The 72,089-nt window shown below is 43.1% G+C and overlaps 1 protein-coding gene across 1 annotated transcript; it reads left to right on the top strand.

Moving 5' to 3' along the window:
- The first annotated feature begins 33,691 nt into the window (after positions 1-33,691).
- Positions 33,692-53,784, top strand: ptbp2b (polypyrimidine tract binding protein 2b). Its single transcript, XM_029704504.1, has 14 exons — positions 33,692-33,812; positions 34,521-34,551; positions 34,648-34,699; positions 36,072-36,247; positions 38,397-38,540; positions 38,723-38,998; positions 39,194-39,389; positions 41,407-41,484; positions 44,447-44,562; positions 47,911-47,944; positions 48,488-48,580; positions 50,005-50,221; positions 52,127-52,204; positions 52,366-53,784. Exons 1-14 carry the CDS (start codon positions 33,805-33,807, stop codon positions 52,493-52,495), a joined length of 1,629 nt encoding a protein of 542 aa, XP_029560364.1. The 5' UTR covers positions 33,692-33,804; the 3' UTR covers positions 52,496-53,784.
- The last annotated feature ends 18,305 nt before the right edge of the window (positions 53,785-72,089 follow it).

The raw sequence follows: 72,089 nt of genomic DNA, 5'->3' as shown, positions 1-72,089 counted from the left end.
TGCCAGGCTACAGTGACCATCCAGCCAGGACAGGGTGTGCCAGCCCTGAGCTCCAGACCTCCGGTGCGCCTCCACGGCCCAGTGTGCCTTGTGCCTGCTCTGCGCACCCAGTCTCCGGTGCGTCTCCCCAGTCTGATGAGACCAGTTCCAGCTCCCCGTAGGAAGCCTCCAGTAATGATCAATGGTCCGAAGCCTCCAGCGATAATCCATGGCACGAAGCTTCCAGTGATGATCCATGGCCCGGAGCCTGTAGGGATGATCTATGGCACGAAGCCTCCAGTGATAAAAATGTTACATTTTAGTCATTTAGCAGACGCTCTTATCCAGAGCGAATACATACATTTCATTTTCATTTCATGCATTTTTTCTTTTTTTTGTACTGGCCCCCCGTGGGAATCGAACCTACAACCCTGGCGTTGCACACACCATGCTGGCATGGCAAACACCATGCTCTACCAACTGAGCCACAGGGAAGGCGTGTCTAACCTGTTTCTAACCCATGGCCCGGAGCCTCCAGTGATGATCCATGGCACAAAGCCTCCAGTGATGATCCATGGCGCGGAACCAGTAGTGATGATCCATGGCACGGAGCCTGCAGCGAAGGTCCCCAGTCCGGAACCTACAGAGACGCCCCTCAGCCCGGGGCCTCCAGCGACGCCTCTCAGCCCGGGGCCTCCAGCGACACCCCTCAGCCCGGAGCCTCCAGCGACGCCCCTCAGCTCGGAGCCTCCAGTGACGCCCCTCAGCCCGGAGCCTCCAGCAACGCCCCTCAGCCCGAGGCCTCCAGCGACGCCCCTCAGCCCGGGGCCTCCAGCGACGCCTCTCAGCCCGGGGTCTTCAGCGACGGTCTGCAGCCCGGAGTCTTCAGCGATGGTCTGCAGCCCGGAGCCTTCGGTAACGGTCTGCAGCCCAGAGCCTCCGGCGGTGGTCGGCAGCGCAGAACGGGGGCTACGCCCGGAGCCAGAGCCACCTCCGTGGCTGGAGGTTTGGCGGAAGGGTTGGGTGTAGCACAGGAACCGTCGTGGCCACCCTCCCTTCCCTCCCTTTAGGTTTGGGGTTGTTTTTGTGTTTTTTTTGTTTGAGGTGCAGTCGGGGTTTGCACCTTCAGGGGGGTGGGGGTGGGGTACTGTCACGTCCTGACCAGTGAGAAGGGTCATTTTGCCATAGTAGAATGGTCAGGGCGTGGCCGTGGGGTTGTTTTTTGTTTGTTTTGGGGTTGGTTTGTTTCTAGGGGAATTTGTTGTAGTTTTCTGTTTCTATGTTTCATTTTCCTTGCGTGGCCGAGTATGGTTTCCAATCAGATGCAGGTGTCTTTCGTTGTCTCTGATTGGAAGCCATACTTAGGCAGCCTGTTTTTCTTTGGGTTTTGTGGGTGTTTATTTTCCGTTTAGTGATTATACCTGACGGAACTGTTGAGCGTTTATTATTTTGTTGTGAAGTGCTTTTCATAATCCTTTCGACGCCTATGACACTACCTCCCATTTCCTCCCCTTCTCGCCTTACTGTCTCTCTCACAGTTTCAATTAGAACAAATTGAACAAGAGGGAGAAAAAACGCAAAGACGAACATAAAAAAACATAATTGCTATCACTCCCTTATAATTGCCTGTGATAGAGATTGCACTGTAAACCTGCATGGTTCTCCAGAGAAAACATACTCGTATAACAGCCACTGAAATCTTACCATTGTGATTGACATGCCACAAATTCGTGCAATTGTTCTCTGTGCCTTCGATGGCGTTAAGTTCTGTTTAGCACATTAGGAATTCATGAAACATCAGGTTGTAGTTGCATCTGACTAATTACCTGAACACCGTAGTTGGAAAATATAATGTTTTTCCTCGTTGACAGCATATTTTAATCAAGCACGTAATTTGTTAGCAGGAGTTAACATCAACCTGCTTCACCTTTATCCACCAAGATAAATGATTTGCTGTATTATTGTATTAATACTGTATTATTGACTGTATATTTTGTTTATTCCATGTGTAACTCTGTGTTGTTGTGTGTCAAATTGCTATGCTTTATCTTGGCCAGGTCGCAGTTGCAAATGAGAACTTGTTCTCAACTAGCCTACCTGGTTAAATAAAGGTGAAATAAAAATAATTAAAAAACGATTATTTTTTTTTAAATCAGACTCTTTACTCAGTACTTTGTTGAAGCACCTTTGCAGGGATTACAACCTTGAGTCTTCTTAGGTATGACTCTACAAGCTTGGCACACCTGTATTTAAGGAGTTTCTCCCATTCTTCTCTGCAGATCCTCTCAAGCTCTGTCAGGTTGGATGGGGAGCGTCGCTGCACAGCTATTTTCCGGTCTCTCCAGAGATGTTCAATCAAGGGCATTCAGAGACTTTTCCTGAAGCCATTCTTGCATTGTCTTGGCTGTGTGCTTAGGGTTGTTGTCCTATTGGAAGGTGAACCAGTGCTCTGGAACAGTTGTTCATGAAGGATCTCCCTGTACTTTGCTCCATTCATCTTTGCCTTGATCCTGACTATTCTCCCAGTCCCTGCTGCTGAAAAACATCCCCACAGCATGATGCTGCCACCACCATGCTTCACCGTAGGGATGGTGCCAGGTTTCCTCCAGACGTGACGCTTGGCATTCAGGCCAAAGAGTTCAATCTTGGTTTCATCAGACCAGAGAATCTTGTTTCTCATGGTCTGAGAGTCCTTTAGGTGCCTTTTGGCAAACTCCAAGCGGGCTGTCATGTGTCTTTTACTGAGTAGTGGCTTCCGTCTGGCCACTCTACCATAAAGGCCTGATTGGTGGAATGCTGCAGACATGGTTGTCCTCCTGGAAGGTTCTCCCATCTCCACAGATTAACTCTGGAGCTCTGTCAGAGTGACCATCGGGTTCTTTGTCACCTCCCTGACCAAGGCCCTTCCCCCTCAATTGCTGAGTTTGGCCAGCCCGCCAGCTCTAGGAAGAGTCTTGGTAATTCCAAACTTCTTCCATCTAAGAATGATGAAGTTCTACTGTGTTCCTGAGGTACATTAATGCTGCAGAATTTTTGGGGACCCTTCACCCAGATCTTTGCCTCAACACAATCCTGTCTCGGTGCTCTATGGACAATTCCTTCGTCCTCACGGCTTGGTTTTTCTCTGTTACATCTGCGCATGCCACGCCCTCTACTGCCCATCCTGTGTCTCCCTAACCTGCCACTGCTCCCCCAGTGCTCTCTCCCTCTTTCTGTCTGTGTGTGTGTGTGTGTGTGTGTGTGTGTGTGTGTGTGTGTGTGATTTTGTGGGCGGAGACAGGTGTGCTGGAGTCAGAGCAGATCCCCACCAGCTGCAACCTGTTCCATGATCAAGACCTAGACAAATATTCAGCCCTGCCATTTCCATGCTGCCAGATTATAACCTCTGCTCAATCAGTGTGCATTTTTAGCCGTTTGTTCCTGCATATATCCTGTTTTCATGTTGCGCCTGTTTTCCCTTGCCTGAAGCTGCTTTCCTCTCCACTGCAGTTCTGTCCGCTCTGACTCTGGTTCCTGTCTCCAGTTCCATGTCTCGTCAGTCCTGCTACCCTGTCCTGGATCCCCCCACTCTACTGCTTCCTTGGATTCCTCCCCGGGACCTGCTTACCCAGCCCCAACTCCCCTCGCTCCAGCCTCAGCCTCAGCATCTAGCTCCCTGCAACCCGCCTGAGCTTTCCCTGGCCTGCACCCCATCTTCCCCAGTTTTTCAGTAAATACCTTGGTTACCTTATCCCAGTCTCCTCGTCTGTCTGCTCTTGGGTTCACCTGCGCCGCTCAGCGTAACACTGTCAACTGTGGGACCTTATATAGACAGGTGTGTGCCTTTCCAAATCATGTCCAATTAATTGAATTTACCACAGGTGGACTCCAATCAAGTTGTAGAAACATCTCAAGGATGATCAATGGAAACAGAATGCACCTGAGCTCAATTTCAAGTCTCATAGCAAAGTGTCTGAATATGTATGTAAATAAGGTATTTCTGTTTTTTAAATTCAATACATTTTCAAAAATGTCTGTCCAAACTTTTTGTCACTGTGGGGTATTATGTGTAGATTGATGAGGATGTTTTTTTTAAAATCCATTTTAGAATAAGGCTGTAACATAACAACATTTGGAAAAAGTCAAGTAGTCTGAATACTTTCCGAATGCACTGTCTCTGTACATCAGCACTGATGAAAACTATGTGTGGTCCATAGACAAGTTCTTAGAATGAATGTAATAGCAAATCAACCCACTCATATGTGGTAGTGACAGTGACGTACAGAAGCAAATCCCACACACACACAACCAAAACTCCTACCTCCATGCTCTCGAGCTGATTGTTTTTGAATGTGATGGATAAATACCCAACGTGTTGAACAACTTTTGTCAGACAAAACTACCAATTTCAAATGAGTCCAAGTGGCACCCATTTCCACTCAAACTCTAAACACTCTTTGGGCCACAAATCTCTGTTTTTCATCTAAGAAATAATCACTGTTGCTCCCTCAATCTCTGAATAGTATTTCCTTGCATGAATCACTTGTAGGCTAGGCACACATATTTGAACTGTATTGTTTAATAGGATTTTGAAGAATGTCTTTTAAATCACATATGCCCATGATTTAAATATATATCGTCAGTGCGCGCCGACCTTTAATAAACTCTGTGTGAATGGGATACATGAACAGTATGTGGAGTAATGGGAGATATTGTGTGTGTTGTGGGTATTGCTCCTCTCTCCATCAGCAAGGTGGAGTCCCCTCATCATCGTGACCTTTCTATTTCACTGGAAGTGATTGCTTCCTCTGCCGCGATGACTCACACAGCTAATGCACCCGCTAAGTGTGTGTGTGTGTGTGTGTGTGTGTGTGTGTGTGTGTGTGTGTGTGTGTGTGTGTGCATGCATGCGTACATGTGTGTACGAGAATAGTACATATATAGTACATTCTGTGAAAGTCAGCTTTTGTGCACGTGTGAATATATGTGTGTGTTTTCAGGCATCCTCTCCTGTGTGTGTGTATCCAGCATCGTCTGTGTGAGTGACACAGGAACTGATGTGACATGGACTGGCTTGAGGGGCTGTTGGAGGTGTGAGGTGTGAGGTCTGGGTGAGAGGACCGCAGCAGTCAGCCTGCCTGGCAGGACTCAGCCACTGAACACACTCGTTAGAGTCCAGGCCTGGTGAGATGATGTGTGTGAGGCAGAGGATTGCATGTGTGCATGTGTGTGTGTGTGCATGTGTGCACATACTGTATGTGTGTGTTCGACTTTGCGTGTATGCGTGCATGAATAATTGCACGGCGTGTGTGTGTGAGTGACAGCAGTGAGGCCCAGTATGACTTTCCTCCACAGTGTCCACTAAGTCAAGGAGGACAGTGACCCCATTTCTCAGGCTGATCTCTATGTCCTCTCTCTCTGTCTCTGCACAGGCTGGAAAACCATAATGAGAAGGAGCAGAGCAGAGGGGGTTGGCTTCGGCTTTATGGGCTGGGTTATGGTGTTATTCACATGGATTGTTATTTGGTGTGTGTGTGTGTGTGTGTGTGTGTGTGTGTGTGTGTGTGTGTGTGTGTGTGTGTGTGTGCGTGCGTGCGTGCGTGCACCAAGGGCCACATAAGCATTTAATTTGATGACATTGTGGTATTCGACATCGATGTTGAAATTATGGCCCTTGGTGCTCAAATACAAATCATGTTTATTACTATGCAGCTTGTGCTGTTCTGTAAAACACACTTCAAAGGACCAGTGCAGTCCAAACATACATACACTACCGTTCAAAAGTTTGGGGTCACTTAGAAATGTCCTTGTTGTTGAAAGAAAAGCAACATTTTTGGCAATTAAAATAACATCAAATTGATCAGAAATACAGTGTAGACATCGCTTATGTTGTAAATGACTATTGTAGCTGGAAACGGCAGATTTTTTTATGGAATATCTACATAGGCGTACAGAGGCCCATTATCAGCAACCATCACTAGTGTGTTTTAATGGCACGTTGTGTTAGCTAATCTAAGTTTATCATTTTAAAAGGCTAATTGATCATTAGAAAACCCTTTTGCAATTATGATAGCACAGCTGAAAACTGTTGTGCTTATTAAAGAAGCAATAAAACTGGCCTTCTTTAGACAAGTTGAGTATCTGGAGCATCAGCATTTGTGGATTCGATTACAGGCTCAAAATGGCCAGAAACAAATAACTTTCTTCTGAAACTCGTCAGTCTATTATTGTTCTGAGAAATGAAGGCTATTCCATGTGAGAAATTGCCAAGAAACTGAAGATCTCGTACAATGCAGTGTACTACTCCCTTCACAGAACAGCGCAAACTGGCACTAACCAGAATAGAAAGAGGAGTGGGAGGCCCCGGTGCACAACTGAGCAAGAGGACAAGTACATTAGAGTGTCTAGTTTGAGAAACAGACACCTCACAAGTCCTCAACTGGCAGCTTTATTAAATAGTACACGCAAAACACCAGTCTCAACGTTAACAGTGAAGAGGCGACTCCGGGATGCTGGCCTTCCAGGCAGAGTTCCTCTGTCCGGTGTCTGTGTTCTTTTGCCCATCTTAATATTTTATTTTTATTGGCCAGTCTGAGATATGGCTTTTTCTTTGCAACTCTGCCTAGAAGGCCAGCATCCCGGAGTCGCCCTGTCACTGTTGACGTTGAGACTGGTGTTTTGTGGGTACTATTTAATGAAGCTGCCAGTTGAAGCTATTTTTCTTTCTTTTTGACAATTTTAATAGAAAACAATCATAGTTAGGTACTTAATTGTTACCCAGAAATGATTTGATATTGAGATAAAAACATCTGCATTGGACCTTTAAATAGAGAGGTGTTTTCTTCATTCTCGGCAATAAAAGGATGATATTATCAAGAGCAACAACCTTACAGTATATGTGACTTACTTACTTCCACAGAAGCGCTGGTATAAACTGTAGTCATATGAAGTTAGTGTTAGATTCTCCTATGACCATAATAATAAAAGGCATGAGGAAGTACAGTATATCTAACATGTTCATGGTATCCTGCCACCAAAAGCAAATATTATTTTCCCCTGTGATTGGGTCTTTCTTGTGATAGCCTACCAGGATCTAGTGGACAAAATGACCTTATTACCAGTCAGAAGACAGTTGGTTTCATGGCAAATAATTCATTTGATACCCCTTGGGGTCCTTAGATCGATACTATATCTAATCAAGTGTTCAGCAGAGATAGGTTTGTTCAAGGTTGTTATGCTATGCTCTTATGTATCACTTCAGTTTCAGTCAAATAGAAGCAAACCTCTGCACTGGACGCAGGAAGCTGTCTACCCTGCTGTCTGGGGATGAAACCTAGACAAAGCTGAACTATGCAACAGAGCTGCTTAGTTTTTTATACATATTTTTTATATATTGGTTCTTACTTTTCCAACGGGGTGATTTAGTACAATTGTACATTGTAGTAGTACAATGCTGTAGTACATTCAAAATACATAAAATAAATAAACAAACATGCAAAAGGAAGAAGTCACACACACTTGCCTCACACTGTTGATAGTTTCCAGATAATCTCAGCCTGAAGCACAATTCCATCCCTCCAGCCATCCATCTCTCCATCCATCTCTCCATCCATCTCTCTATCCATCCATCTCTCCATCCATCCCTCCACCCATCTCTCCATCCATCCATCTATCTATGTATGGATCTGGCTTTGCTGCAGCAGATGGGCCTCTTAAGCAGAATGGGGAGGCATTGCGGTAACACTGAGCTCCTAAGTCACTCCAGTCAATCACCCTGCCACTCAGCCAGCCAGCCGGCCAGCCACCAGAGCCCATGTCTGCTTCTGCCCTACTCCAATCTTCCACCGCCACCGGAAGGGCCTGGTGGAGAGATAAGGGCCCCAGCGAGCAGACAGACTCATCAACACTGCCTCCCAATTAACTGTAACATAACACTGTGTGTGTGTGTGTGTGTGTGTGTGTGTGTGTGTGTGTGTGTGTGTGTGTGTGTGTGTGTGTGTGTGTGTGTGTGTGGAAGGTATGTGTGTGCGGAAGGTATGTGTGTGGGCGTGCACCCCCCCCCCATCCCTAAACCCATCACCGTTCACCAAGACCCCAGTCAAAACAAATCCAACTTTTGGCCTGCTAAAAAAACAAAAAACACAGCACTGATTTAAGCCCTGACAAACAACAGCAGGATATATCAGGACCACTTCAGATGGATAGATACAAGGCAGAAAGGAAATGAAAGAAGAGAGGGGATGGTGTTTTTGTTTTGTTTACAACGGTGGCTGACGTTTATTAAGAAGTGAAGGCAGGGCTATTGATTCATGAAGACAGAGATAATGTTTGGCACAAAATAACCCTGATATAGCATTACAACTTTATTGGCATTAGAATCGATCAATATAAATCAATGTTTTCTTTTCAAACTGCTAATTAAATAGTATATATGCATAACACAGCCTAGCTCAAGGCATTCAGTGAATGTATAAGCTGAAAAACAGCTGACTGTGAAACATGTATGTTTTGCAGATTTTGCCTGAGGTAGCTGAAACTGTGAAACATGGGGGGAGAATGGAAAAGCATTAACTGCTAGGCAACAGTGGAACAGACTGATTTAAATCTCAGGCCCACTAATCAACTATATGTCATGGATTTTACTCCATAAGCTTTAATTAACATTTCCCTCATCTGTGGGTTACCTCCCAGATGCCGGTACATTTCCCTAGAGGCCCAGAGAGGTGCTACTGTTATTTGTTCAGTCTGTTTGGTCCTGGACTTCTCTCTCTGGTGGTTGATTATTATCTACACCACAGCTGTCCACCCCTTGGGTGTCCCCTCCATAAACCCAACAAATGGAGCACTCCCACACTCATTCAACAATGATTACGTGTGTGCGTGTGTGTACTTCGGCTAAAACACATACCAAAAAAATATACAGTGTACAGCCATCTCCATCGTAAGGAAGATCACTTCTGCCATTGCCTTCTACATGGAACAAAAAAATAAGCGCAACATGTAAAGTCTTGGTCCCATGTTTCATGAGCTGAAATAAAAGATCCCAGAAATGTTCATTTTTCTATCAAGTTGTGTGCACAAATTTGTTTACATCCCTGCTAGTGAGCATTTCTCCTTTGCCAAGATAATCCATCAACCTGACAGGTGTGGCATTTGAAGAAGCTGATTAAACAGCATGATCAATACACAGGTGCACCTTGTCCTGGGGACATTTAAAAGGCCACTTTTAAATGTGCAGTTTTGTCACACAACGCAATGCTACAGATTTCTCAAGTTTTGAGGGAGTGTGCAATTGGCATGTTGACTGCAGCAATGTCCACCAGAGCTGTTGCCAGAGAATTTAATGTTTATTTCTCGTTTTAGATCATTTGACAGTACGTCCAACCAGCCTCACAACCGCAGACCACGTGTAACCACGCCAGCCCAGGACCCAGTGGGTGGGCCTGGCTGCCAAGTGTGTGAGCCTATACCCTCCAAGGCCCACCCATGGCTGCACCCCTGCCCAGTCATGGGAAATCCATAGATTAGGGCCTAATTAATTCATTTCAATTGACTGATTTCCTTATATGAACTGTAACTCAGTAAAATCTTTGAAATTGTTGCATGTTGCGTTAATGTTTTTGATCAGTATAGAAATACTGTAGGGGTTTGGGGATCTACAGAGGTATCCTATTAAGGTCGCCATTAACTCTTCCTGCAAGATCTTTGTAGTTGCATGAGTCCTAAAAAAAAAATCACAATTTATTTGTCACATACACCTGGTTAGCAGATGTTAATGCGAGTGTAGCGAAATTCTTGTGCTTCTAGTTCCGACCATGCAGTAATATCTAACAAGTAATATAGCCTAACAATTTCACAACAACTACCTTATACACACAAGTGTAAAGGAATGAATACTAATTTAAAAATATATAAATGAGTGATGGCCGAACGGCATAGGCAAGTTGCAGTAGATGTTATAGAGTACAGTATCTACATATGAGATGAGTAATGTAGGGTATGAAAACATATAAAGCGGCATTGTTTAAAGTGGCTAGTGATACATTACATCAAGAGGCAAGATGCAGTAGATGGTATAGCGTACAGTATATACATATGAGATGAGTAATGTAGGGTATGTAAACATTATATAAAGTAGCTAGTGATAAATTGATTACATCAATTTTTCCATTATTAAAGTGGCTGGAGTTGAGTCAGTGTGTTGGCAGCAGCCACTCAGTGTTAGTGATGGCTGTTTAACAGTCTGACGGCCTTGAGATAGAAGCTGTTTTTCAGTCTCTCGGTCCCCGCTTTGATGCACCTGTACTGACCTCGCCTTCTGGATGATAGCGGGGTGAACAGGCAGTGGCTCGGGTGGTTGTTGTCCTTGATGATCTTTTTGGCCTTCCTGTGACATCGGGTGGTGTAGGTGTCCTGGAGGGCAGGTAGTTTGCACCCGGTGATGGGTTGTGCAGACCTCACTGCCCTCTGGAGAGCCTTCCGGTTATGGGCGGAGCAGCTGCCGTACCAGGCAGTGATACAGCCCGACAGGACGCTCTCGATTGTGCATCTGTAAAAGTTTGTGAGTGCTTTTGGTGACAAGACTAATTTCTTCAGCCTCCTGAAGTTGAAGAGGCACTGCTGCGCCTTCTTCACCACGCTGTCTGTGTGGGTGGACCATTTCAGTTTGTCCATGACGTGTACGCCGAGGAACGTAAAACTCTCCACCCTCTCCACTACTGTCCCCTCAATGTAAATAGGGGGCTGCACCCTCTGCTGTTTCCTGAAGTCCACGATCATCTCCTTTGTTTTGTTGACATTGAGTGTAAGGTTATTTTCCTGACACCACACTCCGAGGGCCCTTACCTCCCCCCTGTAGGCCATCTCGTCGTTGTTGGTAATCAAGCCTACCACTGTAGTGTCGTCTGCAAAGTTGATGATTGAGTTGGAGGCGTGCATGTGTAAACGATGTGAAATGGCTAGTTAGTTAGCGGTGGTGCGCGCTAATAGCGTTTCAATCAGTGACGTCACTCGCTCTGAGACTTGAAGTAGGGTTTCCCCTTGCGCTGCAAGGGCCGCGGCTTTTGTGGCGCGATGGCACAGAGGGTCCCTGGTTCGAGCCCGGGTTGGTGCGAGGAGAGGGACGGAAGCTATACTGTTACATTGATGCTGTTGATCCGGATCATTGGTTGCTGCGGAAAAAGGAGGAGGTCAAAAGGGGGGTGAGTGTAACCGATTTCAAATGGCTAGTTAGTTAGCGCTGCAAGGGCCGTGGCGCGATGGGTAACGATGCTTCGTGGGGTGTCATTTGTTGATGTGCGCAGAGAGTCCCTGGTTCGAGCCCAGGTTGGGGCGAGGAGAGGGATGGAAGCTATACTGTTACACATGGCCACGCAGTCGTGGGTGAACAGGGAGTACAGGAGAGGGCTGAGAATGCACCCTTGTGGGGACCCAGTGTTGAGGATCAGCGGGGTGGAGATGTTGTTACCTACCCTCACCACCTGGGGGCGGCCCGTCAGGAAGTCCAGGACCCAGTTGCACAGGGTGGGGTTGAGACCCAGGGTCTCGAGCTTAATAACGAGTTTGGAGGGTACTATGGTGTTAAATGCTGAGCTGTAATCGATGAACAGCATTCTTACATAGGTATTCCTCTTGTCCAGATGGGTTAGGGCAGTGTGATGGCGATTGCGTTGTCTGTGGACCTATTGGGGCGGTAAGCAAATTGGAGTGGGTCTAGGGTGTCAGGTAAGGTGGAGGTGATATGGTCCTTGACTAGTCTCTCAAAGCACTTCATGATGACGGAAGTGAGTGCTACAGGGCGGTAGTCATTTAGCTCAGTTACCTTAGCTTTCTAAGTGTCCTGTAAGTCTACAGGCTAAGTGCAATGCAATGAGCTGTGGCCATGGTGGTGTCCCTCCAGCCTCAGCGATCTGAACCTGCCCAGAAGAATGCTCCTCCCATTAACTCTACTTCCTGGACCTTTATATTCCATATATTCCATCCAGATCCCCACTACAGTACTAATGTTTTCATCCATACAGCAGCTCACAAAGAGAAACCAGAAACCGCCCATGCTTTGTGCAGCAATTCGAATCCTTCATTCATCTACTAAACGCATAATATGTGTTTTCAAGGGGAGGATGGGTCATCACCGACTATCAGTGGCAGAATTATGACAAAGGAGGCCTGGCTCACTGCCTTGCCTTACTGATTTAGGGGCCAAGATGTATTCCGAAACTCCCTAAGGAGTGTATGTCACCACGGCAGCTGAGAGTTCGCCCAGGCATTAATGGGTTTCCTCGAGCAAACAGGATTGGCCACAGCGTCAACGGCCATGGGCACAGCTCCTGGGAGATTATGGGATGGTCACAACAGGATAACAGGCAGGCAAAGCAGCTTAAAGCTCTGGGGCGCCCCTCTCTGGGGCGCCCCTCACTGACCTGTCGTAGGGATGTGGAGATGGGGTGTGTGTATGTGTGTGTGTGTGTGTGTGTGTGTGTGTGTGTCTTCTTGACTGTGCAACTCCCATTCCCCCTCTGTGCAAGTGCATCACAGCATCACAGGAAACCTTGCCTATACGGGTTAGTGTTTACACCTCATCACACAAACAGATATTCCCCCGCTACTCTCTCTCGCTCTGCCTCTCAAACACACACGCATGCACGAACACGCACACACACACACACACACACACACACAAACACACACACACACACACACACACACACACACACACACACACACACACACACACACACACACACACACACACACCCACACACACACCCACACACACACACACACACCAGTGTTTGTGAGGACTCATCTCCTTCAGTGTCTGTGAGGACTCAGTGGAGACGCAGAGACACCTTAACAGCTCCTGTTAACAATGATCCTTTATTCCTAACTCTTTTGTTTGGCCGGCTGTGCTTCATTAAGTCTTTGTGGCTGCCTCATGTAGCAGGATCACAGTGTGTCACAGCGCAGCTTTAGAAAACCTATCAATGGGCCTTGAAGGGTTCTCTCTCTTTCCCCCCCCCCTCAACACTCAATGGTTCATCTCTATAATCTATAACACATCACATAATCATTTCATTTTAGCTGACTGTCATCGGATTCCACAATGCTGTGCAGTATTATATTTATTATATTATAGGTATCATCTACATTTCTGTCCTTATTCAACCTTTCCAAAACTGTCATTAATTAACTATTGACTTACAATTCTGGGTGTATACTGTAAAGCTCACTATATTTAACAAGGACAGACCGGGGAGTAATTAGCTAGGTTTCCATCCAATTGGCGAACAGATTCTCATGCGAATATTCTAAAAACTGCTTAAAAACAAGATGCGCATTTTCCCACCAGAGGTGTGTTTCCTTCAAATTGACTTGTTGCGCATGATGACGCAGCGTACATAAAAATAACTTTAGGTTTTACTGCTCTGGGGTTTGATCACTTACGTCTTGAGGTCTTGACTCTCAGATGTGCAGAATTGAAAAGCTTATAGCTAGCTAGCTTATAAGCCAAAAATATAGACTTTTCATCCCAAGTCCAGGTAGCAGATAATGGACTTGCTGCTGCAACTGCCGGAAAGGCCCGAACCCAAGATCATCATTTGGATGACAGACACAGTGAGCCTACTGTAACCTACTGTACATAAACTGGTGCGCACCAAGTTGTGCTTCACGTTATAGTATGGAAAACGGCTCGTGAGGATTTTTCTACAATATTCACAGCGTATTGACACAATTACAATCTTTATAGAATAAAAATCGAATTGAATCAATTACATGCGGAAAAACGTATTTGAGTGAACATTATCAAGCCAGCAGCAGATTAAACAAAGTGAATTCTCTCCTCGCTCTCTCCCCGGTTTTAGCTTGCAGCTATAACTGTCTAGCTGGCTAGCTTTTGGATATTTACTAGCCCACACTAGTGACAAACTATGTTATTGATATATGGCAGTACATAAACAAAATCTACCTCCTCTCCAAAGAAAGCCTGTCTCCGGGACTTCTCCAAAATGACCCTAGATCCCCGATCAGATCCATGACCAAAGCTTCGCATTTCAATTTTGCCTGCAGGCAGGCGCTATAGAAAACTCCCCCGGCGCCACAGACGCCATCCAACGAGCCATCCACACACACAGAGAACCCAAGTGCAGACAGCCAGCGGCTTCCAAAACACAACTCATGAGGCAAGCTCCAGAAATAAAACTTACCAATTGAGCAAAATCCACAATCCACCCCTCTAAATAAAACCTGTCTCCTTTCTCTGAAAAGCCACCAGATCCACGATCTGACGACCAGCCATCAACACACATAGACACACACACAGTTTCGGCCCCAGCCACAGGGCTCTATACAGAAACATTGACCTCCATCACGACCAAAACTACTCTTTTCCTATAGGCTTATACTATCTATAGTATGACAGCACCAGCAGTTAGCTACCAACAGCTGGCACACATGTTAATATGGTTACTTTAGCGTTCGTCAATCAGTGTTATTTAGATGGAAGACGTGAGCTAAATGCAGTAGCTCTACAGCTAGCTAACATTAGCATAGAGGTAGCAAATTAGCTCTTTCACTTAAATGGTGAAGCCCTGATAATGGTGTCTCTGCTGATGCTTCTGGCTGTTTGTGATATCAGCCACGTTGTTGGTAGGGACAGAATCCACTTTGAAAAGAGACATTTTGATGAAGCCCTCCTTCCATTGTTGATACATATGGAAGTTCTCTAGGATGAAATGTGCCCCGCATATTGACGAGTAGATGTCCAATTCGACCGCCTCATTCTCACAAATGGAAAGGGGGATACTTAGTCAGTTATACAGCTGAATGCATTCAATTGTACAAAACAACGTAATCAGCGATTGGATCATCTCTAACCAGTCAGAGTAGCAAAGCCAATGACAATCGCCCGCTTTACCCACGTGTGTTCTGGCTCTGGACTAATCAGAATGGTTAGAATGTTTTTCCATTCTAGAATTCATCATGGAGGTAAGTTGATCCAGACTAATTGCGGAGAAGAAACTAACGTCCGTGGGTGTGTTGTAGCGTTTGGCTGGAGCAAGGAGTTTGGGTAGCCAGGCAACTGATGAAGAGCTCCAGCCTGTTTGTCAGACTGTCATTGTTTCTTCTTGGCTTTACAACCAATGCCCCTGCCACTGAAGCTACACTGCGCTTCCAATCCAAACTACCTCAACTCCTAACCTTTCCAGCATCTGAAACCCTTACTGACATTCAACCCACTGGGCACACACTGGTTGAATCAATGTTGTTTCCACGTACATCATTTCAATGAAATTACATTGAACCAACCTGGAATAGACATTGAATTGATGTCTGTGCCCAGTTGGAATCTTCATCATCTAAATTTACATGTATTGTTTGTTTGCGTTTTATGCGCTTTGAGATTATTTTCTGTAATGAAAACGCTATGCAAATTAAATGAAGTATTAGAATTTTGTATTTTATGTACCGAATAAAAAAATACAATTAAATGGGTTTCCTTCGCATTTTCAACTCCACAATGGTTTTGTCACATAACATTTTGTTATAGAAAGAATGAGTCCATTCTGGTCTTGGCATGTGCGCTCTTACCCAACAGCTCACAGATACAGTGCGGGTACAGTAGAGCCTACAATATGAGATTATTATGAACAAAAGAGTGAGATCATTTTTATTTGTCAAACGGCATGCAGCCAAGCATCGATCATCTTGTCACCAGAATAAAACCCTCAATATTTTTATTGGAATGGAGCATCAATCTCATCATTGTGCTCTTTTGGACCATGCAACATATCATCGTGTGACTCAAAGTTTACTTCGACATGATGGTTATTTCTATCAGTATTTGCGCAAAAAGGCATTTCCACCGCCATTTCTCTCATAATTCATTTTACAGACACACAAAAACAAATCAACCTGTTTCCATCAGGCCATTTTTTATTTGATTTCTTATCTTACTTTACTCGCATAAAAATGTTGTATGAAAACCTGGTTATTGAGCAGTGGTGTAAAAGACTTAAGTAAAAATACTTTAAAGTACTACTTAAGAAGTTTTTGGGGGTATCTGTACTTTCCTATTCATATTTTTAACAACTTTTACATTCCTAAAGAAAATAATGTACTTTTTACTCCATACATTTTCCCTGACGCCCAATAGTACTCGTTATATTTTGAATGCTTAGCAGGACTGGAAAATGGTCCAATTCACACACTTATCAAGAGAACATCCCTGGTCATCCCTACTTCCTCTGATCTGGCAGAATCACTAAACATAAATGATTCGTTTGTAAGTTAAAAAACATGAACATTGTGCTGTCAGGTTTGCTTAATATGAGCAATTTGAAATTATTTATACTTTTACTTTTGATACTTAAGTATATTTCTGCAATTAAATGTACTTTGATACTTAAGTACATTTAAAACCAAATACTTTTAGACAGTGGTGTGAAGTACTTAATTAAAAATACTTTAAAGTACTACTTAAGTCGTTTTTTGGGGTATCTGTACTTTACTATTTATATTTTGCCCATTCACACACTTATCAAGAGAACATCCCTGGTCATCTGATCTGGCAGACTCACTAAACACAAATGCTTCGTTTGTAAATTCTGTGTGAGTGTTGGATTGTTCCCCTGGCTATCCGCCAATAAATAAAACAAAGAAAATGATGCCGTCTGGTTTGCTTATTATAAGTAATTTTAAATGGTTTATACTTTTACTTGTACTTTAGGCACTTAAGTACATTTTAGCAATTTCATTTACTTTGGTACTTAAGTATATTTAAAACAAAATACATTTAGACTTTTACCGTAAATTCCGGACTATAAGCCTCAACTTTTTTCCCAGGCTTTGAACCTCGAGGCTTAAACAATGACGCGGCTAATATATGGATTTTTCCCGCTTTCAATTTTTGCCGAACGGGTTAAGGTCAAACAACTTTTTTGTTTACTGTTTAGATTAAATCGAGCACTCTCAAACTTCCCATCATTCTGATTACGGTAGTCATTTTGTCACCCTCATCATGGCAAAGACACGGAGAAATGAATATGATGCAGCTTTCAAGTTGAAGGCGATTGATCTGGCTGTTGGAAAAGGAAATAGAGCTGCTGCACGGGAGCTTGGTCTTAATGAGTCGATGATAAGACGTTGGAAACAGCAGCGTGAGGAATTGACTCAGTGCCAAAAGACAACTAAAGCTTACTGCTAATTTTTTATTTTTTGTTACAAGCCGTGTTTCGTTAAAGCCTACTTATTTTTGTTACAAGCCGTGTTTTGTTAAAGCCTATTTATTTTTGTTACAAGCCGTGTTTCGTTAAAGCCTATTTATTTTTGTTACAAGCCGTGTTTTGTTAAAGCCTATTTATTTTTGTTACAAGCCGTGTTTCGTTAAAGCCTGTGTGAAGTTAATTTGTTTCAATGTACCGGTAGGCACCTGCGGCTTATAGACATGTTATGTTCAAAATAATATATTTTTTTAAATTCAGTGGGTGCGGCTTATATTCAGGTGCACTTAATAGTCCGGAAATTACGGTACTCAAGTAGTATTTTACTGGGTGGCTCACTTTTACTTGAGTCATGTTCTACTAAGGTATCTTTACTTTTACTCAAGTATGAAAATGGGGTACTTTTCCCACCACTGTTATTGAGACAGTGGCTTTATCTGCTATTTATTGAAAGAAATGTAGGAGCTATCACCACGCAGCGTGCCCTCCTTATGACTTACTGTCTTGCTGACTGCCGTGCTACAAACTTAATTCCCCCAGAGACAGGATTCAGAACCTCTCGTAAATTAAATAAATTAGCACAACATAAAATGCTTTCAAGAGTCATAATGAGAATAACATTTGTGATGTGGTAGGGACAGCGTTAAAGAATAAATACCAACAGGTTTGGGGAGTAACTGATCCCTACATGTAATCAGTTACATGCAATCTGATGACCAATTATGTTTGAACTGTAATCAGTTAAATGTAACGTGATGACCAATTATGTTTTAACTGTAATCAGTTACATGTAATCTGATGACCAATTATGTTTGAACTGTAATCAGTTACATGTAACCTGATGACCAATTATGTTTTAACTGTAATCAGTTACGTTACCAGCAAAAATACTGTAATCAGATTACAGAAACTTTTGAAAAACAAGAAGATTACTTCATGGATTACCTTTAAATTCAAAAAGGATGTTTGTGAAAAAAATACATTATGACACCTTTCTGTTTTCTCGATGACCTTCAATTCAGCTTTGAAAAAAGGCGCAAGTTTAATTTTGCTCCACCTGAGTGAGTCTGACCGCAAGTCAGAGACCACAATGATGACACAGTAAATGCGTTTGATTTATCGTTTTTGTCTTCTTCTAATGCCTCTTAAGGGGAAAGTAACTGAAAGTAATGAGATTACGTTACTGAGTTTGGGTAATTCAAAAGTTATATTACTGATTAAATTTTTTGACAGGTAACTACTAACTGCAATGGATTACATTTAGAAAGTAACCTACCCAACCCTGAATACCAAGTAAAAAGGTCAAGAACACATTCACTCTTCATAAAAGAAGTCCTAAAGACATGGAGTTCAGCTTCTTGCAAGAATAGCCCTCATTACCTAGTCATGGCAGAGAGGATCACACCACTCATACCGAACACTGCTTGCTGAACCTAGAGGTATAAGTGAACACTTATGTGAAAATTAGATCATATTTAATTAACTGAAAATGTTACAGCATTTGTCTTTTCAACTAAGCATCCTTGGTATCTTTTGACCAAATACGTCTAAAAATCACATTATATAGCTCTGAAGATTGCATACATATTTCAGTCTGGTATTGACTACATTAGCTACAATATATACAATGTTTATTGGTTTAGACGGTGCACGCTTATTTTAAAAGCAAATAGGCTGGCAGAGACCGTGGTGAATGGACACGGTGAATGATGGCTGACATTACTGGCAGACTTTTCAATGACTTTCCAACCTTGTTCTGAAAAAGAAGGGAACATGCTTTCATTCCTAGACACGACCTCACAAAGGTATAACCACATCATGATTCTACCTATTGACTGATATCATCAGTCTGATCTCTTGGCTCACAATGCCACCGAAAAAAAGAAAGATCTGGGAGAGAAATAGCTCTGGATGAGATGCTAGACACAGTACAAGTCAAGAGAAACTTTGACCAACTCCAGCCCAGCTCCAAGATCCATTTGCAGCCCTTGAGCAGAGCTGCCAACCATCAAACACTTCAAGCCGTCACGGCTGGGGGAAAGTGAGTGGCCATAAGAACAGAACTGTGGACAAAGTGGAATAAGAAGTCCAAATCTCTATGGGCACATAAAACAAGAAGGCCAGTAACCTAGTGTCCTTTTCACACACTCGGCCCACTAAAGGAATCAGGGAGGTAATAAGAGCGTGCCCTGACATTTTAAAACAGACACTTCACTGACCGGGAGTCCATTTCAAAGGCCATTTGGCTTTGCAAAAAAAGGAATGATTTGTTGACTGAAGTTACAGAGGTTTTCTAGAGAAGCTATTTGGGAAATGTGTGTTTAATTGATCTACGGACTGGCTTTGCTCCATTCTGCTTTATTGGTATCTTTATCAATTTTCTCGCATGGATATGCTCAGGGTATTATGCAGCCCCAATGTCATCCATTTATTCCTTTAAGTACTTGATTGGTTCACTGCTCTTATTTTTACATGTTTCATATAGCAGGCACTCTTATTCAGAGCAACTTACAGGAGCAAGTAAGGTGAAGTGCCTTGCTCAAGGGCACCGACCTTTCGGTTACTGGCCCAACGCTCTTAACCACTAGGCTACCACTGCACAGCACAATAAGTTGCGGAAAACTGCACCCGCGAATTTCGCCTAAATTCTTTGACTTGCTTCTTAAGAAATACTGGCGGCCATGACAGAAGCCAAATGTGAGTTGGCTTAGGTGTATCCTTGCCAGACCTATCTGTTAGAACCTTGCCCGCAGCTGTTTCCCCCCAGTCAATAACAACAAGTAAACCCCCTGCAGGTTTGCAGAGTCATGAGAAGAATGCAATTGACACATTTATGTAGATATTCTAAACTAAATGTTTCGATACATTTAAAATGTGGTAACAGGTCCATGTAGAACAAACAACCCTTTACATAATACCATAGAAGCAGTGTCCTGCTAATATAACACTTTTTATTGTCATTCTCAGCTGATACAGATACTATGATTATCTGCATTTTGTCTGGTGGTAATGGGGATACATGTACCTTGGCAAACATATCAGAGTGGTCATACCTTCCTGTGTGGTGTCCCATACAGTGAGCATCATAATTCATTGGACAGAGACAATTTTTTTGTTATTTTGGTTCTGTACTCTAGCACTTTGAGTTTGAAAGAATACAATGACAATGAGGGTGAAGTGCAGACTGTCATCTTTAATTTGAGGGTATTTTCATACATATCGGATGAACCGTTTAGAAATGACAGCACCTTTTGTACATGGTCCCCACATTTTAAGGTACTACAAGTATTTGTTGAATTGGGTTCACAGATTTAAAAAAAACATTTTTAGTCATTTAGCAGACGCTCTTATCCAGAGCTACTTACAGTAGCGAATGCATACATTTCATACATTTTTTCTCCGTAATGGTGTGTGTCGTTAGGCAGGTGTACTCATTTGTGTCGTTAGTGAATGCAGGAGAGCTGTTGATGAATAGTATTGATTCTAGACTTTGCTATTGCCTTTGGAGGTTGTTGTTGGGGTGTGACAACATGAGGAGGACAGCAGTGTCGATGCAAATGAAGCTGGCTGTCATAAGGGTCAGAAATGAAAATCAATCAATCAGGAACATTGCAAAAACCCTGGGCATGGTTCATTATTAACAATAAAAAAACAACCGGTGAACTCAATTACGTCAAAAGACCCGGTAGACTGACGAAGACCACTGTAGTGGATGACCGGAGAATACTCTCTATGGTGAAGAAACCCCCCCCTGACAACAGCCCAACAGATCAAAAACACTTTCCTGGATGCAGGTGTAGATGTGTCAAAGTCTACCATACGTAGAAGACTACACCAGCAGGACTACAGAGGGTACACTACAAGATGCAAACCACTGATAAGCCTGAAGAACAGAAAGGCGAGATTACAGTTTGCTAAAAAGCACCTAAAAGAGACCCAAGATTTCTGGAAAAAAGTATTGTGGACAGATGAGACAAAAATGAACATGTACCAGAGTGATGGAAAGAGGAAAGTGTGGAGAAAAAAAAGACATGCCCATGATCCAAAGCATACCACCTCATCTGTGAAACATGGTGGAGGGGGTGTTATGGCTTGGGCCTGTATGGCTGCCAGTGGAACAGGCTCACTTGTCTTCATCGATGATGTGACTGCAGACAGAAGTAGAACAATGAATTCTGAAGTCTACAGAAATATTTTATCTGCTCAGATAAAACCAAATGCCTCCAAACTCATTGGACGGCACTTCATCATGCAACAAGACAATGACCCTAAACATACTGCTAGAGCAACGAAGGGGTTTTTGATGACAAAAAAGTGGAAAATCCTTGACTGGCCGTGTCACTGGATCTGAATACAATTGAACATTCATTTTACATGCTGAAGAGGAGACTATAAGTCCCCGAAACAATAAGTCCCCGAAACAAGCAGGAACTGAAGATGGCTGCAGTACAGGCCTGGCAGAGCATCACCCGGTAAGATACCCAGCGTCTGGTGATGTCGATGCATCGCAGACTTCAAGCAGTCATTGCATGCAAAGGATATGCAACCAAATATTAACAATGATTACTTTATTCTACATTACGTTAAACTGTCCAATGTTTTTTGATGCCCAAAAATGGGGGGACCACGTACAAAAGGTGCTGTCATTTCTAAACGGTTCATCCGATATGTATGAAAATACCCTCAAATTAAAGCTGACAGTCTGCACTTCACCCTCATTGTCATTGTATACTTTCAAACTCAAAGTGCTAGAGTACAGAACCAAAATAACAAAAAAATTGTCACTGTCCAATTAATTATGGTGCTCACTGTATAAGACAGAAGTTCCCTGATCCTCGTGAATACACAGGGCTTATCCCTCCCCATATTGACTTATACTTCAATAATTTAAAAAAAGACAATACAAGTAAACGTTGTCTAGTAAAAAATGTTATGCAGAGTTCCAGGTCCCTCTCCATTTAGGGACTTTAGTATCAAGCCTGTCACTCCGGACTCCATCTTGCAAGTCTCCAAGTGCTGGCTCCATAAATGCATCTGTGAAGACATACAGTCACTGTTCTATTACCAATGGCAGTTAAGATAGGTGATATTTAACAAACAAACATGTACTATGTTGAAGTTTCAACAGGTCAGACTAAACCTGCCCAATTCTGGTCTCCCCATCAATGACCGTTGGTGAGCAGGCAAGAGGTGAGGCAAGGTCTTTGCTAATGCCCCATTGATGGAAGTGGCAGAGTAGGCCAGCACCTGGCCCCTCATCAAAGAACCTGGTTGGTCGGTCGGTCGGTCGGTTGCACACACACACACAAACAGAGCACTGATTACATTATCAATGGTGGTTATTATTAGCATGGTGGAACCAACCTGATCGCTGCATTCACCTTTATATTTCACTTCAGATATCATGATACGTGAAATAGAATGGTTCCACCAGGCTAGGTTATGAAGGTGATGGTGAATTGGGACAACACTCTAAACTGTTTTGACCTTTGACCAGGTCAAATGTCACCAACCTGATTCAAGTGTCCTCCCTGTACTATTTATAGGAATGCTCAAAGCGAAGTAATGTATGCGTGATGCTGAGGGTTCCCCTTGCTGGTCTTCTCTATGTTGCATGTTCGGTTTGCAAACTGGACATCTCTCGAACAACTGTAGCAGGCAATCCTCATAAAAAATGTAATTCCTCATCTTACGAAGTGGTTTTGACTGGAAGGGCCTATGACATTACATTTACATTTACATTTAAGTCATTTAGCAGACGCTCTTATCCAGAGCGACTTACACACTGTGATACAAGCCAGTGGTAAATTGCATTTTGTTAATAAGGACAAAGCTTTTTGATAATGCACTTCACAACCAAAATGATTAGTATTTGCATCTGCCTGGCTGGGTAATGAACCTACTAGTTTATCATACTGGGTATTTAAAAAAAAATACTTTTCACATAACACACATTACCGTTGTTGATGAAGCCGTCTGTTTCATCAGGGCAGTAACTCGGTCAAGCTAATTCTACAGTACCCGTCAAATGTTTGGACACACCTAGTCATTCAGGGATTGATTTTTACTGTTTTCTACATTGTAGAATAATAGTTGAAGACATTAAAACTATGAAATAACACATATGGAATCATATAGTAACCAAAAAAAGTGTTAAACAAATCAAAATAGATGTTATATTTGAGATTCTTCAAAGTTGCCACCCTTTACCTTGATGACAGCTTCGCAGACTCTTGGCATTCTCTCAACCAGCTTCACCTGGAATGCTTTTCCAACTGTCTTGAAGGAGTTTTCCACATATGCTGAGCTGCTTTTCCTTCACTCTGCGGTTCAACTAATCTCAAACCATCTCAATTGGGTTGAGGTCAGGTGATTGTGGAGGCCATGTCATCTGATGCAGCACTCCATCACTCTCCCTCTTGGTCAAACAGTCTTTACACAGCCTGGAGGTGTGTTGGGTCATTGTCCTGTTGAAAAACAAATGATAGTCCCACTAAGCGCATACCAGATGGGATAGCGTATCGCTGCAGAATGCTGTGGTAGCCATGCTGGTTAAGTTTGCCTTGAATTCTAAATAAATCACTGACAGTGTCACCAGAAAAGCACCCCCACACCATCTCACCTCCTCCTCCATGCTTAACAGTGGGAACCACACATGCGAAGATCATCCGTTCACCTACTCTGCATCTCACAAAGACATGGTGATTGGATCCAAAAATCAAAAATTTGGACTCATCAGACCAAAAGGACAGATTTCCACCGGTCTAATGTCCATTGCTCGTGTTTCTTGGCCCAAGGACGTCTCTTCTTCTTATTGGCGTCATTTAGTAGTGGTTTCTTTGCAGCAATTCGACCATGAAGGCCTGATTCACGCAGTCTCCAATGAACAGTTAATGTTGTGATGTGTCTGTTACTTGAACTCTGTGAAGCATTTATTTGGGCTGCAATCTGAGGTGCAGTTAACTCTAACGAACTTATCCTCTGCAGCAGAGGTAACTCTGGGTCTTCCTTTCCTGTGGCGGTCCTCATGAGAGCCAGTTTCATCATACAGCTTGATGGTTTTTTGCGACTGCACTTGAATAAACTTTTAAAGTTCACGAAATGTTCTGGATTAATTGATCTTAATTTCTTAAATAAATGATGGACTTTCGTTTCTCTTTGCTTATTTGAGCTGTTCTTGCCATAATATGGACTTGGTCTTTTACCAAATAGGGCTATCTTCTTGAAATGCATTACAGGTGACTACCTCATGAATCTGGTTGAGAGAATGCCAAGAGTGTGCAAAGCTGTCATCAAGGCAAAGGGTGGCTACTTTGAAGAATCTCACATAAAATATATTTTGATTCGTTTAACACTTTTTTGGTTACTACATGATTCCCTGTTTGTTATTTCATAGTTTTAAGTTATTCGCTATTATTTTACAATGTAGAAAATAGTAAAAATAAAGAAAAACCGTTGAATGAGTAGGTTTTCCAAACTTTTGACTGGTACTGTAGGGCGTCACTAGTTACCACAGTCACAAAGCCCGCCTATTTATACAATTTCTCTTTTTAAAATGGGATTTTAAACCTAACCTTAACCACACTGATAACCTTATGCCTAACCTTAACCTTAAGTTGCAATATAGCCTTTTACAATAAACCCCTAATTCTATGCTTTACAGATGTACTGCAGACTGACTGTAGCTCCAGATTGGATTACATTCCGTTCCGGTTTGTTGCTCCTAGTTCACTATATTAGTCAGATTTAAATTAGCTACCACGATAGCTGCATCCATTATTTAGTTTTTCCCTAGACAATACAGAATACACTTGTATGAGCGACGAACTGCGCTAACGTTAGCTAACCTGCATCACTATCAAAAGAGATCTACCTACATAAACAGCAATAACGTTATCTAACATTGTCGTTAGCTAAGATATACCAGAAGTCATTATATCCCAGTTTCTCTGGTCATACTCCCCACAACCGGTTGTTGCACACCAAATGCTAGCATTACTGGTGCAGACTTGGAGACCGACCAACTCCAAGCATCTATTCTGCATACTAGCTAGGGTCCTTCTTCGGCAGGGCATGCAAACCATAGAACTTTGGCTGTGGAGTCATGATCAATCCGTATAGGGTCCGTTGTCCTTTGAACGCATTGCGGACGATGAAACAACAGAGCCCCATTCAATAAAGGGAAGCGAAATGGGAGGAGGGGAGATTTGTACGTGGATCTTTGCAAAAGGGGGCATGATTTGTTAGACACTGACTTTCTGACCAATATTATCCTATTTATACTTTGTAAACAATTTTGAGACTAGAATAAAAGTTTGACTCATATCGATGCCACATCTGCCGTTTTCAAATGGATTAGTTGCTTTTTAGGGGTAGTTGCTCTTTAATGAAAAACAACAGTATAGATTGGAGCAAACTAGTGCTATTATTTAGGCAAGAGATTGAAATTAACCAGATCAGAAATGAATAATGACCTATCAAATTGAGAAAAATGTGAGCCTAAACTAATGCCTTAATTTGGTCATCAACTCCAGGGCTTTGGAAATTATTACTAAATGGGTAAAGCCTTAGTTTTAAAACACCTTCTGAGGAAAGGGGGCTAATGTAATTGGATAGAGAAACTGTCTGGATGAACACCTCTCATTGATTAATGCAGCAATACTATCTAATCATATACCCACATCACTAAAAGACAACCCTGTGCTGTTTTCCAGTTTAACAGTTCTCACAAAAAATGTAATAGCTCAGAAATGATAGATTAAACACTTCAACATACAGAGCCACAACCAATCACTCTATATTCCTTCCTTTGTGGGGATTGAATTGGCCGTTTTCTGGTAAAATAATTAAAAAAAGGTGTCATACTAAGTGTGTCACGTAAACATACAGTGCCGTAAATCATTAACAGATCTGTGAATTCTCAGCAGTCAAGGTTTATTTGAGGACATTAATCCACTTGACATTCTCCAGTCCCGTTCATCTTCCCTGGATAAAGAAGTAATCTTCAGCAGTGCCCTCTGAGGTGAGCTGGGGAACCAATGGAACAAAGACAGTGTGGTTTTCGTGAGGCAATAAATGAGAGAAAGCTGTAAAAGGAACTGTGAAAATCTAATTTGGGATAAAATATTAAAATGGTCCAACTCATGAAATGAAAATAAAGCAAGCGAATGGTTTGGAAATTCTGATGTTCATATGCATTTTATGTAATATTATTTTTATGGATTTAGATCACAATAATCAATCTATATTTCCTTGAGTATAATCAGTCTCAAGGTGCCTTTTCAGTATCTTGGCAATTAAAACAGAAAGACATTGATTACAAAGAAATACCGATAATCAATAAAATCCTATTAACCCAGTAAAATGTATTGTTGAGTGGAAACTCCTTCAATCTCTAGGCCTATATGATGTACAACTCCCAGCCTAAAACCTCCCAAGTGACAGATTGCATGGGGGTGTAGACATAGTGTGTGGGCTTGTATTACCATCCTCGTGGGTACCAGAAATTCTCCCTCATGGGGACATTTCCCAGGTCCCCAGGAGGACAAAGGCTATTTTAGGGCTTAGGGGTTAGAATTAGGGTTAAGGTTAGGGTAAGGGTTAACGGTTTGGGAAAATAGGATTTTGAATGGAAATCAATTGTAGGTCCCCACAGGGATAGTAAAACATGGTGCTTTCAATACACCGATTCAGAAAAAAAGAAGAAAAAAAAGGGGTGGAATTGCATACTCCCTGTTCACTTTGTGACTGGGCCCCATTGCAATGAGTGTCCTAAAAATTGGAAATCTATTGGGTATAATGACCAATGACTTACACACACACACACACACACCCTTAGACACAGGGTTACAGTTCATATGAGGAAATCAGTCAATTGAAATAAATTCATTTGGATCTAATCTATGGATTTCGCAAGACTGGGAATACCGATAGGCATTTGTTGGTCACAGATACCTTAAAAAAAAGGTAGGGGCGTGGATCAGAAAATCAGACACTATCTGGTGTGACCACCATTTGCCTCATGCAGCACGACACATCTCCTTCACATAGAGTTGATCAGGCAGTTGATTGTGGAATGTTGTCCCACTCCTCTTCAATGGCTGTGCGAAGTTGCTGGATATTGTCAGGAACTGGAACGTGCCGTCGTACACATTGATCCAGAGCATCCCAAACATGCTCATGGGTGACATGTCTTATGAGCTATTGAAGAACTGGGACATTTTCAGCTTCCAGGAACTGTGTACATATCCTTGCGACATCAAATCAAATGTTATTTGTCACATGCGCCGAATAAAACAGGTGGAGACCTTACAGTGAAATGCTTACTTACAAGCCCTAACCATCAATGCAGTTAAAAATATATATATAAAAAAACATTTAAAAAAAACAAGAATAAGAAATAAAAGTAACAAATAATTAAAGAGCAGCAGTAAAATAAAAATAGCAAGGCTATATACAGGGGCTCCCGGTACAGAGTCAATGTGTGGGGGCACTGGTTAGTCGAGGTAATTTTTTATTTAACCTTTATTTAACTAGGCAAGTCAGTTAAGAACAAATTCTTATTTACAATAACGGCCTAGGAACAGTGGGTTAACCGCCTTGTACTGGGGCAGAACAACAGATTTTACCTTGTCAGCTTGGAGATTTGATCTAGCAACCTTTCGGTTACTGGCCCAACACTCTAACCACTAGGCTACCTGCCGTAATATGTAGGCACAGTTTTAAAGTGACTATGCATAGATAATAACAGAGAGTAGCAGCAGTGTAAAGGGGGGGGGGCAATGCAAATAGTCTGGGTAGCCATTTGATTAGATGTTCAGGAGTCTTATGGCTTAGGGGTAGAAGCATAGGGACGTGCATTATCATGCTGAGACATGAGGTGATGACGGTGGATAAATGGCACGACAATGGGCCTCAGAATCCCGTCACGGTATCAGTAAAATGCAATTGTGTTTTTTATCCGTAGCTTATGCCTGCCCACAGCATAATCCCACTGCCACAATGGGGAACTTTGTTCATAACATTGACATCAGCAAACCGCTGTCCCAAATGACACCATCTTCCCAGTTGAAATGATTCATCCCTGAAGAGTACACTTCTCCAGCGTGCCAGTGGCAAGGTGAGCACTTGCCCACTGAAGTCAGATATGACACCGAACTGCAGTCAGGTCAAGACCCTATTGAGGATGACGAGCACACAGATGATCTTCCCTGAGACGGTTTCTGACAGTTTCTTCAGAAATTCTTCAGTTGTGCAAACCCACAGTTTCATCGGCTGTACTGGTGACTGGTCTCAGACGATCCTGCAGGTGAATAAGCCAGACGTTGAGGTCCTGGGCTGGCGTGGTTACATGTGGTCTGCGGTTGTGAGGCCAGTTGGACATGCTGCCAAATTCTCTAAAACGACATTGGCAGAGAAATTAATATTAAATTCTCTGGCAACAACTTAAAATTTGAGAGAAATAAACTTTTTGTGGATCTAAATGTTTTTACTCATAATCCTGGACTATCGGACCACCGTTTTAAACCGCAACAAATAATCTGCTCAGACCCCAACCAAGGATCATCAAAAGCTGTGCTATAAATTCTCAGACAACCCAAAGATTCCTAGATTCCTATTTTTGATACTGCCGCAAAGCTAACTAAAAGCAGCATTCCCCAAGAGAGGATGGCTTTCACTTCAGCAGTGATGAATTCATGAACTTCATTAGAAAGCAAATTACGGACTCCTCTTTGAATCTACGTATTTCTCCAAACTCAGTTGTCCTGAGTCTGAACAGAATTGCCAGGACCTAGGATCAATGCAGAAACTCCAGTTTTTTTTTATCTTGACACATTCATGAAAATAGCAATGGCCTCTAAACCGGCAAGCTGCATACTGCACCCTATTCCAACTACTGAAAGAGCTACTTCCTGTAGTTGGCCCTCCTATGTTGAAAATAATAAATGGCTCCCTATCCACCGAATGTGTACCAAACTCACTAAAAGTGGCTGAAAAAGCCAAACCTCCCATTCCTCTCCAAAAAAATTAAAAGCTGTTGCGCAGCAACTTACTGCCATCCTGAAGACAAATAATGTATACGAAACACTTCAGTCTGGTTTTAGACCTCATCACAGCACTGAGACTGCACTCATTAAGGTGGTAAATTACCTTTTAATGGCGTCAGACCAAGGCTCATCTGTCCTCGTGCTCCTAGACCTTAGTGCTGCTTTTGACACCATCGATCACCACATTAATTTGAAGAGATTGGAAACCCTAATTGGTCTACACAGAAAAGTTCTTGCCTCGTTAAGATCTTATCTGTTGGAAAGATATCAGTTTGTCTCTGTGGATAGTTTGTCCTCAGACAAATCAATTGAACGTTTCGGCGTTCCTCAAGACTCCGTTTTAGGACCACTATTGTTTTCACTATACATTCTGCCTCTTGGTGATGTCAAAGATATCTGCTGTTGGATCTGTTGATGATTGTACAGTTGTCTCAAATAAAACTTTGAAGGACCTCAGCGTTACTCTGGACCCTGATCTCTCTTTTGACGAACATATCAAGAATATGTCAAGGACAGCTTTTTTCCATCTTTGTAACATTGCAAAAATCATAAACCTTTCGTCCAAAAATTATGCAGAAAAAGCTTATCCATGCTTTTGTCACTTCTAGATTAGACAACTGCAATGCTCTATTCTCCGGCTACCCGGATAAAGCACTAAATAAACTTCAGTTAGTGCTAAACACGGTTGCTAGAATCTTGACTAGAACCCAAAAAATTATCATATTGCTCCAGTGCTAACCTCTCTACACTGGCTTCCTGTTAAGGCTAGGCCTGATTTTAAGGTTTTACTGCTAACCTACAAACCATTACATGGGCTTGCTCCTACCTATCTCTCCGATTTGGTCCTGCCATACATACCTACATGTACGCTACAGTCACAAGACGCAGGCCTCCTTATTGTCTAAGAAAACAGCTGGAGGCAGGGGCTTTCTCCTATAGAGCTAAATTTTTATGGAATGGTCTGCCTAGCCATGTGAAAAATGCAGACTCGATCTTGACCTTTAAGTCTTTATTGAATACTTATCTCTTCAGTAGGTCCTATGATTGAGTGTAGTCTGGCCCAGGGGTGCCAAGGTGAACGGCAAGGCACTGGAGCGATGAACCACCCTTGCCGGCTCCCCTCTCTCCACTGGGATTCTCTGCCTCTGACCCCATTACAGGGGCTGAGTCACTGGCTTACTAGTTCTCTTCCATGGGTGCATCACTTGAGCGGGTTGAGTCACAGACGTGATCTTCCGGTCTGGTTTGCGCACCCTCGGGCTTGTGTGGTGGAGGAGATCTTTGTGGGCTATACTCAGCCTTGTTTCAAGGTAGTAAGTTGGTGGTCTGTTGATATCCCTCTAGTGGTGTGGGGGCTCTGCTTTGGCAAAGTGGGTGGGCTTGCCATGCGGTAGCAGAGAGAACAGTCTATGACTGGGGTGGCTGGGGTCTTTGAAAATGTTTATGGCCTTCCTCTGACACCGCCTGGCATAGAGGTCCTGGACAGCAGGAAGCTTGGCCCCAGTGATGTACTGGGCTGCACACACTACCCTCTGTAGTGCCTTGAGGTCAGAGGCCGAAGTAGTTGCCATACCAGGCAGTGATGCAACCAGTCAGGATGCTCTCCATGGTGCAGATGTAGAACCTTTTGAGGATCTGTGGACCCATGCCAAATTTTTTTAGTCTCCTGAGGGGGAAAAGTTTTTGTTGTGCCATCTTCACGACTGTCTTGGTATGTTTGGACCGGTCAGGGTGCGGTTGAATATGTCAGTGAAGACACTTGACAGTTGGTCCACGCAGGCTTTGAGTACACGTCCTGGTAATCCGTCAGGCCCAGCGTTTTTTTTTAGGTTTTGTTCCCATCGGCTGCCGAGAGCATTATCACAGTCATCCAGAACAGCTGGAGCTCTCGTGCATGCCTCAGTGTTGCTTGCCTCGAATCGAGCATAAAAGGCATTTAGCTCGTCTGGTAGGCTTGCGTCACTTGGCAGCTCGCGTCTGGGTTTCCCTTTGTAGTCCGTAATAGTTTTCAAGCCCTGTCACATCCGACGAGCGTCAGAGCTAGTGTAGTGGGATTCAATCTTAATCTTTTATTGACACTTAGCTTGTTTGATGGTTCGTCTGAGGGCATAACGGGATTTGTTATAAGCGTCCGGATTTGTCTCCCGCTCATTGAAAGCGACAGCTCTAGCCTTTAGCTTGATGCGAATGTTGCCTGTAATCCATGGCTTCTGGTTGGGATATGTACGTACAGTCACTGTGGGGACTGTTATTTATTGATGAAGCCAATGACTGAGGTGGTGTATTCCTCAATTCCATTGGATGAATCCTGGAACATATTCCAGTCTGTGCTAGCAAAACAATCCTGTGGTGTAGCATCTGACCACTTCCATACTGAGTGAGTCACTGGTACTTCCTGCTTTAGTTTTTGCTTGTAAGCAGGAATCAGGAGGATATAATTATGGTTAGATTTGCCAAATGGAGGGAGAGCTTTGTATGCGTCTCTGTTTGTGGAGTAAAGGTGGTCTAGCGTTTTTTTCCCCATCTGGTTGCACATTTAACATTCTGATAGAAATGAGGTAAAACGGATTTAAGTTTCCCTGCATTAAAGTCCCCGGCCACTAGGAGCGCCGCCTCTGGATGAGTGTTTTCCTGTTTGCTTAAGGCAGTATACAGTAAATTGAGTGCGGTCTTAGTGCCAGCATCGGTCTGTGCTGGTATGTAGACAGCTACAAAAAATACAGATAAACTCTCTAGGTAGATAGTGTGGTCTACAGCTTATCATGAGATACTCTACCTCCAGCGAGCAAAACCTCGAGACGTCCTTAGATATTGTGCACCAGCTGTTTACAAATATACATAGACCGCCACCCCTTGTCTTACCAGAGGCTGCTGTTCTATCCTTCCGATACAGTTTATAACCCGCCACCTGTATGTTATTCATGTCGTCGTTCAGCCATGACTCAGTGAAACGTAAGATATTACAGTTTTTAATGTCCCATTGGTAGGATATACATGCTTTTAGTTTGTCCCATTTCTTTTCCAGCGATTGTACGTTGGCCAGTAGTACAGATGGCAAGGCACCCCGATCTCTTCCCGCAATATCTTTTCTGTCTCTTTCTGGGATGAGGGCCTGTTTGGGTGTCTGAAGTAAATCCCTCTCGTCCGACTCATTAAAGTGAAATTCTTCATCCAGTTCAAGGTGAGTAATCGCTGTTCTGATTTCCAGAAGCTCTTTTCGGTCATAAGAGACGGTAGTAGCAACATTATGTACAATATAAACGGTGAAAAAACAAACAAAATAGCATGGTTGGTTAAAAGCCCATGAAAACGGCAGCCATCTTCTCCGGCGCCATTTTACACTTATCTGGTGTCCTGTGTGAATTTAAGAATGCTCCCTCTAATTCTCTCTCTCTCTCTCCCTCCCGGTGGATCTGAGCCCCAGGACCATGCCTCAGGACTACCTGGTCTAATGACTCCTGGCTGTCCCCAGTACACCTGGTTGTGCTGTTGCTACAGTTTCAACTGTTCTGTCCACAGCTATGGAACCCTAACCTGTTCACCGGACTTGCCATCTTGTCCGGACCTACTGTTTTTGATTCTATCACAGCTGCTGTCTCTACCTCTGAATGACCCTGCTGGTCATCTATGAACGTTTGAACATCTTGAAGAACAATCTAGCCTTAATGGCCATGTATTATCTCCACCCGGCACAGTCGGAAGAGGACTGGCCATCCCTCAGAGCCTGGTTCCTCTCTAGGGAGTTTTTCCCGAGCCACCGTGCTTCTACATCTGCATTGCTTGCTGTTTGGGGTTTTAGGCTGGGTTTCTGTAAAGCACTTTGTGACATCTGCTGATTTAAAAAAGGGCTTTATGAATACATTTGATTGATTATAAATACATTTTATTGATTGTGTGTATGGACAATTTCAGCTCATGAAAGAAACATGGAGCCACTTTACATGTTGCACTTGTTCAGTGTAGTAGTACATTGATGAAGGATCTGAAGTTGCATAAGTCATGAATAAGTACTGGTAGTGAGGTCCAGTGGCTTGTGATTGAGTTTTTGCGGATTGTTTTATTTATTTAACTAGGCAAGTCAGTTAAGAACAAATTCTTATTTACAATGACGGCCTAGGAAAAGTGAGTTAACTGCCTTGTTCAAGGGCAGAACGGCAGATTTTTACCTTGTCAGCTTGGGGTTGTTAGCTCGGGGATTCGATCTAGCATTCTTTCAGCCCAACACTCTAACCACTAGGCTACCTGCCGGCAAACAGCTGAAGCTGTTGCTTCCCTTATAATGACAATAAATGCAAGTGCGGGAATGTTTTGTTCAAAAAAATGCTTTTAAAAAGCTAAGTAGCAAACAATAACACTTGCCTAAACTCATATTTAAAGAAAGTATATCTTTAAAATGTGGAATTAAGCCATACCCACTGATGCACTGTAGATAAGTGTTAACTCGGTTTTGTTCGGCATTTTCCGTCTCTCGGCACACTTCATGACAGCATTTGCGACCATTTTGCTGACGTGCTTGTGTGTCTGAGTGGAGCTGAGGTTTAAAGAATAAATAGATACACGAAAATAAACCTCATTCGGCAATGGACGGGTATGTGTTCACGTTTGCATGTTGCTCTTAATTAGATTCGTTTAAGGTTTTAATGTTGCATTGAAATAGCTATTCAATAACGTTAGCAAGCTAGCTAACTCACTGGGCCACGTTTGCCTTCGTTCTGGACATGGTGCCCGTCTGCCACCCATCTTGTTAGAATTACATTAGCTAGCTAATGCGAGTACAGTAGAACTTGACATCGTGTATTGATTGGTATACCTAGCTACCCAGGAGGTGTGATGAATACGCAAAAAATTGAGTATCGTCAATATTTATACAAGTTCGTTTGGCTAACCATTCACAATGTCGTGTTGTTATTCACAATATGTTCGCTACTACCTAGCTAGGCGTGCAGGCTCCCCTGCGCTTTGTTATGGTAGTATGGCAGGTTTCCTTTGTCTCTTCCGATGAGTTAGGTGGGCACTGTAGCTAGCTATCATGTACCGCTAGCTGGCAAGGTCTGATACTCGAATATACTAAAGTAGAATTTGCAATGCGCTTTTATATACAACCTGTAAATACGATGAATACACATTTAGCTAAATATAATTGACCGCCAACACTCACGCGCTCTGGAAGCTGGTTTTAGCCTGGATGGATAACGTTAGCAAACCGGTAGGATAGTAGGCGTAGCTAACTTGATTATTAATTGCAGACACCCTAGCAATATTTTTGGTTCCGTTAATTTTCATGTTTCTTATTCAGCATTGCCACTGATGTTGCAGTTGGCGTGAAGGTGAGTTTGCACTTTAGCACCTGACTTTTCAGGACACTTTCATCAATTGGGAAATGATGTACCAAATATATTAATGTATGCATTCTTATTTTACAGAGAGGCTCAGATGAATTAAATCTCTACAGCACCAGCCCTAACTCTGTGACTGGTGAGCACTTTTTCTGTCCCATCCAGGCATATTGGAAAATACAGCTAAAGCCATTCACATTCTAACATATTATCCAGTCAATTGTCATTGACATGTTTTAATGGCCCAGTGCAGACAAAAATGTGATTCCTTCCCCTGTGTTTTACATATATTTCCACATTGAGGTTGGAATAATACTGTGAAAATTATGATCATGCCCTTTTTGTGTAAGACCTGTTTGAAAAGACCGCCTGAAATTTCAGCCTGTTGTGGTGTGATGGAGTGGCGCAGCGGTCTAAGGCACTCCCTGGTTCAAATCCAGGCTGTATCACATCCGGCTGTAATTGGGAGTCCCATAGGCAGGCACACAATTGGCCCAGTGTCGTCCGGGGAAGGTCGTCATTGTAAATACAAATTTGTTCGTAACTGACTTGCCTGGTTAAATAAAAAAATACGTGTTTTGGTCTGCCTGAGGCGGTGAATTACTTAAACTAATAAGAAAGAGTTCCAAACTGCTCTGCCAAAACCAGCTAGTTTTCCCCTCCCCACTTGTTACCCAGAAATGATTTGATGTTATTTATGTTATGTTTAGTATTATATTGATTACTGCATTGTTGGGTTCAGGCCTTGTAAGAAAGGCATTTCACTGTACATACTTTAGTAGAAGTAAAGATACCTTAATAGAAAATGACTAGAGTAAAAGTGGAAGTCACCCAGTAACATACTTTGACTTTTACTCAAGTAGTATTTGTTTTTACATATACTTAAGTATCAAATGTAATTGCTAAAATATACTTAAGTATCAAAAGTATAAATCATTTCAAATTTCTTATTAAGCAAACCACACGGTATTATTTTCTTGTTTTTGATTTAATTTACAGATAGCCAGGGGCACACTCCCAACACTCAGACATAATTTACAAGTGAAGCATTTGTGATTAGTGAGCCCGCCAGATCAGAGGCAGTAGGGATGACCAGGAATGTTCTCTTTTTAAGTGTGTGAATTGCACAATTTCCTGGCCTGCTAAGCATTCAATATGTAACTAGTACTTTTGGGTGTCGGGAAAATGTACAGGATAAAAAGTACATTATTTTCTTTAGGAATGTAGTGAAGTAAAAGTTGTCCAAAATATAAATGGTAAAGTACAGATACTCAAAAAAAGAGCGTTGGACCAGTAACTAAAAGGTTGCTGGATCGAATCCCCGAGCTGACAAGGTACAAATCTGTTAACTGCCCCTGAACAAGGAAGTTAATCCACTGTTCCCCGGTAGGCCGCCATTGTAAATAAGAATTTGTTGTAAATTGATTTGCAAGTTAAATAAAATAAAAAATCAATTTAAGGGCTGAGGACAGCTGATGCGATATATTCATGCATGATGCTTGATTTCACAGCTAACGGCAATGACAGCAGTAAAAAACTGAGAGTAGAGGACAGGATGGAGAGTCCCCCATCCCGGGTGCTCCACATCCGGAAGCTGCCCAGTGAGGTGTCTGAGACGGAGGTCATTGCCCTGGGCCTACCGTTCGGCAAGGTCACCAATATCCTCATGCTGAAGGGCAAAAATCAGGTGAGTTTTGTGGTGGAAATTGTATTGGATATTTATTTTTTTATGCCGTTATTGTAGTGGCTTGATTAGGGCCAGGAGTTTATCCTGACCATAAAAAGCAGGGGTATGCAACTATGGAGCAGATGGTCGGGGGGCGGAACAATATAAGTTGTACACTGCAAATTGACCATAACTATGGACAAAAATGATTTTTTTTTTAAATATGCAGAACAAAAATAAGAACGCAACATGTAAAACGATCCCAGAAATGTTCCAACTTATTTTTCTCAAATTTGGTGCAAAAATTTGATTACATCCCTGTTTAGTGAGCATTAATCTTTTGAAAAGATTATCCATCCACCTGACAGGTGTAGCATATCAAGAAGCTGATTAAACAGCATAATCATTGTACAGGTGCACCTTGTGCTGGGAACAGTAAAAGGCCACTCTAAAATGTGCAGTTTTGTCACACAACAGAATGCCACAGATGTCTATAGTTTTGAAGGAGCATGCAATTGGCCTGCTAACTGCAGGAATGTCTAACAGAGTTGTAGCCAGAGAATTGAATGTTAATTTCTCTACCATAAGCTGCCTCCAACATCGTTTTAAAGAATTTGGCAGTACCTCCAACCGGCCTCACAACCGCAGACCATGTGTAACGACGCCAGCCCAGGACCTCCACATCCTGCTTCTTCACCTGCAAGATAATCTAAGACCAGACAGCTTGTGAAACTTCTGTCTGTAATAAAGCTCTTTTGTGGGGGAAAAAAAATCTGATTGGCTGGGCCTGGCTTGCAAGTGGGTGGGCCTATGCCCACCCATGGCTGCGCCCCTGCCCAGTCATGTGAAATCCATAGATTAGGGCCTAATGTATTTATTTAAATTAACTGATTTCCTTATGATCTGTAATTCAGTGAAATCGTTTACAATGTAGCATGTTGCGTTCATATTTTTACATTGAGACACGATCACATCTTTTTTTCAAAACATTTTTATGGGAATACTTGGTGAACAGATATCCTAAATGAAACCCATTTTTTTGCTGAATTCCTGGTGATTTTAGTCTTTATTTTTTTTAAACCAAGACCAACTTTGGGGCTGGTTTTGGTCTGTGGACCGCCTGTTGCCGACCCCAAATGAAAAGGGATTTTTGCATTGATTTTGGCCCTTTGCCTACTTCCCCAGAGTTAGAAACTTGTGGATATACCATTTGTATGTGTCTGCGTCCGGTAATTTGCGAGGTAGTTTCTCGTACCAATAACTAACTGATGTTAGCGCAATGACTGGAAGTCAACAGCTAGCATGACTTTTGCGTTACTGCTAGTTAGCAATTGTGCTAACCCTAGTTAGCATCTTCCTTCAAACTGAAGCAGAGAGGGAACATGGTATATGAGTTTATCTGACTCCTATAGATGAAGGGCTTCATTGACAATTTTGAAGTATCCCTTTAACCGTATCAGTCCCGAGATCCCAGCAAGAATCGTCTTTTCATTTGACTTTAATTTGTCTGCATGTCTAGCTTTTATATTTAGCCCCACAATTAAGTGTTTTACCATTTTCTTTTCAAGACAACCAGGGCTACAAGTAGAACACAAAACAATTTGACAAACCGTTGCATTCATTACTTTTATTTACAAATAACGTCCACCAAATCAAAAACTGATAGAACTGGATTCATATGAATGCTATAAGAACAAAAATTGTTTGCTCACCGGAAAGTGAATATCCAACTACTCAGTAACAACTGTGTGGAGTTTGTGACTGCAACTATGTGAGCTTATTACATTATAGACACTATGTCCTAAGATTTCCTATGATCTATGTAGAAGAACCCCTTACCTTCTCTCAAACCCCGCTCTAGCTCAGCCCTCGTTAATCACAGAGGCTAATAGTTGGTATCTACCGATGCAGTAGAGATGGACAAATCAAATTAAATCTGAGGCTCAAACACACAGTTTGAAAGGGGTTCAAGACTAAAATGCGCCCGCGTTACGGTGGGACTCTTGTGTTAAACCTCGCCTGAGCTTTCCCTGTTCAGGACAATTGTTCAGGAACTCCTGACCCTAAGGTTATTTAAAAAAAAAAAAATTTACTACACAATTTAATACGACAACGTAGTACTGGGCATAGAACAAATGTTTCCTCTTTTTGTCTTCTGTCCATGTGCAAGGCGTTCCTCGAGCTGGGTACAGAGGAGGCGGCCGTTACAATGGTGAACTACTATACGGCAGTGACGCCTCAGGTTCGCAACGTCCCCGTGTTCATCCAGTTCTCTAACCACAAGGAGCTCAAGACAGACAGTGCTCTCAACCAGGTGAGATTCTGTCCTTTCCCAGAAAATACACCTGTGCATGACTAGTATTGAGTCTCTAGTGTAGACACACAGAAATGTTGTACTAGGCAGCCTTGGCATTTGCGACTAAATCTATAAAAGTGCAGACTGCCATCTTAATTTCTTATTTTCTCTCTTCCTCTCTTTCATACATACCCGCCCAGCGTGCACAGGCTGTCCTCCAGGCAGTGTCGGCGGTTCAGGAGGGTGGCTCTCCCAACTCTGACACCAGTGCGCTGGATAGTGTTCTAGCGCAGGCCCCGAGCCCAGTGCTCAGGATAATCATCGACAACATGTTCTACCCCGTCACTCTGGACGTCCTCCAGCAGATCTTCTCCAAGTTTGGAACAGTCATGAAGATCATCACGTTCACCAAGAACAATCAGTTCCAGGCCCTGCTCCAGTTCAGCGAACCAGTCAACGCCCAGCAAGCCAGACTGGTGAGCAGACGTTCAAACCAGTAGTATATTCAGTTCCTCAGTTCTCAGTCAATTTACCTGTTAAAATTAAGGTTGATAACAATTCTGTTTGTCTCCTGGTCTCTCTCTCTCCAGAATATCACAATGTTGAAAACAAAATGTATAAAAACAAAAAGCTTACTAATGAAGTTATATTTCTTTCATCACTTTCTCCAGTCCCTGGACGGCCAGAACATTTACAACTCATGTTGCACACTGCGGATCGACTTCTCCAAACTGGTCAACCTCAATGTCAAGTACAACAACGACAAGAGCCGCGACTACACCCGGCCCGAGCTGCCCGCTGGCGACGGCCAGCCCTCCCTAGATCCTGCCATGGCTGCTGCCCTCAACAAGGACTCCTCCCTGCTTGGTAAGATCTGCCTCCACCTGTCCAACCATCTTCTCTCTCCCTCTGTTCTCTCTTCTTTTTTTTCCAGACCTGTCCAGTCAGCTCTCTCTCCTCTGTATAAAAGTCAATACCACTAAGTGCTTTCTCTCAATGGGAGGCAGGGTATACACAGTTGAAGTCGGAAGTTTACATGCACTTAGGTTGGAGTCATTAACTAATTTTTCAACCACTCCACAAATGTCTTGTTAACAAACTATAGTTTTGGCAAGTCGGTTAGGACTTATACTTTGCATGACACAAGTAATTTTTCCAAAAATTGTTTACAGACAGAGTGAATTATAAGTGAAATAATCCATCACAATTCCAGTGGTTCAGAAGTTAACATACACTAAGTTGACTGAACCTTTAAACAGCTTGGAAAATTCCAGAAAATGATGTCATGGCTTTAGAAGCTTCTGATAGGCTAATTGACATAATTTGAGTCAATTGGAGGTGTACCTGTGGATGTATTTCAAGGCCTACCTTCAAACTCAGTGCCTTTTTGTTTGACATCATGGGAAAATTAAAAGAAATCAGCCAAGACCTCAGGAAAAAAATTGTGGACCTCCACAAGTCTGGTTCATCCTTGGGAGCAATTTCCAAACGCCTGAAGGCACCACTTTCATCTGTACAAACGATAATATGCATAAACGCCATGGGACCATGCAGCCGTCATACCGCTCAGGAAGGAGACGCGTTCTGTCACCTAGAGATGAACGTACTTTGGTGGGAAAAGTGCAACTCAATCCCAGAACAACAGCAAAGGACCTTGTGAAGATGCTGGAGGAAACGGGTACAAAAGTATGTATATCCACAGTAAAACGAGTCCTATATCGACATAACCTGAAAGGCTGCTCACCAAGGAAGAAGCCAGTGCTCCAAAACCGCCATACAAAAGCCAGACTACGGTTTGCAACTGCACATGGGGACAAAGATCGTACTTTTTGGAGAAATGTCCTCTGATCGGATGAAACAAAAATAGAACTGTTTGGCCATAATGACCATCGTTATGCTTGGAGGAAAAAGGGGGAGGCTTGCAAGCCGAAGAACACCATCCCAACCGTGAAGCACAGGGGTGACAGCATCATGTTGTGGGGGTGCTTTGCTGTAGGAGGGACTGGTGCACTTCACAAAATAGATGGCATCATGAAGAAAAATTATGTGAATATATTGAAGCAACATCTCAAGACATCAGTCAGGAAGTTGAAGCTTGGTCGCAAATGGGTCTTCCAAATGGACAATGACCCCAAGCATACTTCCAAAGTTGTGGCAAAATGGCTTAAGGACAACAAAGTCAAGGTATTGGAGTGGCCGTCACAAAGCCCTGACCTCAATCCTATAGAAAATTTGTGGGCAGAACTGAAAAAGCGTGTGCGAGCAAGGAGGCCTACAAACCTGACTCAGTTACACCAGCTCTGTCAGGAGTAATGGGCCAAAATTCACCCATCTTATTGTGGGAAGCTTGTGGAAGACTACCTGACACGTTTGACCCAAGTTAAACAATTTAAAGGCAATGCTACCAAATACTAATTGAGTATGTAAACTTCTGACCCACTGGGAATGTGATGAAAGAAATAAGCTGAAATAAATCATTCTCTCTACTATTATTCTGACATTTCACCTTCTTAAAATAAAGTGGTGATCCTAACTGACCTAAAACAGGGAATTTTTACTGGGATTAAATGTCAGGAATTGTGAAACTGAGTTTAATTGTATTTGGCTAAGGTGTATGTAAACTTCCAACTTCAACTGTACATATCTAATGCTTTGTAGAGGTAGTAGGTGGACAACAGAAATCCATACCAGCCCAGTAACACACCACGAAGTGACAAACAAAAGAAGGAACAAGATCAAAATGGGTCACTGTATATTATCGACAGTCTGTTCCAAGCCATAAAAGGGCCTTGTCGATTTGATCAACATTTTCTACATTATAACTACTCTCATCCCGCCCTACCCAATGTGTATATTTTAGCCTTTTTGTGTACACTCTCTGTAGGTACCCCCTCAGGAATGGTAGCTCCCTACTCTAGCGGTGGAGGGTTTCAGTCTTCTCTCTCCTACTCGCAGGGCGGAGGTAACTATGCTTTACGTTATCTTTTCTTTCTTTCACTCTCAAGTCTTACCTGGTGTGTGTTGTCTAGGGGCGAACGAGACAGAAATAGTTGGTGATATAGCAACCACTCTTGTCAGACCAAGGAAGAAAACATGTCTACTAGAATGTTTGACTTGTTTGAAATACACTGAACAAAAATATAACCGCAACAATTTTAATGATTTTACTGAGTTACAGTTTATATAAGGAAATTGAGAAATTCATTAGGTCCTAATCTATGGATTTCATGCGTCTGGGAATACAGATATGTATCTGTTGGTCACAGATACCTTTAAAAACAAAAAGAAGAAGTAGGGAGGTGGATCAGAAAACCAGTCAGTATCTGGTGTGACCACCATTTGCCTCATGCAGCGCGGCACATCTCCTTCGAGTTGATCAGGCTGTTGATTGTGGCCTGTGGAATGTTGTCCCACTCCTCTTCAATGGCTGTGCGAAGTTGCTGGATATTGGCAGGAACTGGAACATGTTGTCGTACATGTTGATCCAGAGCATCCCCAACATGCTCAATGGGTATGCAGGCCATGGAAGAACTGGGACATTTTCAGCTTCCAGGAATTGTGTACAGATCCTTGCGACATGGGGCTGTGCATTATCATGCTGAAACATGAGGTGATGGTGGAGGATGAATGGCACGACGATGGGTCTCAGGATCTCGTCACGGTATCTCTGTGCATTTAAATTGCCATCGATAAAATGCAATCGTGTTGGTTGTCCGTAGCTTATGCCTGCCCAAAACATAACCCCACCGCCACCATGGGGCACTCTGTTCACAACGCTGACATCAGCAAGCAAGCATTTCGCTACACCTGCAATAACAGCTGCTAAATATGTGTGTGATTTGAAACCACTCGCCCACACGACGCCATGCACGGTACGCTGTCTGCCATCTGCCAGGTACAGTTGAAACTAGGATTTGTCTGTGAAGAGCACACTTCTCCAGTGTGCCAGTGGCTATCGAAGGTGAGCATTTGCCCGCTGAAGTTTATGATACCGAACTGCAGTCAGGTCAGGACTCTGAGGACGACGAATACGCAGATGACCTTCCCTGAGAGGGTTTCTGACAGTTTGTGCAGATATTCTTAGATTGTGCAAACCCACAGTATCATCAGCTGTCCGAGTGGCTAGTCTCAGACAATTCCGCAGGTGAAGTAGCCAGATGTCTAGGTCCTAGGCTGGCGTGGTTACACGTGGTCTGCGGTTATGAAACCGGTTGGACGTACTGCCAAATTCTCTTAAACTATGTTGGAGGCGGCTTATGGTCGAGAAATTAATATAAAATTATCTGGCAACAGCTCTGGTGGACGTGTCTGCATGACAATTGCATGCTCCCTCAATTTGCATCATCTGTGGCATTGTATTGTGTGACAAAACTGCCTTTTTAAAAAATTTTTTTTTTTTTTATTGTCCCCAGCACAATTTGCACCTGTATAATGATCATGTTTAATCAGCTTCTTGATATGCCACACCTGTCAGGTGGATAGATTATCTTGGCAAAGGAGAAAAGCTCACTAACAGGGATTTAAATAAATTTGAGACAATTTTTTTGTGCGTATGGACATTTTCTGGGTTCTTTTATTTCAGCTCATGAAACATGGGACCAACACTTTTACATGTTGCGTTTTCATATTTTTGTTCAGTGTATGATAGTTGCTTGAGAATAACCAAGGATGTCGTTATGAAAGGACTTAGAACATGTGGAATAATGAAAGGTTAGCTTTAGAGTTGACTAACCTTTCGTGTGTCTTGAATAGCTTTTGACAGAGGTTGTGTGTGTGTGTGTGTGTGTGTGTGCGTGCGCATGTGTCCCCGTGTGAGTGCACGTGCTCCTGTGTGCGTGTCTGGCCCATTATGTAAATGTTTGCGGGCATAGCATGCACACTAGCGCATCGATTCCCAAACTAGGGGTTGCAACCCCACGTGGGGTCGCCTGTTTTGAAAATGGAGTCGAGAGAGAGAGAGAGAGGAGAGAGAGAGAGAGAGAGAGAGAGAGAGAGAGAGAGAGAGAGAGAGAGAGAGAGAGAGAGAGAGAGAGAGAGAGAGAGAGAGAGAGAGAGAGAGAGAGAGAGAGAGAGAGAGAGAGAGAGAGAGAGAGAGAGAGAGAGAGAGAGAGAGAGAGAGAGAGAGAGAGAGAGAGAGAGAGAGAGAGAGAGAGAGAGAGAGAGAGAGAGAGAGAGAGAGAGAGAGAGAGAGAGAGAGAGAGAGAGAGAGAGAGAGAGAGAGAGGGAGAGAGAGAGAGAGAGAGAGAGAGAGAGAGAGAGAGAGAGAGAGAGAGAGAGAGAGAGAGAGAGAGAGAGAGAGAGAGAGAGAGAGAGAGAGAGAGAGAGAGAGAGAGAGAGAGAGAGAGAGAGAGAGAGAGAGAGAGAGAGAGAGAGAGAGAGACTCGACAAAAAGAAAGTGCTCGGTTCATAGAACCTCGGTACGTCAGTAACCTCTGGTACTAGCCGCTAGATGGGGTTGTAATAAACAGTGGTGCCTGTTTTCCTCCTACCAATGTGTGTGTATCTTTTTGAACGGTTTAATACTATGACCCCATCACTGAAAGATAAGACTCTCGGGAACACGTACATGTCTTCTGTTGTGCTTTACAATGCCCACAAGCCGCGCAGAACTCATTAAAACAAAGTGGGCAACACCAGGCACTAAATCAGTCGGGGGGGATCTTCCCTATTGCCTGATGATCTTCTAAACTTCCCAATACCTTTCTGGTGCATTTGTCATTTCAAACCATACTTCCTTCAGATTGAAAAAAATAATAAAAAAGCCCCAATTAAAAAAGATAACATTGGCTGTTTACATTAGTTTTTATTTTTTACATGGTGGTGTTGTGCTGTAGCACATGGCTGTGTGGTGTGCTTTGCCTGGGCTTGCTCTCTGTGTCCCCATTACCATGTTAACGTGCCTGGCTCTCTGGCCATTCCTCCAGGAGCCATCAGTCCTCTGAGTGCTGCGGCTGCAGCGGCGGCAGCTGCAGGGAGGGTGGCGCTCTCCGGACACTCTGGCTGCAGCGGCGTGCTCCTGGTCAGCAATCTCAACGAAGAGGTCAGTAACATCCCCCAGACCTCCCCCTTTCTCTCGCTCTCCTCCTACAGGAGGATCTCATGCTTCGCTGACAATACATACTTGTTCATTGTTTCTGACATGGACTTAGAGCAGACATTTATTATGGTTGGTATGACTGCTGATATTTTATGAGTGGAAAGGCTCAGAAGTTAAGGGAAATATCCCCATCTGTACAATTTGGCTATTTAGTTGCACAAGTACTCAGTACCTGCATGGAATGATCTATTATACCCCTTAATCAGTACACAGATCTGAAAATATATTTTATAAGATGGCTACAACTTAAATGACTACTATATTCAGTGTTGCTCAGTATTCCTTGACTGTTATTCTATAAAGCTCTGCTGCACACACACCATCTAGTTTAGCCCTTAGAAATGCAGACCCAGTTTTCCTTGCGTAACATTTTAAGTGATTAAGACTGCCAAAGGAGACCCCTAATAACCTATTTCTGGAAAAAAGTCTAATTGACCTGATTTGTATCACTTAATACCCTGCATAAAGACTGTGACATAGACGGGTTAGCTGACAACAAACGATGCTCGCGATTATGTTATGTGCGCGATTATGTTGTGTTATGATTCTGGAAGAACAGATAGTTAGCAACTTAAAATAAGTGGCTCGTTTTATCTTCTTTGATAGCATATATTGTTTTGACATCACTTCTATGCAAAAATTCGCTAGCTAACCAACAACTTTATCAATGTGTTTTGAGACAAGTGCTCATTGTGCAAATGTATTTGTTTTCAATAGACATTGGCGACAAATATAGTTTACATGTTGTCAACAATCGAACAGGCTGACTACACCGTGCGTGAGCGTTGCAAAATAAATGTAGAAATCTATGTTATTCAATTATTGCACTAACAATGCTTGCGCACGCCAACGAGCGTCTGCGTTGCCAAGGGCTAAAATAGAAGTCAGTTCTATTTCTGATGCAGATCGCGCTGCAAGTCCTGCCTCTCCCATCTCCTCATTGGTTTATAGAAGCAGGTACCCACGTGCCATCTCCTCATTGGTTATACCCACGTGGGTGACAGAAAGATGAATGAGGTCAGTGGCGGTAAGGCACCTAATTTATGAAAGTTGCCAATCGCAATATAAAGTCAAGAGAAGAAAAAGCCTGGAAGGAAGAGAGATGACTAGAAACGATTCGGTTGACCGTTTTATGTGTGGATTAATTGGCGGAGTAGAGGACCTTGTGCATTTCAGGTAAAATAACAACTGAATGTTTATGTCCCAGGACAAATTAGCTAGCAACAGCAAGCTAGCTAAATAGGACAAATTAGCTAGCAAGTGCAAGCTAACTAGCTATATTGCCATAAATGTTTAATGCTTTTCAACCTGTCCTCAAATTAATATAGTTGGTTCAGAGTTTGTTTTGATATTTTAACCTGCGTGTCGTGATCGCGTTTGGTGTGGGGGGACAAAATATATTCATGCACGATGGCGCACGCACGCACCCAGCCGGTTTGGGTTCCGTGTAAGCCAACCCAGTCTGTTTTGCCCCATAGTTGCGCACACTGTTTTGTTGCTAAGCAACCAATCCGTCTATATAGACAGGTTAACTGACAACGTCACGAAAATGATGCGTGCGAATCAGTGGCCACAAGCCGCGTGTTATGATTCTGAACGGTCAGACAGCTAGAAACGATGACAAGAAGCAGCCATGTGGGGAATCGTAGGTGTCTCGTTCAGTTCCTAGTATCTTGTTAATGATCTTGTTTTTGACTGATTTCATGTCAACGCTAATATGGCTAAAATTTGCTAGCTAACCAACAAATGTAACGATGTATTTGAGGCATTTGCCTATTGTGCAAATGTATTTATGCTTTCAATAAACATTTGGAGGCAACAGTTAACATGTCAACAGTCGATAAGCCAACCCTGTCTGTTTTGCCCCATAGTTGCGCTGCTAAACAACCAACCCGTCTATAGGACATCAGGTTTTAATGGCTTAGTCTGAGGGTTTAAGTACCAAGATGAGTGGATTGTGTTTCTCTGTCAAGCGTCTTTCACCATGAGGAAAGATGGAAGGGTGGGAATGAACGTTGTTGCACATCCAGTCAAGAGATGTAATGCGAGGGATGATGATGATGCATTCTCACATCGGTGCTCATTTATGTGAATTTTATGTTAGCCTCAGTGCTTGCATATGTTTTTTGTCTCCATAGCCTAAGTCAACTGAACTGCAGTTACTTCTCAGGCTCTGTCTTAGTGAATGGAGGGGCTCCGTTCACTCTCTCTCTTTCTCTATCTGCTATGCATTCTGTGCAAATTTTAACCGCTGTCCTAAACTCTCTCTCTTTCTTTCTCTCCCTCCCTCCCTTTCTCCCTCTTTCATGTCAAGTGATAGTCCTTCCTAACTGTCGTTCTTTTCTTTCAAGCCCCCCCTCCTTCACTCCTCTCTCCCAATGCCTTTCTCTAAGCTATGTCAAGTTGGTATAAACTGTGGGGGCTATACCAACCACTCCCACCCCAAATTTTCTCAGCCACTGTCTCTCTATCTATGCTATATCTATAAATTCTCGACAGAAGTAATATTCTCTGATCATTTCTCTCTCCAAACACTGGGTTTGTGGACTTGAACATGATAAGTTCTGTTTATGCCATAACTTTGTAAGGTGGTTTTCATGTCTTTACCTGCATGCCCCAAACGCTCCTTCTTTGGAAATTGATAGAGGGTAGCGCCCCTGCCACCCGCTTTAACCAATATTCCTGCATTTCATATGCTACCAAGCTTACTTATGTTACTAAAACCTTAACTTGAGACTCTTCTGCATGCCCAATCCATGCCCCCCCTCATCACTATTGGCCACAAACTAGGCTTGTAAATGTACTCTGCTCCCCCTTTGGTCTCAGGTGTTGACATTTGGCACTATTATTTCCTTGTATGTTTGGGATTAAAGCCCCCCACAGCAAAACCAAATCCAGCCATTTTCTGACCTGCATTTCCAATGTACTGACCTGTTTTTATTTTTGTCCCCCACCCCAACTCTTTGTTTTTGATTTACTCCGCATTGCTGCCCCCTCCCACCCCCCTTCCCCTCGTTCATTCCCACCCTTCCGTGTTTCCCCCTTTGTGTCCTGTCCGCACCCTCCTCCTTTCCTCCCCCCTCCTTCCACACGTTCATGCTTTGTGCCTGAACAAAAATGTTCCTCCTCGGACCAACTTCCCCAATTAACTGCCTTGAACCCATGCTCCATGACCACCTCACCATTCTACGGGAAACCACCCTCCGTTATGGATGATCTGTCCATCTCCGCTCTACCTCCGACTCTTCTCTCTACCTGTCTTACGCTGCTTGCTCTTCTCTCCTTCTAAAGATGGTTACGCCCCAAAGTCTGTTTACCCTCTTCGGTATGTTATCGTTAGCACTCTACCTTTTCCGTTTTTAGTTTTTACTCCATGTTTTTTGTTTTCTCTCTCATTTGATTTATGGTTAGTATTTCCATAGTTGAGTAACTGTTTCATGTTTTTCTTTCACGTTTTGTTTAATCGCACATATTGATTCAGTTGAGTACAGATTTTGGCCTTCAAGGCCTCTAGTCTCATCTCTCTCCATCTCACTCCATGAATAAATTACGCTAATGCATGGTTGATTATTTGGCATGTTTATTTTTATTTTTCATTTCACAAAGCTTGTTTTTTGGAGGGATTTTATCAGCATATTCTCTATTCTCTATTCTCTCTCTCTCTCTGTTATAAGGCTATTGTTCGAAGACTCTCTTTGATTGGTTTAAATCATATGGATGATTGCTCCATCCTTTTTCACGTCTCATATTTAAACTCCCTAAAGCACTAACTTTGTCCTTCATGGTTCACTCCTCCCTCTCCTCTGCCTGCCTTTTGCTCTCTCCTCCTCTCTCTTCCTCCCGCCGTCTGCCTATCATTATAATGAAGGGGTGTACGGTGATGCTCAGCGCGTGAAGATCCTCTACAATAAGAAGGACAGTGCTCTCATCCAGATGTCGGACGGGAACCAGGCCCAGCTCGGTGAGTGGGTGCCTATTTGCCGTTCACATGCAACGGTTGGCAGGCTTCAGCGCGTCAGGCAGCATGCGACTTGAAAACACGTCATTTAAAAAAACAAACTGATTTCATATTATGAGGCATCTTACCTTGCTTGAAAGTAGCATAAAGTCAAAATCCGACCACATCATGGAGGCAATTATTTCATAAAGACTTCCATATGCCATTGTAACCAGTAGCGCCTCTCTTATGTTCTATTGGTTTTCAAATCACCTTTCTTTCATTGTCCGGTAGTCATATTAGTAACCCGTGCTAGTTGTTGAATCTTTAGTTGTCCTTTTTTTAATAAACATTTATGGATATTTTTATCTGTCAGATTAAACCCCTACCATGTGCGGTGTGCTTTTGACAAGTGTTTTCCTGCTAACTGCATTATGGAATGAACATTTGCGCGGCGTAACCTACTGCTTTGCGCGCATTGCCGTCGCTTATAATGAGAAGACATTAAGCTAAATGTTCTGATCTGTTGCATCAGCCTCAAAGCTTTTTAAAGTTGTTTTGTATGTATCCTAGGCCTGCCTACTGGTTGTATGAATTTGGATCTATCGTCCCACTACTGTCCCAGTCTGTTTGGAATAGGCATTCTTTCTCGCGCAGAATGACAAGATTAATAGAATAGATCAACTTTTCTACAATGGAGGATAGTAGTTAGACATTGGCTAGAGATTTTGCTGTTTGCTTTACTCGTCTGAGGAAGAATAACTGTCCACATTTACTTTATCATCAAAGTGCGCATCGGAATTTCGTAAGAAGGACGCACACCGTTGCATCCCGTGCATCTTCGAGTTGCATGTTCTGTTAAAATGAATTGCCACAATCTAAATGTAATTCATTTCTGTCATTCTGAGCAGCACCCCTAATCAGGTTAAGTACCCAATGCATATCGATCTGATACATTTCTCAAATTTCCAGTGAATTCAAATCCTGCTGGGCAAATGTCTGGGGCCACATTTTCCTGACGGAAACCCTGTTCCTAACTAATCAGTTAATGAATCAATCAAGTACAAGGGAGGAGCGAAAACCTGCAAACACTCGGCCCGAGTGTTTGCTCGGCACGTGTGGAATGAGCTCGGCACGTGTCCTCCTAGCTGGATCCTAAAGCAACTCTTAACATTTCTAATACGTGGTAGATATAAAGGATATAGACACCTGTATACTGTTGAAATGTTTTTTCTTTTCTTTTTTTGGACAATGTGCAGGCATCTATCCTTTCTATTAGGCTGTTTCTGAAACCTATGCACTTGTGGCTGACATTATTTTGAAATGAGTACTATAAAAGAGCAGACGCAGCCTGTCGTTGTTTCTAATTAATGGCAGAGAAACATCTCCACATTAACCACATGAGAAACATGTCACTGTAACCATGTTTCCTATTTGCCTTTCCTCAGCGATGAGCCACTTGAACGGCCAGAAGATGTATGGGAAGATCATCCGTGTGACGCTCTCCAAGCACCAGACGGTGCAGCTGCCCAGAGAAGGGCTGGATGACCAGGGCCTAACCAAGGACTTCACCAACTCCCCCCTGCACCGCTTCAAAAAGCCAGGCTCCAAGAACTTTCAGAACATCTTTCCTCCGTCCGCCACGCTCCACCTCTCCAACGTCCCGTGAGTTTGTCTTGTGGTTTGGCTTGATTCTGTCTAACATTTCATGTTTGTTGTGTGCTAGCTAGTGCATTAGCATGGTCTATGGAGTTCCTCAAGGCTCTGTTCTTGTACCACAACTGTTTTCATTATATGCTGCCTCTCTGTTACGCTACATGACCAAAAGTATGTGGACATCTGCTCCTCAAACATCTCATTCCAAATCATGGGCATTAATATGGAGTTGGTCCCCCTTTGCTGCTATAACAGCCTCCACTCTTCTCGGAAGGCGTTCCACTAGATGTTGAAACATTGCTGCGGGGACTTGATTACATTCAGCCACGAGCATTTATGAGGTTGGGCACTGATTTTGGGCAATTAGACCTGGCTCGCAGTCGGAGTTCCAATTCATCCCAAAGGTGTTTGATGTGGTTGAGGTCAGGTCTCTGTGCAATCCAGTCAAGTTTTTCCACGTCGATCTCGACACAACATTTCTGTATGGACCTCTTTGTGCACGGGGGAATTATCATACTGAAACAGGAAAGAGCCTTCCCAAACTGTTGCCACAACGTTGGAAGCACAGAATCGTCTAGAATGTTATTGTAAGTTGGATCTAAGGGGCCTAGCCCGAACCATGATAAACAGCCTCAGACCATTATTTCTCCCCCACCAAACTTTACAGTTGGCACTATGCATTGGGACAGGTAGCGTTCTACTGGCATTCGCCAAACCCAGATTCGTCCGTCGGACTGCCAGATGGTGAAGCGGGATTCATCACTCCAGAGAAAGCGTTTCCAATGCTCCAGAGTCCAATGGCGGCAAGCATTACACCACTCCAGCCAACGCTTGGCATTGCACATGGTGATCTTAGGCTTGTGTGCGGCTATCTGCCAAGGAAACCCATTTAATGAAGCTCCCGACAAAGTTATTGTGCTGGCGTTGCTTCCAGAGGCAGTTTGGAACTCGGTTATGAGTGTTGCAACCGAGGACAGACTATTTTAACGCGCTACGTGCTTTAGCACTCGGCGGTCCCGTTTTGAGAACTTGTATGGCCTACCACTTTGCAGCTGAGCCGTTGTTGCTCCTAGACGTTTCCACTTCCCGATAGCAGCACATACAGTTGACCGGGGCAGCTCTAACAGGGCAGAAATTTGACTAACTGACTTGTTGGAAAGGTGGAATCCTATGAAAGTGCCACGTTGAAAGTCACTGAGCTCTTCATTAAGGCCATTCTGCTGCCAATGTTTGTCTATTGAGATTGCATGGCCTTATGCTCAATTTTTATGCACCTGTCTGCAACGGGTGTGGTTGAATTAGCAGAATCCACGAATTTGAAGGGGTGTCCACATACTTTTGTGTATATATAGTGCATGTTATTTGGTTGCGAGAGTGATAGAACATTAGCATTGTTTATTTTTGCACTAGACTATATTGTTTTGTAGTTTTGCTACTGTATTTAAAGGGATACGTTGAGGTTTTGGCAATGAAGACCTTAACTTCCAGAGTCCGACAAACTTGTGGATACCATTTGTATGTCTCTGCGTGCAGTTTGAAGGATGTTGCTAACTAGCGTTAGCGCAATGACTGGAAGTTTATGGGAACAGCTACCATGCTAACTGTTCCTGTAGACTTCGTCATTGGGCTAACCAATAACGCTAGTTAGCATTGGCTTGCGAAACTACCTTGAACTTCCTTCATACTGGATGCAGAGACCTAAAAATGGTATCCACAAGTTCATCTGACTCTGGGGAAGTAGATAAAGGGCCTCTTGCAAAATCCCGAAGTATCGTCTTTAAGGGTTGGCTGTAGTGCTGGTTAGAAGGTCTTGCAATACAAGTAAATTGAAGTAGTTTAAAGTGTACCATTGCATTGACATGGCTGAATGTGCTTGCGTTGCGTTTCGCTCACTGTTGATTTCGGATTTGACAGGGAGGACGTGACTGAGGAGGATCTGAGACAGCTGTTCTCTAATGCAGGTGGCACTGTGAAGGCATTCAAGTTTTTCCAGTAAGACACCATCTTTAACTGCCTTTAACTTCTGATCAAATTTAGTCCCAAGCCTTGACCTTGGAACACCATTTGGAATGTGCCGCCATCATCATCATAATTTTATGTGTGTTTGACTAGATCGTGGTTATCTGATCACGTTCTTCTCCTCCCCAATATAGAGGCCACAAAATGGCGCTACTCCAGATGTCTACAGTCGAGGAGGCTATCCAGGCCTTGATGGACCTCCACAACTACGACATGGGCAGCAACCACCACCTGAAGGTCTCCTTCTCCAAGTCAACCATCTAGATGAACCACACCATCACAACCCACCCCAACCCCTTCTCTGACAAATCTCAATGTGTGGTGCTCACGTCTTCAGTCCCCTCGGGGAGACCACAATGATACTCACCTCCTAGGGAAAACATTTGAACCAGTCATTCCTTTTTAGACAATATTGATTATCAAAAGCCCCACACTAGATGTGACGGTAGTTTCTACGATGCCATTGTCGTAAAACATCACCCGTCTAGGTCCCTTTATCCCTCTCCGCCTTAGTTTGTGTGGTTGGCAAGCTCCCTCCCTTTGTTCATCACGAGAATGAATTGGATTCCCTCTTTTTCTTAGAATGAATCAGCGAAAATGTGCCTTACTCAGCAAAATATTCTCATCGTTTTTGCCTCCTTACGTTTCTAAAAGTGATAGAGGTCTAGGCACATTCTGTTTGGTTGTGGTTTCTGTTTTGTTTTCCCCTCCCCTTTTACATTACTTGATGTTCACCCATTTGAAATGTAGATTTAATAGTTTTTGCTTTTGCGCTTTGTTGATGATTAACCTGATTTAGCGGACTTAGATAAGGAATCCCATCTCTATTCAGTTGTTTGGGTTGTTTAATCCCAAACAACTCAAGGCAAGGCCATTTTGCCCAGGTTGAGAATGATTACTGTAAAGGCTGTTGACGCCATTGTACACTTCACCTGCTAAGGATGACTGCTTAGATGTTCCCTTACTGACTGTAAATGCTGTCTAGATGTTTTTCAAACCTTACTTGCATATGCCAATGTTCCCCTTTTTTGGTCAATAATTTTTTCTTTGATTGAAAATGGCAGTGAATATTTTTGAGCATGTAGTAATGGGTCATGGTAGTAGTGAAGACATGTTGCTGTTGCATGCGTCCAACACCCGAATGGGCAATGTGTTCACTGGTCAAAGTGAAGTATGATTGTACATGAGGACGGACTACCTGTTGGGACCAAAGTAAATGTGCCTATAGTCCTACTTTACGATTTAATTTAAAAGAAAAATATTTCACAAAAGCAAATGTGGATTATGTGTTTGAGAAGGGGGAACAATACAAATCAATGTCGAACCCTCGCAGAATGTTTCTCCTTGATTTCAACAATCTTCTGTTGTGTTTTTTGGTCAAGAATTACCCTTAAACTACACAGCTTCAGTTGAAGCAACAACAACAACAAAAAGATTGGAATGTGTGGGGAAAAGTTATCAATATTTTCTACATGGATTGAGTTTTTACATCTCAATTGTAATAATCAATATAGTTTGGAAAAGGCACGATTAAAAAGCTCATTTTCTACCGAGTGAGTCCATGTTTGATGGTTCCTGCTGTGTGTACCTACTCTGATTTACATCTGTAGCATGCTCAATAAACTTTCCTGTAGCTCTATTCACCCTCTTCTGTCTCTATGCTCTCGCTTTCTTTCTCCTCTACACCTCACTCTTACTGTTCTGATTTTTCTCTGCCCAGGGTGGGAAATCAACATTTCTTTGTGGCACAAAACTGCAAACCAGAAGATGACTACATTTTAAAACATATTTACTAAATTTGAATTTCCCACCCTGCTTTCCACTCTTGCTTTACTGAGATCTCTCTGACTCAACTGTCACTGTATGTTCTCTAACCTCTACATTTTCAGCATGAACTCCTGTCTTTTGCTCACTCTTATCTAAATCTCTGAAATTAATATTGTGTTACTATATTCACCTATTTTAATTGAACTGTACAGTCCTGGAACATGAGTGTCATACTGGACCATACTCAACTGTACGGGATGGATATCCATTCTCCAACATTGTAATCTAAAGATGTGCAAAAAAATTACCTAGACCTGGGGTCTTCAACCTTTTCTTGCCCAGGGACCCCCCCACCCAGGCAACCCAGGGACCCCCTTCATGCGTTAGTAAAATGTCTCGTCGTATCAGGTCAATGATAATGGGAAGGAGAAGTAACCAACATTTTTAAATGAATAGATGTAAATAGTTTATCATTATTTTGACCTCCACGTACGAGGAAGTGTAAATTATTAGCTAGAAAGGCAATTCCAAACCATAGAGATAAAGGGACTCATTAGACATAGTGTCTGTGACGGCATGGGCAGCGTCATTGAGGCAATTTTGAAGTAGTCCATTTTCTTCATGATTGGCTGATCCCTCCTGGTGACCACATTCGAAGTCCCACCCAGTTGACTACATTAAAATGATGGAAGACCTCAGTGGCACTGCTCTGCTTGTAGAGCCTTTCATTCTCTATGCTCAACACATTTTCTCTAACAGGAGCTGTTTAGCTCATTAATCCTTAAGAGTCTATTCTAAGTAACATTAAAAAAAATCCCCATCAAAATCTGTCAGTTTAAACTAGAGATATGTTTTTTGTTGTTGCATGGGCTGTGTCTTAATCCACCGCATCCGCCTATGTCGGCCTTCCACATCTGCGGTGGAAGGTGGCTGAGCTACAGCGGTGTTTGTCAGACCAGGAGACATCCCGAAAATCAGTCTTCTCACAAAAACGTCTGTAGCGTCCGAACGGTTTGGCTAAACTAAAATGAGCACTCTATGGAAAGATGAGACTCGCGAATACGACGGTGTTCTCCATTTTGCACTATAACTCCCACAAGCCTCGGGACTTGTCTGAAGACAACCCATACAAATGAAAGGAAGAATGGTGGTAGTTTTGTGCAGAGACAAATATGTCTCCAAAGAAACTAAAATATTTCCTGAGCTTTCTTATATCTCCTTCAAAATCTTATTCCTTATGATTTGTTGACTGTCTTTTTTTGCCATTATGAATGTGTTAGTCAATTTGTTTCTATGGCTATAGTAGTAAAGCCTATAACCCTATTTGGATAGGATTCATTTTACTCGGAGAGGTAGGGTAACGTGTACGAGAACAAAACACCACATCCTTCATTTTTGTCACTTGCGAATCTGCCATGTCAGTAATTTTCACATGGGAGAGTAACAATTCCAGCCAGAATAGCCTACTGTTTTTAGGCAAACTTAGGTCCTCTGATAGTACTTCTTGCGTGTAAATCTACATTCCTGTGTTTTGAGGGGTATTACATTGTTCAACACCAATCCAGTGGCCTTTTGCTTAAAGTGTCAGCCCTGAGATTGGAAGGTTGGGGGAGTACGATCCCGGCCGTGTCATACCAAAGACAAAAAATGGGACCCAACGCGTCTCTGCTTGGCACTCAGTGTTAAGGAGATACTGTAGATTGAGGGTAAGGAGTTAGATTGGGAGTACGGTCCTTCGATAGATTAGCATCCTGCCCAGGAGTATACTTGTACATCAAGGTGCCGCATGCTACAGAAATAAGTTATACTGTTGTACCATTGAGAGCATTGTGACTTGCTGCATCACTGCTTGGTATGGCAACTGCTTGGCATCCGATCACAAGGCGCTACAGAAGGTAGTGTGTATGGTCCAGTACATCATTTGGGTTGAGCTCCCTGCCATCCAGGACCTCTATACCAGGTGGTGTCAGAGGAAGGCCTTCACATTTTTTCAAGACTCTAGCCACCTAGGTCATAGACCGTCCTCTGCTACCGCGTGGTACCAATTCACCAAGTCTGAAACCAACAGGACCCTGAATAGCTTCTTCCCCCAAGCCACCTGAACTATTTGCGTTGACCTCCTCTTTGCACTAACTCTTTTGACTCATAAAATGCGCTGCTGCTACTGTTTTATCTATCCTGTTTCCTAGTCACTTTACCCCCTACCCATATGTACATATCTACTCAATTACCTCGTACCCCTGCACATCGAATCGGTACTGGTAACCCGTGTATATACCTCTGTTTCCCTCTGGCTCAGTTGGTAGAGCATGGTGTATGCAACGCCAGGGTTGTGGGTTCGATTCCCACGGGGGGCCAGCCCAGAAAAAAAATGTATGAAATGTAAGTCGCTCTGGATAAGAGCGTCTGCTAAATGACTAAAATGTAAAAAAATGTAAATGTATATAGCCAAGTTATCGTTGCTCATTATGTATTTATTCCTCAAGTTATCTTTCTATTATTTTTCTCTCAGCATTGTTGGGAAGGGCCCGTAGGTAAGCACGGTTAGTCTACACCTGTTGTTTACGAGGCATGTGACAAATACATCTGATTTGATTTGAGATAGGCTCCTGCTACTATAAGCCGTTTTGGCTCGAACAAGCCAAGGCTCGTGGAAGGCTACTTAGAGCATTTAACAGGTGCTGCTCACAGTTTGGGTAAGAACATGGGAACACAGTGATCACTCAAAAATATGTTGCAAAAAAAAACAGTGATATGCATGCAACCTACAGATGACTGATCTGTTCTGTCATATATCAGCTTTACAGTGCCTATTTCTCTTTTTTGTCTTTTAAAAGCTGATGACATTGTTGCAATGAATTGATAAATTGTCAAATACATCAGTTAATTAAATGTCTGCATACAGTTCATGGTTCTTTTTGATATTATTTGGACTTTCTCCAAATATTCACGTCAAGAACAGCCTCCAGGCTTCCGTCGTAACTGTCAATTTTGAATGAGACATTTTTTTTTGGACAGGTGTCAGTTTGGTAAAACTAATCCCGTCCGAATTGTCCTCTGGAAAAACAAATGAGCTGGGGTAATAATTACATAACCGACGTTCTATACTAATACAAGTTCAACATACTCCAGTGAGTGTAATTTGCTCAATATTAGGAGTTGAGAATTCAAGTAGATATCATTACAAAGAAGATATTCTCATATGTTATACTGTAGGTATGTAATTCAAAATGTGTTTATTCTGTTGTTGCTAGCAATATTCATACAAACATTTTTGGGGAAAATTCACTTTTGGGCCCTCTGCAATACCTCAGAACCCCGGTTGAATACCCTTGATGTAGACACACTCCCAATGGACCTCCAGAATTGTAATCTGGCGGTCCAAGAAACATCCAATGGACCTCTAAAAAGGTAATATCGACCAATGACTAGGGGCTCTTTTCAATCTGTAAAATTGAAGCGATACAAATTCTGCGATAGAAATGTAAATGTAATTTCAGATTGAGCCGATATAAGAAGCGATTGCCATGAATACAACCCCCGCTAAAGAGGGAACATTGTCTCTTCAGCGATGCGGATTGAATAGAGATTTAAGTATCAACTGTTAAGCAACCTCCAAGAGGTTTATCCAAGTCCAAGAAGTATGTCCTAAATCTAGCTATTGGCACTGTAAGTGATAGCATGTGGACGTTTATGACTCGTCCTGGAGGCAGAAATGATCGATTTCCCCTTAGATAGGCCAGCTGTAAAGTCAAAATTGTCTACATTTGCTTTTTGGTCTTAATTTTATGTTAGGGTTAGGCATTACGGTTAGCAGTGTGGTTAAGGTTAAGTTAGAAATCAGATTTTGTGACTTTGTAAAACGTTAACCTTCTAAATGGTACTGCAATCATTTGGAACCGTGATTTTTCAAGATTATGCAAATTGGTAATATTTCTTCATCGGTTTTAAACATCGCTTAAAAATCGAATCCACATTTGTGGAAACAGCGCCACTGTTCGCTCGAGTGGCTTTGTTATTGTTTTGTTGATTAAAATGGAGAGGAGTGTCAGGCAGCATGGTAAAAAAATGGAGGAGCACTAAAGCGCTTTAGATAAATGTGCTCAGAGGTGGATTCAAGTAAACTGCACTCTAATGTCCACTTTTATGGAAAACAAGCAAAGGGTTTTACGCATGCTCTGTTCTTGGGTCTCCAGTGCTGCGTGAGTGGAAATTTGAAATGGAAGTTATGGACTCCCTTCGCTTGCTTCTTTTATGGGAAAAAGTCCACAATGTAACTGACATTAAATGTGGAGAATTATACTTTTGCATCTGTTGGCCAGCAAGTAGGCTCTTAATTGTGATGCCTATAACTTCAGTTTGTTGTTGTAGCCTTGTGTTATTATGCAATTATTAAGGGCCATGTTTAATTAATTAAATTGGAAGTTAAATTGTGATCATTGTCACAGCTCTATCGCAAATGTACCATTCTCCACATTTAATGTCAGTTTCATTGTGGATTTATCCCTGAAATGAGATGTTGGTTTATCAGGCGCTATAGGCTACCTGCAGCTAGCTCAGCATCTAGCTCAGCAAACCATGGCAAAATTGAATTGGAATTACAATCCCAGATTAGCCTCAGCCTATTGAAATAACAAGTCAATCTCACAAATAGGCCATTTATAATGGTTTGTAGTCTTAACATCTGGCACATAATAACAGCACAATTGCCAGAAAATAGCCAAACTTTAGTTTTTTGAAGTTCATTCAAGTGTTTCTTGCACAGAAATGTCGAGATCCTCTGTCCAGCTTTCATCACTCAAATTCATCTGTCGGATTTATCTATAGTTATGCACAAACATTATTTATTTACAATTATAAACTGGGTAGTTTGAGCACTGATTTAGACCATGTACCACAGGTATGATAAAAAAAAATATGTTTTACTGTTCTAATTACGTTGGTAACCAGTTTATATATATTTATACAACAGGTGGGTCTAATCCTGAATGCCGATTGGTTAAAAGTGCATTCCAGCCGGTGTCTATTCCACAAGTTGCCACCGGCTAAATCTATGACAGTAAAATGCCTATTTACTCATTTCCATCTGACTGCGCAATTCATTGTCTCATCACCCCAACCAAGCAATTTATAAGCTTGATCTCCAGTACCAAAAGCATCTAGACATTATCTCACATTTCTTTTAGACTAACATTTAGTTTTCAACAGCAGAGATTTGTATAAAGTCTGTCTCTCCGACATTTGCAACATTGTTTTAATATTCAAATTCGATCTCCTGCTGTCTCATAGTAAAGAACGTTTCGGGAGTAGCGTTTCTCAGCCAGTCAAAATTATGAATCAGCTGGCAACATTTTTATGGATATATACAACAAAAATATCAATTGAAAAAAGGTAAAATGAAACACAGCTAATTTGCAGTCTTTCCAGCTTCAGTTTGAAGTGATTGTGTTGGCTAGCTCCTCTGAAAAACAGTGCTCTAACGAGTGAGCACATTTTCTATGCCAGGCAAAATCGCGCCTCATTAGCTTCTTGTTATGGATGCATCCAAATAAATGTCACTAGAAAACAAATGCAAATGCAGCAACTTTGCTGTTATTCTGGCTGCACTTTTTTACGTGACTGTAAGTTAGCCGTAGTTGGCTTGCTAGCAAGCAAGTTGATAAAAACGTTGCCAGCCAGTTTGGCAATGGAACATTTAGAACAAACAACTGTGTCGCTCGCGTCCATAGATACAGAACAAAAAGACTGAACGACTGGGTTGCGTCTCTAGCAACCAAAGATGTGTGTCTGGACTATATCTTGTGGAAGAATGAAATAGTATGAATAAATTCATTAAAATATGTCAGTTATTATCTGAATATGTTGGAAATCCATTGTATAAAAGTGATAATGCCTTCGAAGCCGGTGTTTGGAGAATATATTGGAGGATATATTGGCAGGGGTGTCGTTAGGCCCAAACACCGGCTTCGAGGGCATTACCACTTAAATATATACTGTACTATATATATATATATATATATATACACACAGTTGAAGTTGGAAGTTTACATACAACTTAGCCAAATACATTTAAACTCAGTTTTTCACAATTCCTGACATTTAATCCTAGTAGAAATTCCCTGTTTTAGGTCAGTTAGTAGAGAGAGTGATTTATTTCAGCTTCTATTTCTTTCATCACATTCCCAGGGGATCAGAAGTTTACATACACTCAATTAGTATTTGGTAGCATTGCCTTTAAATTGTTTAACTTGGGTCAAACGTTTCTGGGTAGCCTTCCACAAGCTTCCCACAATAAGTTGGGTGAATGTTGGCCCATTCCACCTGACAGAACTGGTGTAACTGAGTCAGGTATGTAGGCCTCCTTGCTCGCACACGCTTTTTCAGTTCTGCCCACAAATTTTCTATGGGATTGAGGGCTTTGTGATGGCCACTCCAATACCTTGACTTTGTTTTCCTTAAGCCATTTTGCCACAACTTTGGAAGTATGCTTGGTGTCATTGTCCATTTGGAAGACCCATTAGCGACCAAGCTTTAACTTGCTGACTGATGTCTTGAGATGTTGCTTCAATATATCCACATAATTTTTCTCCCTCACGATGTCATCTATTTTGTGAAGTGCACTAGTCCTTCCTGCAGCAAAGCACCCCCACAACATGATGCTGCCTCCCCACGGTTGGGATGGTGTTCTTCGGCTTGCAAGCATCCCCCTTTTTCCTCCAAACATAACAATGGTCATTATTGCCGGCTGCGTTGTCCCATGGTGTTTATACTTGCGTACTATTGTTTGTACAGATGAACGTGGTACCTTCAGGCGTTTGGAAATTGCTCCCAAAGATGAACCAATTTTTTTTTCTGAGGTCTTGGCTGATTTCTTTAGATTTTCCCTTGATGTCAAGCAAAGAGGCCCTGATTTTGAAGGTAGGCCTTGAAATACATCCACAGGTACACCTCCAATTGACTGAAATGATGTCAGTTAGCCTATCAGATGCTTCTAAAGCTATGACATCATTTTCTGGGTTTTTCCAAGCTGTTTAAAGGCACAGTCAACTTAGTGTATGTAAACTTCTGACCCACTGGAATTGTTATACAGTGAATTATAAGTGAAATAATCTGTCTGTAAACAATTGTTGGAAAAATTACTTGTGTCATGCACAAAGTAGATGTCCTAACTAACTTGCCAAAACTATAGTTTGTTAACAAGAAATTTGTGGAGTGGTTGAAAAACGAGTTTTATTTACTCCAACCTAAGTGTGTGTAAACTTCTGACTTCAACTGTATATATTATGTATGTATGTATGTATGTATGTATGCATGTATGTATGCATGTATGTATGTATGCATGCATGTATGTATGTATGTATGTATTTGTACCCCTTTTTATCTTCCCAATTGGTAGTTACAGTCTTGTCCTATCGCTGCAATTTCCGTACAGACTTGGGAGAGGCGAAGGTCGAGAGCCATTCGTCCTCCGAAACACGACCCTGCCAAGCCGTACTGCTTCTTGACAGACTCCTCGCTGAACCCGGAAGCCAGCCGCACCAATGTGTCAGAGGAAACACTGTACAACTGGCGACCACAGTCAGTGTGCCTGCGCCCGGTCCGCCACAAGGAGTCGCTATTGCGCGATGTGACAAGGTCATCCCGGCCGGCCAAACCCTCCCTGAACCTGGACAACCATGGGCCAATTGTGCGCCACCTCATAGGTCTCCCGGTCGCGGCCGGCTGCAACACAGCCCGGGATCAAACCCGGGTCTGTTGCGATGCCTCTAGCACCGCGATGCAGTGCCTTGGACCGCTGCCCCACTCGGGAGGCCTCTAGTAACCAGTTTATAATAGCAATAAGGCACCTCAGGGGTTTGTGTTATATGGCCAGTATACCATGGCTAAGGGGTGTGTCCTAAGTATTGTCCTTAGCCGTGGAATATTGGCCATATACCACAACTCCTCGGACCTTACTGCATAATCATAGCAGTCGAAACCAGTTAAATCAACATGCATTGATGGAAAATTATCAGGCGAGTTTAATAAGGGCAAATTATATTTTCTTTAGCAACATATTCTTAAACTCACAATAATTATTATTTTGATGGAAAACCGTATTTTGCTTCTTAGCCTACGTCTTTACAAATTACGTCGATAAACTCTTCTCTTGCTGCAGGAAAAAACATTTGGGCTAGTTTTCCGACCTGGGCTGGTTTTGAAGGGTCATTGGCTTAGAAACTTTAGCTAGACCTGGCAACCCTGCAGAATTACATTATTCCAACTATAGGGCAAAACAGATGTGGTTGGCTTAGATTGTTGACATGTAAACTATATTTAGTCTCCAATGTTTATTGAAAACATAATTAAAGTTGCACAAAGAGCATTTGTTGTTCCTTTAGCTAGCTAGCGAATTTTAGCCATATTAGCATAGACTTGACATCAGTCAAAACACCTCAAAACAAGACATGGTATCAAGTACCAGACAAAACTAACTGAAATGAGCCACCTACGATTCCCCACTTGGCAGTTTCTTGTCATTGTTGCTAGCTATCTGGCCATCCAGAATCACAACACACAGCCTTCTGTCCCATTGAAGCGTGCGCATCGTTTTCGTGACATTCTCAATCTCAGCCAACCCGTCTTTTCTGCTGTGCTATCGCGCGTGCCATGATGTCAAAGTGAGAAAAAAATGCTGTTGTTTACAGTAATTTATTTGTTGCTGTAATATCCCAAACAGAAGTGACAGTTTCACCAATTAAGTATTCTAGATTTAAAATAGCCTATGGTGTGGCCTCTTGAAAAAAGAACAAAAACCGCAAAGAGCTGTTGCTATGTCCTGTGGCAGATCTAATAAATGTAATTTGAGCGCCATGGGGCCAATGTGTACCTTACCAATTTCACAATACCAAGGTGATTTCCAAAAGATTGTCGAACATTTATCTAAGACAAAGATGTTCATGGCACCATCTTGACTTGGGGAAATTGCTGTCTGTCTCAATAGTTGTCAAAGACTGAATAATTCAACATCCCTTTCACTGAGCATATTTCATTAGTGCTGACCTCCATCTCTATCACATAATGTCAACAAGAGTGAAACAGGTGTCATTTCATTACATACAGGTCAAATTCTCCTTATTTTCAATACATTGCGTTTGTTAAGGTGCATTGCAGAAGTATTAGAGGAGTTTTTTAAAAACCTTTTGGAGAAATAGCTGGTGGGCAAGACCGCCCCATGCAGTAGGGCCCATTCACTACTTCTACATTGTTGACAGTTTTAGTAGAAATCCAGCAAACCCTTCCTTCTTCAGCAGACATCTTCATTCCTCTGCTCTGACAAGCATTGGTGCTGGTGGGACACACTGCATACATTTATTCACAGATTAAAGCCGAAACGTGGCGAATGCCCCTTTTAAAACAATATCGAATGGACTTTTATCTATATGCAAATGACTCCCCTCTCATACGTGTTTTCAATAATTAACGTGGATGACGGTTGACACTGGGGCCAGGATGTCTTTTGTCCCACTAGATAACCTGCTCAAGCTGCCTCTCATCTCTGATCGGAAACAATTAGTTTTGTTTGGAGACACAAGCTGGGCTCCCATGTTGCTGCTGTGCTTCTGTATACCTGAGCTATGAAGAGAGGACTGTATCACTCTGTACTGCTTTTTGGGCTTCGTGATTCCCCATCAATACTGTATCAAGAGATAATATTTTCTTGAGCACGTTTTTTTTTTTTTAATTGCCTTGACAGGACAAAATAAAATCACATGAACATCATATATACACTGTCATTTGAAAAGGATCCAACGGGATGAATTTGACATAGTGAACTCCCGCATCTCATTAAACTGAGCTCTTCCAGCTGTGTCTGAATAGATCAATGAAAAGACAAAGCAAAGCAGCAGCAGAGCTCTCTAATTCAGAAGCTCATGAGTTCCTTTGTGTTCGCCTGCAGATGTTCATGTAAAACATTAGTGACTATCAAAGCAGAGGGGCGTGGTTTGAGGCTGCAGGCTTTAAACATCACGAGACAAAGACAGCTACATTGAATTTGGATCTCTTGCTGCGTACAACCATGTCTTCCCCTCAGTACCTCCTTAGTAGGAATTGGGAGTTGCTGTGTTTCTTTGGAGTATGGAAATAGGGAGATTGTGGTGATGAATTCTCCCACTTTTTCTTTCTCTTTTTCTCTCTCTCTTCTCTTTCTCACTCTCTCGCCCCCCCTCTCTCTCGACCTGTTTCTCTATCTATCTCTCTCACTCACTTGACCTGTTTCCCTCCCTCTCTTCTCTCCCGCTCTCCCTGAGCTGCTGACAGTGTGTAGCTGAGAGAGGCTTTTTCCACAGTAAAAGTAATCACCTCCATTACCATCTATCAGGGGACCACCATTTAACAGCTGTTTCAGGCAGGCCTCTAAAAGGGATAATATCTCCTGTTTCACACAGCAGAGTCTTGGACTTAAAACAGCAGGGCAAATGCCTGAGATTGGAACTGGTACATATCGTTTTTTGGAGCTGAAGCTTAGAAAATCCTATTCACTCTACTTCCACAGGACTATTAGAGAAGAATTGTGTTCACCCCTGGAAATGTGGCAGAACAATTAACACACTGATGAAAACGCTTATTTTGCCAATATCATTAATTGGTAATTAATTAGTGTAAGGAAATGGGTTTGCTTCGGGAGAGGTACTCATGCCAAACCCTCTTCATGTTTGGCTGGCACACTGATGCCCTCCTGTTTGGTTTTGCCAATCCCCTGGCACCCAGCGCTGCCTGCCATTCCCGCTCCATAGATCCTCAGTGGGCATAAGCCCAGGCCTGGCATTGCTACAGACCCAGAGCCAGGACCACATCATGCTTACGAGCTGGTTGTTGTTGGATGCCCCTACCATGCACGTCTTGGATGCCCTGCCATGGATGCTCTAGCTCGCTCTAACAGATTGATTCAATTAAGGGCTCTATTCAATCAAATCCGCTTTGGCCGACATCCGCATAGCGGTTGTTTTGACGGTGTCGGAGGTGGAACTGTGTTAGAGCTGTCAAATCCACAACTGGCTCCCGGCATTCTACCTAAAACGGATATTGCCATTGGCTGCACGGAGTCGCATTAACAGAAATCCCATGGAGCCTTGTTTACAAGTTCCAACACTAGAATGTGAAATGTAATTTGAGTGCAATTATTTCTACATAGCCTACACTTTCTCGTTCTGAACTTCTAATGCAACATCCGCTATGCAGGTGTCTGCTATTGCCGGTTAACACTTGATCTGATTGAATCTTGGCCTAAGGGAACGGACATCCCGGTTCTACTTGGGAGGAAGCCATTTCTTAAAGCACATGGATTAGATCAATTATTGCTGGGCTTAATGTGAGGAAAGATGAAGTAGCATTATTGGATAACATTGTAAAACTAACTTTGATAATACAGTTCAAACTAAACAGGGAGAGGTTTGTTTTAAAGTCTATCTTCTCTTGATGGGAAGCACAAACCATGAGTAAGATGGATCAGTCAGCATTAGATACTTTAAACTCACACCAATGAGTATTCAGGGGTACTGTGGCTAAAACAATACAAATAGTCACTGTTATGCATGTGTGCTCCGCCTAACAGTCACTCTTAACTCCATTACCCATCCAATCACCATTCCAGTGGACACGCCTAGATAACTATTCAGTTGAGTCGAAGCCATCAAGCATTTACAATAAATGATCAGTCATGATGGCTCTCTCCTGTTGTCCTTCTAATTTGCCACACGCCACCATGGAGGAGCATGAACACCTCTCTTTGAGCTTCCTGGTAGTACCAATTACCTGAGGTCAAAGGTCAAGATGCTATACACAGCTCAACGGCAGCTCCAATTTAACACTGTGTCAATATGCTAATTCACTGTCATGGTGATTGTCAGACTGCAACTTGCAAATTAGATAACAGGAGCAGTGGTACAATTCCTATTTCCTACTGGTGTTACTGGGAATTATTAGGGAAAGTTTTGATGAAGTGTACATGTCGCCCTGTCAAACATCAATGCAAGTACAGCAAATACAATGACTATGTATTACACAATTACTGTACCCTTTTTACAGTGCTTTCGGTAAGTATTCAGACCCCTTTACTTTTTCCACATTTTGTTATGTTACATTACGTCCACATTTTGTTACATTACAGCCTTATTCTAAAATTGATTAAATTGTTTTTTCCCCTCATCGATCTACTCACAATACCCCATAATGACAAAGCAAAATGTTTTTGTTTTGATTGTGCAAAGTTATTACAAATAAAAAACAAAAATACTTTATTTACATAAGTATTCAGACCCTTTGCTATGAGACTCAAAATTGAGCTCAGGTGAATCATGTTTCTATTAATCATCCTTCAATGTTTCTACAAGTTGATTAGAGTCCACCTGTAGTACATTCAATTGATTGGACATGATTTGGAAAGGCACACACCTGTCTATTTAAGGTCCGACAGTTGAGAGTGCATGCCAGAGCAAAAACCAAGCCATGAGGTTGAAGGAATTGTCCGTAGATCTCCGAGACAGGATTGTGTCGAGGCATAGATCTGTGGAAGGGTACTCTAAATGTCTGCAGCATTGGAGGTCTCCAAGAACACAGTGGCCTCCATCATTCTAAAATGGAAGAAGTTTGGAACCCCCAAGAATCTTCCTAGAGCTGGCCGTCCGGCCAAACTGAGCAATTGGGGGAGAAGCCAGTAAAAGGCACCTTAAGGACTTAAACCATGAGAAACAAGATTCTCTGGTCTGATGAACCAAGATTGAACTCTTTGGCCTGAATGCCAAGCGTCACGCCTGGAGGAAACCTGGCACGGTGAAGCATGGTGGAGGCAGCATCATGCTGTGGGGATGTTTTTCAGCAGACTCCAAGCGGGCTGTCGTGCCGTTTTACTGAGGAGTGGCTTCCATCTGGCCACTCTACCATAAAGGCCTGATTGGTGGAGTGCTGCAGAGAGGATTTTCCTTCTGGAAGGTTCTCCCATCTCCACAGAGGATTTCTGAAGCTCTGTCAGAGTGACCATTGGGTTCTTGGTTACCTCCCAGACCAAGGCCCTTCTCCCCCAATTGCTCAGTTTGGCCGGGCGGCCAACTCTAGGAAGAGTCTTGCTGGTTCCACACTTCTTCCATGATGGAGTGATGGAGGCCACTGTGTTCTTGGGGACCTTCAACGCTGCAGGCATTTTTTGGTATCTTTCCCCAGATCTGTGCCTTGACACAATCCCGTCTTGGAGCTCTACGGACAATTCCTTCGTTCTCATGGCTTGGTTTTTGCACTGACATGCACTGTCAACTGTGGGACCTTATATAGACAGGTGTGTGCCTTTCCAAATCATGTCCAATCAATTGAATTTACCACAGGTGGACTCCAATCAAGTTGTAGAACCATCTCAAGGATGATAAATGGAAACAGGATGCACCTGGGCTCAATTTCGAGTCTCATAGCAAAGGGTCTGAATACTGTAAATATTTGTAATACATTTGGACAAATTTGCAAAAACCTTTTTTCATTTTGGTATTATGGGGTATTGTGTGTAGATTGATGAGGAAATGTGGAAAAAGTCAAAGGGTTTGAATACTTTCCCAAAGGCACTGTATTTTTTCAAAATATGAATATCATAAAGTGGATGCCAATAGGGCTATGTATGCAATGCCCTGATGCATTTAGTGCTCTAATCTCTGACAGCTGAAACTTGAGGTGGAAAATGATTGTTTTAGGAAAGTAAAAACCAAAAGCCTAAAACAATAGCTTTTGCATATGCTACACATTGAAACACAAGGAATAGTGTTTTTGTCATTTGTTATAGTTTTTAAGGACATTTAAATTAGGCTGATTTCGTCATTATCTATGATAAACCCTGATATACAGTATAGACTAGAGCATGTAACAAAATAAACTTTCCGGTGATACTGACTCACCCAATGATGGTGAAGCAAAGGCTACTCATCGTTGTGCTCGTTACAATATCTCAAGATAAACTACTTTGAAAAACAGTGACGTTAGCTCAGACAGATTAGTCTGTTTTTCTCGTGATTGTACTTTTAAATATGTGAAAGGCAAACTGACATACGCAACCAACCATAGAAATATAATCCATAGATTGCAGTTCCCATTCAAGTCAGGAGTAGCAGCTATTGCTAATGTACCCATGAGTTTAACCTTTTAACCTTTTACTGGAGTGGTCTTTTAACCTTTTACTGCAGTGGTCTAAATAAGGGTTACACAGAGTGTTTCTTGGTAGTATTAAACAAATCTACTAGGGAAACAAAAGTTTACACCCCACACACATGGTTATGGTCTAAAAAAAGAAGACACCTGTACCATGTCAGATACAGAGTCGAAATGAATTCATTTTGAGTTTGCATTCCAATGTTTAACCTTATATAAAGTTGAAGTGGGAAGTTTACATACACCTTAGCCAAATACATTTAACTCAGTTTTTCACAATTCCTGACATTTAATCATAGTAAAAGTTCCCTGTCTTAGGTCAGTTAGGATCACTACTTTATTTTAAGAGTGTGAAATGTCAGAATAATAGTAGAGAGAATGATTTATTTCAGCTTTTATTTCTTTCATCACATTCCCAGTGGGTCAGTGTCACGACTTCCGCTGAAGTCGGCTCCTCTCCTTGTTCGGGCGGCGTTCGATGTTACCGGCTTTCTAGCCATCGCCGCTCTATTTTTCATATTCCCATTTGTTTTGTCTTGTTCCATACACACCTGGTTTTCATTCCCTAATCACACTGAATGTATTTAGTCCTCTGTTCCCCTCCAAGTATTTGTGTGAAATTGTTTTGATGACATGTTAGTATTGTTACGCGCTAGACTTTTGTTTATGTTCCTTGTTTTGGGCACGTTATATGTACTTATGTGCTTTCGTTTGGACCGGAATAAAAAGTGCGCCTGTTAACTCCACTCTGCTCTCCTGCACCTGACTTCGCCTCCAGTACACACCCTTAACAGAATTTCACACCTACCATGGAGTCAGCGGGAGCAGGTACCCCGGTTAGAGGAGTTGAGGAGCGCGTCCAGGAACACTCTGCAATGTTACATCATCTTGGTGCCATGATGGATCACGTTGTCTAGACCATGGAAGTCAGACAGGAAGTCTCTCCAGTGCCTTGACCAGCGCAACCGGGGTTACCTCTACCCGTCCCAGCCGGAGTCAGTCCCAGTGGGATGCGTCTCTCCCTTCCCAGGGAGTACGATGGGACGGCAGCACAGTGCCAGGGGTTCCTGTTACAACTGGACCGCTACCTGACCACTGTTCACCCAGGTCCCTCGGGAAGGGAGAGAGTGTCCGCCCTTGTCTCATGCCTCTCGGGGAGAGCTCTGGAGTGGGCAAACGCTGTGTGGGGAGAAGGCGACGCGGCGTTGGACCACTTCGAGGAGTTCACCCGCCGCTTCCGGGCCGTCTTCGACCATTCGCCCGAAGGTAGAGCGGCGGGGAACAGCTCTTCCATTTGAGGAAGGGGACGAGGAGCGCCCACGAGTTCGCCCTGGAATTCCGGACCTTGGCCGCCGGAGCAGGCTGGAACGACAGGGCCCTCATCGACCACTATCGATGCAGCCTGCGCGAGGACGTCCGACATGAGCTGGCCTGCAGGGATGCCCATTGCCTGCAGGGATCTCCATTGACCAACTGGTGGATTTGTCCATCCGGTTGGATAACCTGCTGGTCACCCGCGGACGTCCAGAGGGGGCTCTGTCGGTTCCATCTTCCAGCACCCCCGCTCTGGTGCCCATGGAGTTGGGAGGGGCTGTGCGTAGGGAGGCTGGAGGAGGGGCCATCACGTGCACCATCTGTGGCCGCAGAGGGCACACTGCCGGTCGGTGCCGTGTCGGTCCCAAAACCCAACAAAACAAACAAAACCCAACAAAACAACCCCAAACACAAAGGGAGGGTAGGGAGGGTGACAAAAGTCTATGGCGGCTCTAGTACTACACACAGAACCCTCCTCTCCCTCCAATCCTCCAGCAACAGAGGTGGCTCCGGCTCAGGGCGTAACCTCCTTTCCGCCCGCAGATCCTTCCGCTTCCGTAACACCGACCTGTGGATCATTATCGGAGAAATCGGACTGTAGGTCATTACCGGAAGCTCTGTGCTGTAAACCGCCGCTGGAGGATCTGGGCTGCAGGCCGCCGCTGAAGGTTCTGGGCTGCAGGCCGCCGCTGAAGGCTCTGGGCTGCAGGCCGCCGCTGAAGGCTCTGGGCTGCAGACCGCCGCTGAAGGCTCTGGGCTGCAGACCGCCGCTGAAGGCTCTGGGTTGCAGACCACCGCTGAAGGCTCTGGGTTGCAGACCACCGCTGAAGGCTCTGGTCTGCAGACCGCCTCTGAAGGCTCTGGGCTGCAGACCGCCTCTGAAGGCTCTGGGCTGCAGACCGCCTCTGAAGGCTCTGGGCTGCAGACCGCCTCTGAAGGCTCTGGACTGGGAAGCGTCGCTGGAGGCTCCGGACTGGGAAGCGTCGCTGGAGGCTCCGGACTGGGAAGCATCGCTGGAGGCTCCGGACTGGGGAGTGTCGCTGTAGACTCCGGACTGGGGAGTGTCGCTGGAGGTCTGGTGCGTGGAACTGGCCTAGGTGGCACCAGACTGGTGACGCGCACCTCAGGACGAATGCAGGGAGCAGGAACAGGACACTCCGGACTGGGCATGCGCACTGGAGTTCTGATGCGTGGAACTGGCCTAGGTGGCGCCAGACTGGTAGCACGCACCTCAGGGCGAGTGCGGGAAGGAGGCACAGGACATACCGAACGATGGAGGCGAACTGGAGACCGGGCATGCTGAGCAGGCCTACTCCGTCCTGGCTCAATGACCATCTTCGCCCTACACCGGTGAGGCGCTTGCACCAACCACACCGGGCTGTGAGTGCATATGGGCGATATAGTGCGCATCACAACATAACCCATTGCTCGCCCCTCACCACGCCCGCTCCGCAGTGCCCTTTCCGCCAGTACCTCTCTCCGGAATCTTGCGTGGAGCTCTGCGCTTGACTCCCTGACTGGCTCCAGTTTACTCCACGGCTCTCTCCGATAAGTTAGATCAGGGCTCCCCCCTGACATTGCCAACCTCCCCGTATGCCCCCCCCAAAAAACAAATGTTGGGGGCTGCCTCTCCACCTTGCCTCTTGGAGGATATAGCGCCTCCTAGTACCGTCGCTCCCTCTTGGCTTCTTCTATTTCCTCCCTCGGGTGACGATACTCCCCAGCCTGGCTCCAGGGTCCTTTCCCATCCAAGATTTCCTCCCAAGTCCATGACTCCAGACACTTCCTCCCACGCTGCTTGGTCCTTTTTTGGTGGGTTGTTCTGTCACAGCTGTCAAAAGGATCGGACCAAAACGTAGTTCCACATCTTTTTATTTATCGTGAAACTAAATGCAAGACACCAACCACTTTAAATAATGAAACAACAAAAGCCGTAACGCAGAGCAGGCAAACACTACTAAAAAATTAACAACCCACACCCACACATGGAAAACAGGCTACCTAAGTATGGCTTCCAATCAGAGACAACGATAGACAGCTGCCTCTGATTGGAAACCATACCTGGCCAACGCATAGAAAAGGAAAACATAGAAATAGAAATCTAGAAACCCCACAATGAAACAGAAACCCCAAAACACACCCAAAACACCCCCCTGTCACGCCCTGACCACTCTACTATGGAAAAATGACCTCTTACAAGGGTCAGGATGTGACACTTAGTGTATGTAAACTTATGATGCACTGGAATTGTGATACAGTGAGTTATAAGTGAAATAATCTGTCTGTAAACAATTGTTGGAAAAATGACTTGTGTCATGCACAAAGTAGATGTCCTAACCGACTTGCCAAAACTATAGTTTATTAAGAAGAAATTTGTGGAGTGGTTGAAAAACAAGTTTTAATGACTCCAACCTAAGTGTATGTAAACTTCCGACTTCAGCTGCACATCACAGATGGCTGAAATATAACAAAACCGTTTGACAGAAACACCGGATTTTCTGCCTTAAAAATAAATAATGTTTATTAATTTTGAAACATGCGGCCACTAAAGGGCAATTTGGTAATTTGACTGCAGGAAAGGGGGTACCAGTCCAAGTGCCAGGGTCAGAGG

This window comes from Salmo trutta, chromosome 21 (assembly GCF_901001165.1).
Source record: "Salmo trutta chromosome 21, fSalTru1.1, whole genome shotgun sequence".
Taxonomy (NCBI): domain Eukaryota; kingdom Metazoa; phylum Chordata; class Actinopteri; order Salmoniformes; family Salmonidae; genus Salmo; species Salmo trutta.
The sequence above is the reverse complement of the archived record's forward strand: the minus strand, read 5'-3'. Positions and strand labels throughout refer to the sequence as shown.

What these genes read in the sequence shown, in the direction of transcription:
- ptbp2b (XM_029704504.1), top strand. An exon ending in CAGACAGTGCTCTCAACCAG is followed by an intron (nt 38,541 to 38,722) that starts GTGAGATTCTGT and finishes ATACCCGCCCAG; the next exon opens with CGTGCACAGGCTGTCCTCCA. An exon ending in CGGGAACCAGGCCCAGCTCG is followed by an intron (nt 48,581 to 50,004) that starts GTGAGTGGGTGC and finishes GCCTTTCCTCAG; the next exon opens with CGATGAGCCACTTGAACGGC.